Genomic DNA, 72,089 nt, shown 5'->3' with positions numbered 1-72,089 from the left:
TTAAAAGGTTTTGGTCTCAAAAGAAACTTTTCATATAATTAAACATTTTAAACATGGGATTCCAAAAGAAACAACATTTAAAAGTCGGTTTACAAAATTTCCAGTGTACAGACAACCACTAGCCATTCTAAAGGAAAAACAAATGTTTATGGTTCTCCTGTCCCTGTCTCCCCTCAACCGTGGCGGCTGAGCAGCTGTTCATGTGCATTCTGCTCCCAGAGCTCTCTAAATCAGGGCTGATCAAGCTTGCCCTTGCCTTTACTTGCACCACGAAGCACCCGTGAGCCAAGGCCCATCAAGAAAGCGTAATATCATAACACAAGTACTGATAATAATCATAAACCCCTTTAAGCATGTTTAAACATTTAGCAATCCCTAATAAACATATAACTTATTGACATAAACATGAATTCACAAGCTAACAATTAGCCATTCAGCATATCATATTCAACAATCAACCACAACAACCAGATTACACAATAAATAGAGTCGACACCCTTAGGTCGCACCCTCTGTTTACCCCACTGACTCCGGCCCGCTTAAACCGAGCTCTGTGCATAATAAGCTGTCCTCAGCTACTAGTGGCCGAGTCGTGCCCTGTGCGCTAATGTAAACTTCCGCACTCTTAGGTCGTTCGTCTACCATTTACATGGCATAATACCATCCTCTATAAGGCATACAAAACAAGGAACCCTTAGTCCCATTATGAATCCACAACCGGGTGCAGTTTTCTTACCTTTAATTTCCAACCACTTCGGTTACGTGAAATGCCCCTTGAGCACGATCCGTCTCCCGAGCCCTAGCTTTTACATAGTCACAACCAAGATAAGGGATTCCATAAATATTTGAATAAAGGTTTCTGGGTGAGGTTATAGCTTCCGAGACATCGAATTCCACCAAGCACAGTGGTGGAATCAATCCCGAGCACCCTAGGTTAGGTTCCCACGCTTAAAACCTCCAAATAACCAAAAATGTCCTTAAGGGCTGCGACCCTAAAGACCTGCGCCGCGGCCCGCCCCCTAAAACAAAGGCTAGGCCTCTCTGACCACAGACATGTGGCGCAGCCCTGCCCTGTGGCGCCGCGGCACTTCTCTACTGCAGAGCCTCCTTGGCTCTTCTTTGGTTCGCAGGGCTGCGACACTCAAGAACAGAGCCGCGGCCCAGCCCCTCGTGCCCAGAAATTCCACCATTTTTAACATCCCAACCTTACTCAAAACCACCCCAAACCATCCTAATTCCAAAACCCATTGATGACAAAACTTCTAACATGATTCTAGCAACATAATCCAGCAAAAACCTAGCTTAAAAACTCATTAAAATCCCATTTTAATTTATGAAACCCAGAAGCTCAAGAACATAAAAACCAGCCACGAAACACCAGAATTCAACCATTAGATCATAAATTCAAGCTTACCTCCACTGCAGAACCACTTCTCTAAGAAAATTCTAAGCTAACTCCCAAGCTTTCTGCCTTAATTCAACCTTGAAATTAAGAACCTAAGAACCCTTAGATTCCAGCCCAAAAATCTCATAACCAACTGATCAAAAACAAAATTCAGTGCTTACCTTAGTTTCTAGTTTGATTCCCTAGCTTCCACTGAATTAATCCTCCAATTCCTCAACTCAAATCTCTGAATTCCCAGCCAAATCCCCTTAGTTTTCAGTGATTTCCTTGGGAGAGAAGAAGAGAGGAAGAGAGAGAAAGGAAAGGGTCGGTTCCTTGAGTGTCCACTGTTTTCCTAAGTTTTATCTATCTATCCTCAAGCAATTAAACCAATCCTGAGGCTCAGGGTACCGGAAACGTCCCCGAGGGCAAAATGGTAAAATTCCCCAATATTCCCACCTAAGCTTCCTAACCTCAAATATATCTCCAATTATTTATTTCCATAACCCGATAACCTAGATAACCATACCATACCTGAAATACCCCTTGACTTTCCTAAAGTCAAGTATTAAGCGCCATTGTGACTTTCCCGCTAACTAGCTCCCTAGGATCGCCTCAGGTCGCATGCTGCAGATTTACCCACATGATAATGTAGTTCTCACAATTATATCATATAATCACATTTACATTCATATAACCATACAAGCGTGCTTATCATATAATCATGCATTAAATTAATAAACACACACATAAGCCACTTATGCCCTCTCGACACACTAATCAAGGCCCTTAAGCCATATTAGTGATTTTGGGTCGTTACACTTATACAGAGGATATGGCTAAGAGACCTGAGGTGACTTAATAGTCACATATCCTAGCATTGACTTATTAGTCAAGGTCGGCAATAGTGTTGAGAGTTGGTCGAAAGGCACTGACTTAAGAGTCAAGGATGACATTAGCATGGTGAGTGTTGGCCGAAAGGAACTAACTTATTAGTCAGGGACGACATTAACACACTGAATGTTGGTCATAAGGCATTGACTTATTAGTCAAGAAAGGCAGTAGCGCGCTAAGCGCTGGTCCATATGATCTAGCCTAACCAGAAGTATAATAAGAACGACTCCTGAGAACGATCAACATTTTAGTTCCTTAGCGGTTACCTAATCACAACCAATGATAACCTCCATTAATGAAAATCCACAATGAAAGGGTCTTAACCTAAACCCCACTCTCGGGACCTCGAAACATGCCCACACGGTGAGTAGATTCGATCCCGGGCCTTAAGGATTGAAACTTCGAGCCAAAAACCCTTAAAAACACTCAAAACGGGACTCTGGAGGAACAGAGTAGCGCTACAGTGCTGCTCCCTAGCGCCCCAACGCTATACTCAGAACCCCTAAATAGCCCAAAATCATCATGTGTAGCGCTACAGCGCCCTCTGATGGGCGCTGTAGCGCTACCCCCAGACCAGCACTCCCCTGAAACCTTCTTCTTCGACTCCTTCGATTCCAACCTATTTCCAATGCTTCCAAATCCTATTTTTGGTGCTAAATGAACCCAAAAACCATCCTCACATACCCCAAACATCACAGCCATAAGAACCCTAGCCAAAACTCCAACAAAAGCAAGTATTCAACTTAGAAATCACAACTGAAATCCAGAGCTAAAACAGAACAAAGCAGGGATTTTAACTGCTAGAAACTTACCTCAAGCTCAGATTATGATGCTCTTCAATGGTGGAACACACTCCCAAACTCCTAAGGCTTACTTCCCAAGCTTGAATCCTCAAGAATGGCTCAAAAACCACAAAGGAAACTGAAGGAGAAAAGGTACGGGAAAGCTCTTGAACTATACTCTGTTTTCTCTTATTTTCTACAGCCATAAATGTCTTATATCTATCCTAGGGGTGAAAAGACTAAAATACCCCTAGGTCTATTAAAGGTTTCTAAAGGCTCCCTAGGGAAAAATTGGTAGTTCCCACTTATCTTTTTAATCATAATTAACGCTCTTCGATTCCCGCTATTCTCAATATTCTCAAATATCAATAATTCATATCTCGTTACCCTTTAATTCCTAACAACGCTCTAATCATTAAAATCACCCCGAGACTCATCCCGAGTCCCGAACTTAAACTTGTTATGACTAAACCGCTAATTAATATTTGAAGATTGTCTCATGTCGAAAAGCTCGAACAAACCCACATTATAATGTGGTCTCAACAATATGTCACCGACATGCATACAAATATACAATTACGCTCTCAACGGGCCAAATTACTAAAACACCCCTGTAATAAAATGTGGACCCACATGCATGCATATAACATCATATTATAATATAATTCACATATATATGCATATTATCATTTAATGGCATAATTAAACAGTTATGGCCCTCTCGACCTACTAATCCAGCCATTAAACCGGATTAGGGAATCCGAGGCATTACAGCTTAGCCCTTGAATATTGATATGATTATGTGATTACATGCTCATTGAATATATGAATGTGTTATTTGCATGCTGGAGTTGAGAGTATGGTATGTATGTTGGAAAAGCAGGGGTTATGGATTAATGTATGAATGTTGAGGGTGTGTTTTTAGCACTGTAGTGGTTTGTGAATGTGGTGTTGTGTGATTGTTCCTGTGGGGGAAGGCTTTTGAATGTGCTCATCATACTTAATGGGTTAAGTTATTGAGTGCAGAAAAATAAGAGGTTATGTAGCGAAGGCAGTTAATAGGGCCCGGTGGTGGTTATATTGAGGCTGGGAGTTACAGCCAGGGCCTGAGCCCTCTGCTTTCCCCTCCTAATTGGCAGCAAGTGTTTACTGATATGCAATTAGGATTGCAAAGCCAAGAGGAAGAGATCAGATGTTTGAAATAACAGCTTCTGTCAGGGAACACCTCTTCCTTTGCTATGTTAGGAGTGGCACCAGTATTGGCTAAGCCTAGGGTTGAGAATAGGTGGTAATTTCTTTGTGAAAGATTTAAGGAATTTACCCTCCACCTTTTGTGGGAGGCCTAGATCCATTCAGAGCTGAGCAATGGATGGGTATTACTAGCTGCATCCTCGATAGTATGGGGGTGGTAGGTCACGATAGGGTTATTTGTGCTACATATGTGTTGCAAGAAGATGCCTGGATGTGGTGGGAAGTGGTATCCCATACACGAGATACAACTATGATGAACTGGAAAGAACTTAGGTAGCTGTTTAATGAAAGATATTATAGTGATGCGTGAATATTATTAAGACAAACGAGTTTCTGAACCTGGTTTTGGGAAATGCAACAATAAGAGAGTATGATAACAGATTTGATGGGTTGGCCAAGTTTGGTTTTGTATGGTGCTCACAGATGTAGCCTGGAAGGAGCAATTTATCCAAGGATTGAATCCCAAAATAGCTCATGGCGTTAGAATCGCCCCAGTACATGAAATCTCTACCTACACTCAGGTGGTAGGGAAGGCTATTGTTATTGAGAGCACAAGAAATGAGATTGGGAAGGAGAGTGCCGGAGAGCGCAGTGCTCAAACAGTGATACCTCCGCTTATTGGATCAGACAAGGACGGGGATTGGAAAGCCTACCCGAAATGCGCTCAGTGCAAGAGGCCTCATTTGAGGGAATGCTGAGCAAAGGCCTGTTTCTTATGTGGGATGGTTGGGCACCTGATAAGGGATTGCCCAGAGCTAAGGAAGGATGAGCAAAAGAGGTGGACAGCTCGACTCTAGCTCAAGAATTCTCTCTGATGCAGTCAGGGTCAGAGACTGAGACTGAGACTGAGGCTGAGGCTAGTTCCTCAGTAGTGGCAGGTCAACTTCCTAGTTCTGATTTTGTATTATGCTGACTAGTTTTGTTGCCATATTGTTCTTTGTTTTGTTGCATCTGGTAGAGGCACATACTTGGTCTGTGAATTACGAGGTTATGTTGTGATGAGAATTTGGCACTCTATGGGTAATTTTATGAGATGAGTTAGATTATGGTGAGAAGGGACTCATTAGTTGACTTGATAGAGTTAATTATGACCGACTTTGATATGATCCTGTATATGGATTGGTTAGCAAAGTTTGGGGAAAAAATACGATGCAGGAAAAAGATGGTAACTATTGGGCATGAGGGTGTGAAACCCGTGATTTTTTGGCACTATGCATTGACCTCGTATGCTTATGACATCTGTATCTAGAGATAGAGACCCATTGCAGGAGGATGCATAGGACTCTTAGCTATTGTGGTGGATACCACTCAGGTCGTGCTAGTAGGACCAAGATCGACTAGATTAGTCTGTGAGTTTTTGGATGTGTTCCAAGGGATTTGTCAGGGTTACCTTTAAACCAAGAGATAGAATGGTGGTTATGTGAAGCCAGGGATGGAACTAGGTCTAGAACACTGTATTGAACGACTTCAGCAGAGCTGTAGGAACTCAAGGCTCACTTATTAAGTAAGACGATATTCTTTAAGGTGGATCTTCGATCTGGTTATTACCAGCTGAAGGTTAGGGAGAAAGATAAGCAAGAAACTACTTTTTATATTAGATATGGACACTAGGAGTGCTGAGTTATGTCTTCTGGATTTGATTACTGCCCTAGTTGTTTTGATAGATTAGATGAACAGAGTATTCAAGGATTATTTGAATTGATTGGTGATCGTCATTATCAACGATATTGTGGTGTACTCTTAGTTAGAGATTAGCCAAGACCAAGGAACGCCCCAGTGGTCAGGAGTCTCCTTGGATGGGCAGGATATTACATGTGCTTTCTGGAAGAGTTCTGAGTCTTCCTACAAATCAGAACCAGTTTATAGGTTATTATAACATCTCATTGATAGAAAAGGTAATTGCCTACACATCACATCAGTTGAATGATATGACCAGAGCTGGAATAGAGTTACTGGTGGGCTAGTTGGCCAACATTACGCTTAAGTTTGCTTTTGTAGAGATGATCAAAGGAAAATAGTTGAGTGACCCACAGATGGAAAGGATTGAGGGAAATGTCTTAGCTAGAATAGCTAAGAATTATGCAATGTGATTCAGTTTGGATCATATGGACTAGTATATAGAGTCAGCTTGCTTTTTATCAGTAAGGATGTATAATACAGTTGACTACTATGCAGATCTCTCTGTGAAAGAGAGATAGTGTGCCTTTCTGGGACTTTGAGGTCTATCCTGATGGATATGGACCCTATCTTTACTTCCAAGTTTTGGGGAAGATTACAGAAAATGATGAGTATATAGCTAGAGTTCAATACAACTTATTATCCTCAGATTGATGGTAAATCAGAGGGTGTTATCTAGTTATTGAAAGGGCACCTGATGAGATGTTGTATTGTAGGAAATGTATATTGCTCATTCACTGGGATGAGATGAGTGAGTTATTATATTTGGATCCCGAGGTAGTTTAGGGGATCGTTGAGACTATTGAAAAGATTGGATCTCGGATGCTCGCTTCACAGAGTAAATGGGAAAGTTAAGTTAATTTGAAGTGAAGGAACGTGGAATTCCAAGTGGAAACTATATCTTCCTTAGAGTATCACCATGGAAAGGGGTGAGGAGATAAGGGCAAGTTGAGCCCTAGATTTATGGACCGTTTGAATTGTTGGAGAGGATCGGTTAGGTGGCCTATAGACTGGCCTTATCTTCAGCACTCTCGGTCGTATACAATGTATTTCATATTTCCATGTTAAGGAAACATGTGCTAGACAGGCTCATGTTGTGAGTTATGAGGATCTGGAATTGGAGGCTGAGTTATCCTGTGAGGAACAGCAAGTCCAGATATGAGACAGAAAGAACAAGGTTCTGGGAACAACAACTATACCTTTGGCTAAGGTATTATATATAAATAGTAGGGTCGAGGGAGAGATCTGGGAATTGGAATTCAATATGCGGGATCTATATCCCAAGTTATTCAAGTAAAATTTCGAGGACAAAATTTCTGTAAGGAAGGGATAGTTGTAACGTCCCAAATTTCCTGATAAGGCTTAAGGCCTTGATTAGGGAGTCGGGATGGAAAATTATGGAAATTATGTAATTATGTGATTTATATATATGTGTGTGTCAATATGTGATTATGTGAGTTATATTATAATATTACTTGATATGTGTGTTTAGGTGTATTAAATATGCATGTGGGTCCATTTCTGTTTAATTGGGCAATTTTTGTAATTTGGCCCGTTATGGCTATATTTCGCATATATGTGATATGTGTGTGTTGGACCACATTATTATGTCGATATATTTGGTTACTCGGCACGAGACAATCCTTGGGAGCAAGCTAGTGGGACAAGTCACAACTAGACCAATATTTGACTCGGTGCGAGTCAAGGGGTATATTGGGTAATGGGGATGATTATTTGATTATATATTGGGAGTTAGTGAAATCATGAAGAAATTCTGGGAATTTTGACTATTTTACTCTCGGGGGCGTTTTTGGGACCCCAAGCATTAAGATTTGCTTGAGGTTACTTAAGCTTGAAGTAACCTGTTAGAAACATAAAAAGAACGTTTAGTACGTTCTCTCTCTCTCCCATTCCCTTTTTGATGTTCGTTAGCATTTTCGAAGGAAACTCAAGTTTTAGGACTCAGATTCAAGCAAGGTTAGAGTCATAACTATTCTAGGGAAGAATAGAAGCTTATTGGCCAGAGGATTTAACTGGGAAACGACTCAATCAGAGGTAATCTAAGTTTTATGTTTTGAGTTTTCGAGTTAATAAGCTTTGATTGGGTTTTATGTTTTGATGATTTTTTCAGTTGTTTGAAGCATGGGTTTTGATGGTTTTGGGCCATTGGGATATTTGGGAACTTTTTTTTTTGAGATTTAGATATGTTTGGATAGGTTTTTGGAGGTATTTGGCATGAGAGAAATGGAGAAAAGCTGAGTTTTTGTAGGTCAAGCTGCGACCCTATTCTTGGGGCGCCGCGACTCAAATCAGAAGAAGCAGATGGTTGTGAGGCTTTTGAGCCCAGCGCCTGTGAGTGGGTGCTGCGGTGCTTGGGCTGGCAGAGAAGAGGCTTAGGCCTCTGTCTTGAGCAGGCCACGACTGAAATGGTTGGGGCCGCAACACTTAAGGGATTTTGGGCCTCTGGGAGGTTTTGTATGCGGGAACTAAAACCTAAAGGCTCGGGATCGATCCTACTACCCAATTTTGTAGGATTCAATTTCACGGAGGGTAGGACTCTGTCCAGAAGCCTTTATTTACACATTTTATACGGGGTTCTATATTGTGGTTGTGACTAGGTGAACGCTATGGTTTAAGAATCAGGATCGTGCTCGAGGGTCGTTTATTGGTAACCTGTGCTTGGACCAAAGGTAAGAAAACTGCACGCAGTATATGATGAATGTGATTATGGCATGGCCTGAATGTTGAATATCGAATTGATCAAAGATTGAGTCTCTATAAATGTGCATGATTATGATTAGGCTTGTGATTATTGATTAAACATGTCGAATGCCTTATGTCTGGATATTTGACATATGATATATGCCTATTTGTTACACCATTGAGGAAGCACAGACTTATCAGTCAGAAACGACAATAGTGTTGAGCACTGGTCGTGAAGCTTTGACTTATCAGTCAGGAATGACAATAGTGCTGAGCACTGATCGTGAAGGACTGACTTCTCAGTCAGAAATGACAATAGTGTTGAGCGTTGGTCGTGAAGCTCTGACTTACCAGTCAGGAACGACAATAGTGCTGAGCACTGGCTGTGAAGCACTGACTTATCAGTCAGAAATGACAATAGTGTTGATCGTTGGGCGTGACACTCTGACTAATCAGTCGGGAACAGCAATAGTGTTGAGCGCTAGTCGTATGGCATTGATTTATCAGTGAAAAGCGACAATAGCGCTGAACGTTGGTCATATTGGTTAGGCTAACCAGAAGCATCAGGTACGCTTATACAGAGGATATGGCTAAGAGACATGAGGTTACTTACTAGTCACATATCCTAGCATTAGCTTCTTATTCAAAAACATCCTTAGCACATTGAGTGATGGTCAGTGCTAGATACGCTTATAAAGAGGATATGGCTAAGAGAACTGAGTTGACTTAATAGTCACATATCCTAGCACTGACTTATTAGTCAAGGTCGGCAATAGTGTTGAGCGCTGGTCGAAAGGCACTAACTTATTAGTCAAGGACGACATTAGCATGATGAGTGTTTGTCAGAAGGCACTGACTTATTAGTGAAGGACGGCATTAACACACTGAATGTTGGTCGTAAGGCATTGAATTATTAGTCAAGCAGGGCAATATCGCGCTAAGTGCTGGTCCATATGATCTAGCCAAACCAGAAGAGTATCATACGCTTGACCAATTTATTGGTCGAAGACAACCTAGCGCCGAGTACGCTAGATCAGCTCGAAAGCTTCTTATACAGAGGATAGGGCACTGGGCCCCAGGGTGACTCATCAGTCCCATGTCCTAGGGCATCGAGCCATAAATGATTCCGTAATAATTTATTTGTATTTGCCTGCATGCATGAGTAGAATTATTACTCCTAGTCATGCTTATTATGATTTGGTGACATGTTATTAACTTCTTATGAGCATGTTTAAGTTTTCTAGCTTAGCCTCGACTCACGTGTGCTATGTGGTGCAGGTAAAGGTAAAAGAAAGTTGGACCATCCTTGAGGTGGTGAGCTTAGGTCATGATGTGTACATATGTGGATGCTTTACCACCACAGCTGAGGGTTTGAGGAGGAACTTGGGTTAAACCATATTTTGTCGCTTAGGTTGACTGGTTGTAACTCTTTTATTGTAAATACCCTTTTAAATGTATTTTGGGTTCCCATGTATACAGTAAATGTTTTAGTGAAACGTTTGTATCTTTGACTAAAATTTTTAACCCTAAACCGTTAATCACATTTAGTTACACGATTATGGCCAAATGACTCGTTTAGCGAGTTTAGAACCATTTAAAAAACATAGTATAACGGTCCCTGGGTAGTAGGGCGTTTTAGCGTCATTTGAGGTTCTACTAGAATAATAGATGGTATAAAATACCTTGTTAACTCAGTGCCCCAAAAATGCTCCAACTGCATAGACATTGTTGTCGCACATTAGCTTGAATGGAAGGTCCCAATATGGTGCAATTAGCACAGGTGCTGAAATTAATTTCTTCTTGAGCACCTTAAAAGCATGAAGGCACTCATCATGAAAATTGAAAGGAACACCGTTCATCAACAAGGTTGAAAGAGGCTTTGAAACCTTAGAAAAATCCTTGATAAGTCTTCTATAGATTCCTTCATGCCGAAGGAAACTTCTCACCCCTTTTATCTAAACAAGTGGTGGAAAATTTTCAATAGTGGAAATTTTTGAACAATCCACGTCAATATCCTTGCTAGAAATCTTGTGCCCAAGAACAATCCCCTCGTTCACTATAATGTGGCACTTCTCCCAAGTCAAGAGTAAATATGATAATTCACACTGCTTGAGTACTACTTCCAAATGCCCCAAACAATCATCAAATGATGACCTAAAAATCGAGATTTTGTCCATTAAAATTTTGATACTTTTCTCCACCATGTCAGAGAATATGGCCATCATACACCTTTGAAAAGTGGTCAGTGCATTACAATGTCCAAATGGAAATCTTCGAAAAGCAAAAGTGCCATAGGGACATGTAAATGTCATTTTCTCTTTGTTTTAGGTGCAATTGAAATTTAATGATATCTTGAGTAACCATCCAAAAAGCAATAATAGCTGTGGCCCACCAACCAATCTAACATTTGATAAAAAAACAACAAAGGGAAATGATCCTTCTTTGTTGCCGTATTTAGCTTGCAGTAATCTATAGAAATTTGCCACATCGTCACAGTATGAGTCAGGATGCAGTAGTTTTTCTCATTCTTTACCACAGTCATACCACCTTTCAATGGCACCACTTGAACTGGACTCAGCCAAGCACTGTTAGAAATTGGATAGATCGCACCAAAATCTAACCACTTTAAAATCTATTTTCTTACCACTTCTTTCATGGTTGGATTTAATCTTCTTTGAGCTTCAATGAAAGGTTCTCTATTGTCTTCCATAAGAATTTTATGCATGAATATTGACAGGCTAATTCCTCAAATATTTGAGTACTCTCAATAGCTGTTCTACCTCCATTTAAGAAAGAGAAGAAGACACAATCACTGACAAGATCTTCTTTTCACCCAGATAGGCATAGCGAAGGTGGTCTGGCAAGGACTTCAATTCTAATACTGGTGGCTTCTCAATAAAAGATAGTGTTCTCTTAGGCCCTTGTCCCAACTCTTCAAATTTCTTACGGTAGCAACGTCCATAGGAATTCACCCAATTAACATATTCCACAACCTCCTTACCATTTTCTTCATGCACATCTACCTTTGTCAAAGTCAACTCAAGAGGATCATCCCCCAAACATAAAGAAACTGCTCCAACCATATCAATACTAAAGCATCTATCACTTGCTCTAGGATAATTCATTGACTTGAACACATCAAACACCACTTCATCTCCTTGAATCTGAAGCCTCAGTTCTCCCTTCTGAACATCAATCAGTGCATACCTCATAGCCAATAATGGTTCCTAAGAATAATAGGGATGTTGGCATCCTCCTCCATGTCTAAAACAATGAAATCCACTGGGAAGATGAACTTGTCTACCTTTACTAATATATCTTCAATAATACCTTGAGGATGATTGACTGAATGATTTGCCAACTGTAGAGTCATTATTGTAGGCCTTGCTTCACCTAGGGCAAGTTAACAGGACACAGATAAGGGCATCAGATTAATACTCGCCCCTAAATCACACAAAGGATATTATTTGCACTCAAAGTTCCCTATAGTGCATGGTATAATGAAACTTCCCTGATCTCTAAGCTTTTGGGGAAGCTTCCTTTTAAATTTGGCACTACACTCTTCAGTTAGTGCCACAGTTTCATAATCATCCATCTTCCTTTTCTTTGACAGAATTTCCTTCATGAACTTTACATAACAGGGCATTTTCTCTAATGCTTCAGCAAAACTAATATTTATGTCCAACTTATTAAATACCTCAAGGAATTTGGAAAAATGTTTATCAATAAAATTCTTCCGAAGCCGCTAAGGATAAGGAATTCTAATGTGGTGATCTATGTTGACTGGTTGAGCCACATCTTTAGTAGGAAGGTCTATAGTAACCTCCTTTTCAACTGAATCATTTTTCTTATTAGCCTCTGTATTCTTCTTTGCTGTTTCTTTTGGTGCAGGTTTCTCATATTGTTTCCCATTCCTCAGAGTAATTTCCTAACATTGCTCCACAGGATTATCATCTATACTACTAGGAAAACTTTTTTGAGGCATAATATTCAACATATTTACCAACAGACAAACTTGCATCTCCAATTTTCTGATGGGAGATCTTGTCACTATCATGAACTGAGTTTGAGTGTTGTTGAGCGTTAAAAGAGCAGCTTGCAATTCATTAGTCTTGTCCTGGGGAGTTGGCGGTCTAGGTTGCTTAGATGATGATGCTTGAGGCAACATTTAAGACATAGGCTTCTGATGCTGATTTTGGCACTGAGGCTGTTGGTCTTAATTATTTCTCGAGGAGAAATTTGGATGATTTCTCCACCCTGGGTTATAGGAGTTGGATAATGGGTTGTTGTGTGGCCTCTGAAAGTTCCCAATAGCTTGAACCTAAGCTTGATCCATGGGAATATTATTGTACAGGTCTGTTGTTATACATTGGTCAAAATAATGGGGCCCTCCACACATCTTACAAGTTGTCTAAATCTGTTTGGATTGAGTTGAGATAGAGTTATCCTGCAACTACTTAGTCAATGTTGCAACTTGAGTAGTTAAAGCAGTTATTGCATCTAATTTATGAAACCATGACACTTTTTTGGAATGAGATGCTCGCTCATCAGACCACTGGTGGTTATTCATAACCATTTCCACTAATAAATCATAGGCCTCATTAACAGTTTTTCTCGTAAATGCCCCTCCGATTGCGGAATCAATTACATTGCGAGTAGTACCGCACAATCCATTATAGAAATTGTGGACCAACATTGTAACGCCCTACTACCCAGGGACCGTTACGTTGTGCATTTTAAACAGTGCTAAACTCTCTAATCGAGTAATTTGGGCATAATCATGTAGCTAAATGTGATTAAAGGTTTAGGGTTAAATTTTTTTGGTTAAAGATACAACGTTTCACTAAAACGTTTACTGTATACATTGAAATCCCAAAATATATTTTAAAGGTTAATTACAGTAAAAGATTTACAACCAGCCAACCTAAGCGGAAAAAGGATTTAACCTTAGTTCCTCTTTCAACCCTCGGCAATAGTGGTGGAGCAGCCGCATATGTACACATCGTCACCTAAGCTTTTCAACTCAAGGATGGTCCAACTTTCTTTTGCCTTTACCTGCACCACATAGCACCTGTGAGCCACGGCTCAGCAAGAAAACTTAAACATTCTCATAAACAAGTAATAACATTTCACTAAATAATAATAAGCATGCCTAGCAATAATAGCCCTATTCACGCATGCAAACAAGTCCAAATAAATGAGTATGGGCTCGACGCCCTGAGTAGATGACTGTCAAGTCAATCTCTGGGGTTCTGCTCCCTGAATAGATGACTAAGAAGTATATCTCTGGGGATCCGCTCCATGAAAAAATGACCAATAAGTCTATCTCAAGGAATCCGCTCCCTAAATAGATGACTAATAAGTCTATCTCTAGGGATCTACTCCCTAAGCCATGTGACGTTTCAGTCACCTAAGCCTTTTGGCCCTGACTCTATGTAGATAGCCTTTAGACAAGACAAGTGCTTTAGTTTTCTTCGACCTTGGGGTCGGTCGAGTATTTAATGCTCATGTTGATTAGATCTAATCATTTCAGCTCTGCGTTCAATACGCTTATGCCGCTCTTGACTTATAGGTCAATTCCATACGACCAGTGCTCAGTACTATTATCGATTATGACTAGTAAGTCAAGACTTCTCGACCAGTACTAACACCAATGTCATTTCTGGCTAATAAGTCAGTGCCACTCACAACTAAGCAATACAACCAGGCATATCATATGTCAAATATCCAAAGGTAAGGCATTCAACACGCTTACTCAACAATCACCAGCATAATTATGATCATGCACATTTACAGAGACTCAAGCTCTAATCAATTCCATATTAATTATTCATGTCATGCCCTAATCAAATGCATCTCATGCATCACATACTGGGTGCAGTTTTCTTACCTTTGGTCCAAGCACAGGTTACTAATAAACGAACCTCAAGCACGTTCCTGCTTTCAAGCCCTTAGTGATAACCTAGTCTCGTCCATAACATAAAACCTCATCAAAATGAGTAAATAAATACTTCTAGACCCAAACCTAGCCTCCGGAATGTCAAATCATACTCAACTGGGTTGTAGGATCGATCCCAGGCCCTTAGAATCAAGTTCCCACGGCTAAAAACCAAATCTAGGCAAAAATGCACAAGCCAGTCATGACTTGGCCCTGAGGGTCACGACTTACCCCCAAGGCATAGATCATTTGCTTGGGCTTCAGAGTCTAGGCTACGACTTGGCCCCTCTTGGGTCGCGACGCGCCCCCCAGGCAGAGCCTCCTTGGCTCCTAGTTCATCCCAGTCGCGACTTGCTAGAACAAGGTTCCCAAACATATCCAAATCCCAAAATCAAAGTTCCAAAACAGCCTAATCTCCCAAAAACATGAAAACCCAAGTCTCAATCCATTCAAAAACTCATCAAAACGTAAAATCCAATCAAAGCTTAAAAACTTAGAACTTAAAACTTGGATTACCTCCGATTGAGTCATTTCCCAACTAAATCCTCCAGCTAATAAGCTTCTAATCTTCCCTAGAATCGCTATGTCTTAATCCTTGCTTGAATCCGAGTCCTAAAACTCGAGTTTCCTTCGAAAATAAGAATGGGTGTAAAAAAGGGATCGGGAGAGAGAGAGAGAGAGAACGCTCTAAACACTCTTTTATAATTATGATGGTTACTTCGAGCTTAAGTAACCTCAAGCAAATCCTAATGCTCGGGGTCCCAAAAACGCCCCCGGGGTAAAATAGTCCAAATTCCCAGAATTTCCCCCTAATCTCACTAACTCCCAATTTATCATCAAATATTTATTCCCATTACCCAATATCACGGTAATGTTCTAAATACCCCTTAACTCACTCCGAGTCAAGTATGGATCCCGACGTGACTTTCCCACTGGCTTGCCTCCTAGGAACGTCTCATGTTGAGTAACCCAAGCATAACCAAATAATAATGAAATACCACACACATACACATATATGCCAAATATACCCATAACGGGCCAAATTATGAAAATTACCCAATTAAACATAAAAGGGCCCACATGCATATGTAATACACCTAAACATGCATATCAAGTCATATTATAATATAATTCACATAATCATATGATGATACACATAAATATCTTATAATCACAAAATTCCAAAATTTGCCATCTTGACCCCCTAATCAAGGCCCTAAGCCTTATTAGGAAATTTGGGTCATTACAACTATCCTCTTCTTACAAAAATTTTGTCCTTGAAATTTTATCTGACTAGCTCGGAATATCAATCTCGCATATCTAATTCCAGCTTCCAGGTCACTCCCTCGACTGTACTGTTTCCGTTTCACACCTTAACCAAAGTTATAACTTTGTCTCTCAGAGCCTTATTATTTCTGTCTCATATCTTAGCTGGCTACCTTTTACAGAATAACTTAACGTCTAATTCCAAATTCTCATAACTTAACACACGAGTCTCATCTAACACATGTTTTCTCAACAAGGAATTATAAAATACACTGTATACGGCCGACAGTACCAAAACTAAGGCCAATCCAAATACAACCTGGCTGATTCTATCCAGAATTTCAAACGGTCTTACTAATCTAGGGCTCAACCTACCCTTATCTCCTCACCCCTTTCCCATGGTGAGACTCTAAGGAAGATACAGTCTTCAACTTGGATCTCCATGTTCCTGGATTTCATATTAACATTACATTTCCATTTACTCTAAGAAGCGAGCATCTAAGCTCTAACCTTTTCAATAGCCTCAATGATTCTATGAACTACCTTAGAATCGATATATAACATCCCACCCATCGCATTCCAATGAATGGGCGATATACATTCCCTACCATACAACATCTCATAAGCTGCCTCTCCAATAACTGGATAACTCTCTCTCTCTCTCTGATTTACCATCAGTCTGAGGATAATAAACTGTACTAAACTCCAACTGTATACTCATTTCCTTCTGTAACCTTCCCCAAGACTTGGAAGTAATAACATGGTCCTCATCTAATAAGATAGACCTCGAATCCCATGAAAGCGTACTATCTCTCTCACATAGAGATCTGCATACTGATCAACTGTGTTACTTGTCCTTACGGATAGAAGTGAGCTGACTTTGAATACTAGTCTATAATAATCCAGATCCAATCATGCTTACCTACTATCCTGGGCAGCCCCACCGCGAAATCCATCGAGATGTTTCTTTACTTCCACTATGGAATACACAAAGGTTGCAATGGTCTTACTAGTTTCTGATACTCTGTCTTGACCTGCTAACAGGTTAAGAACTTTGTCATGTATTCCATTACGTCCCTCTCCATCCCAGTCCACCACTATAAAGCTTTCAGATCCTAATACATCTTGCATGATGCCTGGATGAAGAGAATAAGAGGTAATATGAGATTCATCCAGAATCCCTTGTTTAATCCCAGTGTCCATCGGATCCCAAGTCCGATCCCTATTCCTCAATAAACTCATACCTGACACAGCATAATCCTTAGCTAATTCAGCTAAAATATTCCCCCCCCCCCCCCCCCCAATTCTTCCCATCTATGGGTTCACTTAAATGTTTTCCTTTAATCCTCTCTGAAATAGTAAACTCCAATGAAATGTTGGCCACCTGGCCCACCAGTAACTCTACTCTAGCTTTGGTCATACCCTTCAAATAACATGATGCATAGACAATCATTTTTTTCTATCAATGAAATATCATAATAACCTGCAACTTGGTTCTGATCTCTAAGAAGTCTCAGAACTCTTCCACAAAGCACATGTAATATCCTGCATGTCTAAGGAAACTCCTGCCCTCTAAGGTGTTCCTTGACCTTGGCAAATCTCCAACTGAGAGTATACCACAATATCGTCGATCAAGACGATCACAAATCCAATTCAAATAATCTTTGAATACTTTATTCCTGTAATCAATCAAAATAACTCGGCATTAATCAAATCCTCAAAACATAACTCAGCACTCCAAGTGCCCTCATATGATATAAAAAAGCAGTCTTTTGCATATCCTTCTCTCCGGTCTTTAGTTCTTATAGCTCTGCTGAAGTCATACAATACAGTGCCCTAGACCTGATTCCGTCCCCGACACCAGCCTAATCACCATTTTATCTCTTCGTGTAAATGATAATCCTGACAAATCTCCTGGAGACACATTCAGAAACTCACAGATTAATCCAGTCTGTCCTGGTCCCACTGGCACGACCTAAGCGGTTTCCACCCCACTAGCTAAAAGTCATATGCATTCTCCTGCAATAGGTCTCCAGCTCTAAATACAGATATCATCAGCATAGTGCCAACTACCACAAGGACTTCCCACTCTCAAACCCAAGAGTTACTCTCATTTCCATGCAATCTAACATTGCCCCATACTTGGTTAACCAATCCATATCCAGGATCATATTGAAGTCAGTCATAACCGACCCTATCAAATCAATTGATGAGTCCTCTCTCCACAATAACCCAACTCATCTTTTAAAATTACCAATAGAGTATCACATTCTTATCACAACATAACCATGTAATCTACATAACAAATCCATGCTCTGTAGATGCAACAAGTAAATAACAACATGGCACCAAAACCAGTCAGCACAATACGAAAATCAAAACTATAAAGTTAACCTGCCACCACTGAGGAAGTAGCATCAGTCTTAGTCTCAGTCTTTGAGTGCATCAGAGCGAATACTCAAGCTGGAGTCGAGCTGTCCACCCCATTTTTCTCATCCTTCCTTCGCCTTGGGAAATCCTTCTTACTGTGCCCAACCATTCCACATAAGAAATATGCCCTTGCTCGGCATTCTCCCAAGTGATGCCTCTTACACCAAGTGCATTCTGGGTGGGGTTCCCAATCCTTGTCCTTTCCCGTTCCAATAAACAGAGGTATTACTGTTTGAGCTCCGCGCTCTCCGACACTCTCCTTCTCAATCTCATTTGTAGTGCTCTCAACAGCAAGAGCCTTTCCTATCACCTGAGCATAGGTAGAGATTTCATGCACTGGGGCAACTCTAATGCCGTGAGCTATTTTGGAATTCAATCCCTGGATAAACCTTTTATTTTGAGCTACATCAATGGGTACCATATCAAAAGCAAACTTGGCCAACCCATTGAATCTGTTAACATACTCTGTTACTATTGCATTTCCATGAACGAGGTTCAAAAACTCATTCATCTTTAGCAGTCTGGATTGCATCGCAGTAATATCTTTCATTAAAAAGCTAGCTAAATTCTTTCCAGTCCATCACAATTATATCTCGTCTTTGGGATACTACTTCCCACCATGTCCGGGCATCATCCCACAATACAAATGTAGCACAGATAACCCTATCGTGACCTACCACCCCCATATTGTCGAGGATGGAACTGATAATGCCCATCCATTGCTCAGCTCTGAATGGATCTAGGCCTCCCTCAAACACTAGAGGGTAATACTCCTGGAAACTTCCACAAAGAAATCCCCACTTGTTCTTATCTCGAGGCTGAGCCAATACTGGTGCCACTCCTGGCATAGCAAAGGAAGAGGTGTTCCTTGATAGATTCTGCTGCTGTTTTAAACACCTAATCTCTTCCTCTTGCCTCTGCAATCTTAATTGCACATCTGTAAACACCTACTGGAAATCTTAGGGGCAGGTGAAGAACTCAAACCCTGGCTGTAATTCCCAGCCTCGGTATAACTACAATCAGGTCTCATTATCTGCCTCGGATACATACCTGCTGATTGAATCTGCAGTCAATAACTTGATCCATTAAACAGGATGAGCATATCGAAATCCTTCCCCACGGGAACAATCTAACCATACTATGTTCACAACCACTGCAATGCTAAAAACATGCCCATAGCATTCATACATCAATCATAATTCCTGCTCTTACAACATACATACCATGCCTCCAATTCTAGCATGCAAATAACACATTTATATATTCACTGAGCATGTAATCATATAATCATATCAATAATCAAGAGCCAAAGTATATCAGAATCTCATGCTCCCTAATACAATATGCAGGTAAGGCATTTACATTCTATTTAAGCAGTTAAACATATAACCACATAAATAGTTACCATACCCTGAGTGAAGCTTGTCTTTAGTGACGAGTGTACATGCTCAGCTTGTCTACAGGAACCATTAACCTTGGCTCACTCTGATACCAAGTTGTAACACCCTACTACCTAGGGACCGTTACATTGTGCATTTTAAACAGTGCTAAACTCGCTAACCAAGTCATTTTGCCATAATCGTATAACTAAATGTGATAATAGTTTAGGGTATAAATTTTTTGGTTAATGATACAATGTTTCACTAAAATGTTTACTGTATTCATTGGGATCCCAAAATATATTATAAGGGTTAATTATAGCAACAGATTTACAACCAGCCAACCTAAGCGGAGAAATAGGGTTGAACCCTAGTTCCTCTTTAAACCCTCGGCCGTGGTGGTCGAGTAGCTGCATATGTACAAATCGTCACCTAAGCTCTTCAACTCAAGGATGGTGTAACTTTATTTTGCCTTTACCTGCACCACATAGCACCCGTGAGTTGAGGCTCAGCAAGAAAACTTAAACATGCTCATAAACAGGTAATAACATGTCACTAAATCATAATAAGCATGCCTAGCAATAATAGCCCTATTCCCACATGCAGACAAGTCCAAATAAATGATTATGGGCTCTGCGCCCTGAGAAGATGACTGTCAAGTCGATCTCTGGGGATCTACTCCCTGAAAAGATGACAAATAAGTCTATCTTTCGCGATCCGCTCCCTGAATAGATGACTAATAAGTCTATCTCGGGGGATCCGCTCCCTGAATAGATGACTAATAAGTCTATCTTTGGGTATTTGCTCCCTGAATAGATGATTAATAAGTCTATCTCTAGGGATCTACTCCCAGGCTCTAAGTAACTAGCCTTTAGACCAGACAAGCACTTTAGTTTTCTTCGACCTTGGGGTCGGTCAAGCATTTAATGCTCATGTTGATTAGATCTAATCATTTCGGCTCTGCATTCAATAGTTTTATGCCACTCTTGACTCATAGGTCAATTCCATACGACCATCGCTCACTACTATTGTCGATTATGACTAGTAAGTCAAGACTTCACGACCAGTACTAACACCAATGCCATTTCTGGCTAATAAGTCAGTGCCACTCACAACTAAGCAATGCAAGTAGGCATATCATATGCCAAATATCCAAAGGTAGGGCATTCAACACACTTACTCAACAATCACCAGCATATTTATGATCATGCACATTTATAGACACTCAAGCTCTGATCAATTTCATATTCAATATTCATGTCATGCCCTAATCACATGTATTGCATGCATCACATGCATTACATATATACTGGGTGTAGTTTTCTTACCATTGGCCCAAGAACAGGTTACCAATAAACGACCCTCATGGACGATACTGCTTTCAAGCCCCTTGTAATAACCTAGTCACAACCACAACATAAAACCTCATCAAAATGAGTAAAAAAATACTTCAAGGCCCAAACCTAGCCTCCAGGACATCGAATCCTACTTAATTGTGTAGTAGGATCAATCCCAGACCCTTAGAATTAATACTTGGGTAAAAATGCACAATGCACAAGTCAGTTGCGACTTGGCCCCGAGGGTCGCGACTTGCCCCCAAGTCATAGAGCATTTGTTTGGGCTTCAGGGTGTGAGCCGCGACTTCACCCCTCTTAGGTCGCAATGTGCCCCCCAGGCAGAGCCTCCTTGGCTCTTGGTTCATCCCGGTCGCGACTTGATCACGAAACCAGCCATTTTCTACGGTTTTCCCACTTAAAATCCTCCAAAAACCTATCCAAACATATCCAAATCCCAAATTCAAAGTTCCCAAACATCCTAATCTCCCAAAACCATGAAAACCCAAGTCTCAATCCATCCAAAATCTCATCAAAATGTAAAATCCAATCAAAGCATAAAAACTTCAAAAACTTAGAACTTAAAATTGGGATTACTTCTGATTGAGTTATTGTCCAACTAAATCCTCCTGCTAATAAGCTTCTAATTTTCCCTAGAATCGCTATGACTCAATCCTTGCTTGAATCTCAGTCCTAAAACTCGAGTTTCCTTCAAAAATGCGTACGGGTGTCGAAAAGGGAACGAGAGAGAGAGAGAACGTTCTAAACGTTCTTTTATAATTATGATAGGATACTTCGAGCTTAAGTAACCTCAAGCAAATCCTAATGCTCATGATCCCTAAAACGCCCCTGGGGTAAAATAGTCCAAATTCCCAAAATTTTCCCCTGATCTTACTAACTCCCAATTTATCATCAAATATTTATTCCCATTACCCAATATCTCGGTAATGTGCTAAATACCCCTTGACTCACTCCGAGTCAAGTATGGATCCCATTGTGACTTTTCCACTGGCTTGCCTCCTAGGAATGTCTCGTGCTAAGTAACCCAAGCATAACCAAATTATAATGAAATACCACGCACATACCACATATATGCCAAATATACTCATAACCGGCCAAATTATGAAAATTATCCAATTAAACAGAAATGGGCCCACATGGATATTTAATACACCTAAACATGCATATCAATTCATATTATAATATAACTCACATAATCACATAATGATACACATAAATATTTTATAATCACAAAATTCCAAATTTTGCCATCCTGGCCCCCTAATCATGGTCATAAGCCTTATTAGGAAATTTGGGTCATTACAAACATCCACTTCTCAATGTCGTGATGAGGGCACTTTCTCAGTAATTCCTTGAACCTCTCCCATGCTTCATACAATGATTCCCTCGTCAGTCTGGAAGAATTTATTAATCTCCCCTCTCAACCTTGCAACTTTCGATGGAGGAAAGAAATTGGTGAGGAATTTCTGTGCTAAATCCTCCCAAGTGCTAATAAAGGTTGCCTGTAGTGAATTTAACCAGCTCTTGGCTCTTTCCCTTAGTAAGAATGGGAATAGCCTCAACCTTATGGCATTGTCACTCACCCCATTCATTTTAAAAGTTGGACATAGCTCCAGAATTTAGCAGTGTGCATGTTTGGTTCCTTATTAGGCAAACCACCAAATTGAACGGTGGACTGGACCATTTGTATATTGCTAGTTTAATCCTGAAATTATTTGTAGCAACTGTAGGGTGTCTAATGCATGAATGCATTCCCGTAACAGTGGGGAGTACATAATCTCTTAAAGTTTGAGCGTCTTGGTCCTGGGCTTGATCTTAAGCTTTTGCAGTCGTTGCCCCTCCAACATTATTGGTGGCATTATTTACTGCATTCCTTGGGTTTGCAGCCATCATTGCCTTCAACCTCTTATTCTTATGGTTCTGTCTACAGGTTCTCTCAATCTCAGGATTCACCGGTAACATCTACGATGTCTTTCTACGTCACATAAACCAATACTACATGAGATAAGAGATTTAAGACACAAACCAAGTTAGAATTATAAATATAAAAACAACCAAATTAGAATAAAATTAATTATATTGATACTAATAATTTTCAATCCCCAGCAACGGCGCCAAAAGCTTGTTTCGATAATTTTTCTACGCAAGTATACGTAATCACAATTCAGAAATAATTCAATAATTACGAGTATCGTCCCATAAAGATTGAATAACTAATTATCAACAATTAATTTCCTATTTCTAATTGGCTAACAAAATATTGATTATAAAAGAAATCTAAAACATAAACATAAAAATTATGAAATGAAAATAATTATAAACTATAAACTCAAAACAAATAACGCTAAATAGAATTATCTAATGAATGAGACACTAGGGAATTTAATTTCGTCTTCTTTCCACTCTCCTATTTCGTTAATGCAATATTTACAAATGTTATTCTAATCAAGATAGCAAGTTTACAAAAGCATTTTATATTCGGATTAAGATATATAAAATTCAACCTACGTGAGAATTTTCTACACTCCTATGATAAAGTCAACATATAGGAAACGTTGAGCATGAAAACTCATAAAATACACAAACCATATAGAAACTCTCATTCAATATCGAAACCTATGTCTAATCAATTATAGCATGTTTAAATCTCACTTTTTAGATTTTAAATCAATTTCATATAAATCATGTAATAGATGGCCAATCAATCACAAATAATGAGCGTAAATTAATAAGATCTCAATAATGAAGAATAAAACATAAACTTTACATTAATTCATAGTAGAGTTTCAAGAGACTCTATCAAAAAACCCTAGAAATATATTAAGTTCATATTCATAACAATCAAATCCATAAACATAGAATACAACATAAAATAAAGATAAAAGAAAGAAGAAACACTCTAGATCGATCCAATCTTATCCCAAGTGCTCTAAATCGTTAGCTCTAGGTCTTAGGCTATGATAAACTGTGTTTTTCTTATGAAAATCGCAATTATGTACTCATCCCTGTGTTTTTCCCAAAGTGAATAGAACAAATTTCCCTTAATTAAAATTTCTGAAAACTACATTTCCAAAGACCCATCGCGGTTGCGTTGCTCTCTGGCGTGGTCGTGTTATATGCTTCAAAATACCATTTTTGCCTGATTTTCTTCTTTTTGTCGATTTTCACTTCTTTTCATTCTGAAGTGTCCCGAGTCCTTCAAAACCTAAAAACACACCAAAACAAGTGTAAATTAGATCAAAATAAACCTAATTAACTAAAACACTCCCTAAAAAGACACAATAAAGCAAGTCTAAAACTTGTTTATTAGTCCGGGGAAGCCTGGATGATAGCTAGAGCTGCTGGTTCACCGGAAGACACAGAGAGAGAGAGAGAGAGAGAAGGTGTGAGAGAAAAATAATATAAAAAAATTGAGAAATATTTAGAAAACTCATTTTTTTGGAAAACATTAAAAAAAAATTACACGCTGAGAGAAAGAGAGGATTGAGGAGTTTTTGGAGTGGAAATTTGGGAGTTTTCGGACTGGAGATTTGGGAGTTTTCAAATTTGGGGATTTGGACAAAAAGGAAGAAGATGGGGTGAGTTTTGCGTGGGCAACACGTTGCTGCTGATACCTATTTACCCACGTGGCCACCAACTTATCCCACTTCTTCAATTTTGGTGCCAATTGTTCATGCTACATTATTAGTTGCAACGAGGTATCGCTAATACTAATCATGTCGATCCTGATAGCTTTTTGAATCAAAAAAAATTAGCAGTGATAATATCACCGACGACACTTTCTTGTCGCGACTAATAATGTCACTGCTAGAATACTTTTTTCTTGTAGTGATAGAGAAAAAGAGAAGAAGAGAACTTGATGAACCCATGGCTCATCCACACGCCCACAACTCTTCTATGCACCCATGACTTGTACACAAAAAATTCTACAGATCAAAGAACTTGTTCATGAAGAGCTCAACCCACTTCGGGGAACTCATCACTGTCTTTACACCCACTGTCATTAACCACAAGAGCTTCCACAATTGCAAGTGAGAAAGAATGGGAGAGTGAGAAACTTTGTCCAAAAGAAAGAGAAAATGCCCATTTTGTGTCAGTCAAACGCGTCAGTCAATGCAATTGACTGACGCCGTTGACCGAGATTGAGCAATTGTGTCAGTTGGGCACTGCCACAAATGCAAGGGCATTTGCGTCAGTACTAACACTGATGGCGTTAATGGGGAAAATTTGTGTTAGTGGCAATATGACGCTGTTAACGGGGACATTAGCGTCAGTGCCCCACTGACACAAACCTTCCATTAACGTCAGTTAGGCATTGACACAAACGTTGTTAGACCCCAATAATACACAGCTTCGTCCCCAATTTCCATTTGACCTAAAAACTTCTAAAAAAATTCTCTACGCGAAAACCCTCCACACCAGCGCCGCCTCCGACTTACTTTACCCATTTTGGTGAGTTTTTTTTTATCTTATTTAACGTTAAATTGATGAATATAATATGTTTATGAAGCTTATACATGTTTTTTTTTTGTAGATTTTTTATTCTTGATGGGGGTTGGGGGTTGGGGTTTGTTTCTTTTTTTTTTTCTCTGCTTTGGTTACATTTTGCAGGAGGTGCTTGGTGGTGGTTGTTGTGAAGACTCAGGAAAAAAAGAAGAATATATATATATATATTATTTAAGTGGTGGGACCCACTTGTTTTAAAAATAAGTCAGATTTTTCTTTTCTTTTCTTTTTCTTTCTTTTTCCTTTTTCTTCCCGAGCACTTCTTCTTCTTCTTCTTCTTCTTCTTCTTCTTCTTCTTCTTCTTCTTCTTCTATTCTTTTCTTCTTTTTCTCTCTGCAACAACCCACGTCGGGGTACCACAAATTCGTTGCCGGAGTTCCCTTTTTCCTCCACGCGTCGGAGCTGGAGCACCAGTGGCCAGCAACAACCCCATCCCCAAAATCTCAGGGCCATCAGACTTAAGACGCACACGAACGGAGCAGTCAAAGTTTCGTTGTCAAAACTTTGACCGCGCTTTCTGGTGAACCCAGACCTCCGTTCGGTGAGTGGGTGGCACCTTTGGAACCAGTGTGAAGGGAGGAACATCGCCCACTAAGTCATTTCAGTCAACTTACCATTTTTCTCCGGCGAGATTTTGGGTATCTCCGTCCCTTTGGAAGCATTTTCCGGTGACACCGAAGGTCATTTGGGCAAAGGAGCTATACTTCTGTGATGTACTACTCGAGAGGATTGTTTTGATATATGCCATGCATATATTCGTTGACGTTTCCGGTACCGCTATCAACTGCTAGTGTGCACCGCTTGGGTGAGGTTTCAGAACTTGAAATTTTAAATATAGTCATAGTATATGTCGTTGGACACGATTTTGAATAAAGAATTCAATAGTGATAATCATTTGCTCATTTGATACTCGTAGGAATATCGTGATATATAGATCCAATTTAAATCACTCTAGGATAATCGTTAAGCTTGGGAGTGTCGTTTTGGGCTCGGATTGAAAATTCTTAAGAGGTAGGGACTCAACTTGACTATTGGACTTTTTTTACTCATATTGAATTGCATTAAACATATTCCAATTTTGATATTTATAAAATGTTTGAAAAATGGAAAACTTAATCTGCATGTTTTCTGTTCTGTTCTGAGGGCACTGAGTGCCAAATATATTCTTTTGTTCACTTAATTATGCAGGTTATGATTTTTGGGTTTTATACAAATGCTGTTGTTATGCTGCCCAATTTTCTAAAATAAAAAGGGAATATGTTTCTTTCTTTTCATGTTTACCTGCATTTGGTTATACCGATGAGAGCCATAGTAATCATGATTGGTTCATGTTGTTGTTTCATGACCTAGTCTCTGTATCATCATAGGTAGATCAAGTGTCCACTCACCTGTAGGTGTAAAGACCTAGCATCTGTATACAGGAAGTGTTCTGAGCCTCCCCCTTGTGGTGGTTATCAGATTCGGCTACCAGGTTTAGGATGTCGATTTTTCTATGGTGGGTAATCAGAACTAAGGATCTAGTGGACGGGGTGATGTGCACTTGTAGCTATGCTCTTATGATTATTTGTGGTTTCTCTCTATTTTGGTTTATACATGATGATGTATGTTTTGTTTTAAAAAAGCTAACCATGCAGGGGTTTTTATTGAACTTTTGAGTCCTATGTTATTAGTTGCTCTCTACTGGGCTTTATAAGCTCACCCCCTCCCATTCCAAGATCCTAGTGACGCAAATTGTGGATAAGGTGAATTATTGCTGAAGCTAATGTGTTTAGCGCCATAGTCCTATCTTTTGAACATTATGTATTTAATTTGGAACCTATCGGTCTGTATATCTAAGTTAGCTATGTAATAGTTAGAAATGAGGAATGGTGGATGCTAAGTATTATTTTGGCGTTTTATGACTTATTAAATTTAACTATTTGGTGACTACATAACTGTGGGGATATTATTGTTCTATGTATTAAGATAAATGATCCTACTTTTATCCGTAATATTTTCATATATAATGATAGGAGTTATTCCATTGTTTTGACTTATAATTATAGTAATATTTAATATAAATTAAATGATCACTTATAAAGACTATTTTCCACCGAGGGTCAAAGTTTGACCTTTGACCACCCAAGTTATGGATATTACAATCCTCCCACAGCCTAGGGCTCGGGTTGTGATAGTTGTGGTGTTCGTCAGGGTCGTGGGGGTGGCTGGGGTCGTGGGAGTGGTTGGGGTCATGGGGCTCAAGAGGGTGGCTAGGAGCAGGGGTCGCATACGGTGGCTGGCTAGGAGCTGGGTCAGTATTTGCGTAACATTTTTTTATTTTTGTAATGTAGCATTTGCGTTCGTGCCTAACTGTCACAAATGCCAAATTTTTGGCAGTTCCCCACTGATGCAAATGCCTAGAATTTGCATCAGTGGGGACCTGCTACAAATCTGGTATTTGTGACGGTTAAGTACTAACGCAAATGACAGCCTAGTTTGCGTCATGGGATTCCGCGTCACGTATATAACTAACGCAAAAACTCAATTGTGTCAGTTAGAAACTGACGCAAATTCCATTTTTTGTAGTAGTGACTCTTTGCACACTGTCATTAACCACAAGAGCTTCCACAATTGCAAGAGAGAAAGAATGGGAGAGTGAGAAACTTTGTCCAAAAGAAAGAGAAGAAGAAAAGAAGGTGAGTGGGGAGCAACTGAAGGGATAAGTGAGAGAGGAAAAAAAGTTTTATTGTAAGGATAGGCTTACAACACATGATGTTTTTTGATTCAGTTGGGACTAATACCCGTAGTCCTTTCGTGCAAAAAGTATCAGTAAAGTCTATGACCAACACTTCTTAGTGACTCGATCGAAAATATGTTTTTTGTAATAGTGTTTCATGTGATGCCCCTATTACGTCATTAGTAGAAATTATCCTAAACTTTTTAGAATATAACATTTATTATCCATGTAATTATTAGCATATCTCACTACAAGAAAAAATGCTTTTAATAACACCAAAAATGTGTTATCAAAACCTACGATAACACTTTTTGATGTGTTAAGACAGACTATGTTATCGTAGGTCAGGGTACTTTACATAACACTTTATCAGTGTTATACAGATGTGTTATTGTACTGTCAACGATAACACAATTTTTGTGTTATTTTAATATATAGATAAGTGTTGAATTATGTTATTTATAGTCGATACTATAACACTTTTTTTGTGTTATACTACACTTTAGTATAACACATTTTTTGTGTTATACTACACTTTACTATACCACAATTTTCGTATTATTGTTATATTTAGATATGTTTAAATTCTCATTATATATTTTATTTATATAACACTAATTTATACTATTATATTTTAATTTTTTTATATATTTAAATTAACTTTCTAATATATACTAGCATCAAATAAACTTAATTTTCAAATAACAAAAAGTAAAAACATTCAACATTGTATTAACAATCCACAAATTAGTTTAAAACATACAAAATATTCTTTAAGTATTCAAGGAGTCTTAAATATTCAACATAGTTAAAAGTTACTACTTTCAACACAAAATATTCTTATTGATATGACTGTCAGAATTTACAACATAACAAATTACTGCATCTACAAGGCTTGAACTTTTAGACTCTACTGGCCCAGAGGAAACCTCAATTGCTGGCAGCTTCCCATCACTAGCATTACCTGGTTGGACGTCCATAAACTCTTTGGTGGCAAATACAGCAATAAAAAAAGAAGGCTGTATAGAACACAAAGTTCAATATAAACAGTTAATGAGAAATCCCAAAATGAAACAACGGAAAATTACTTAAGAGTGATACACTTATTAACACCAGAAAACATATACAAATGTCAAAAAGTAGCACACCTAATAACGAGCAGCAACAGTGAAAAGATTGACAGTAGCAACAAATAAGTCTTCATTTTCTTTAGATTGCTCTAGTAGAATAAAGCTTACAGAATATTTCAAATCAGCAACCTAGACGGTGTATTAATTAAAATATATTAAATGAGAAACAATGGGTCAGTTGTTCAAATAAAAAAATTAATGATCAGGAAAGAAAATGGATTAACTCGAACACGCTAAACCTGTTTATCATCTAGACCAAAGCTGCTTGCAGAAAAATATGGTGGCAAGAAATCTGTTGTCATCAACAGCATTGACAGTACTTTAGTGGCACCAATCTGTATGGCCTGCATGGATAAGTTAAAATTCCTTAGTAAAATGTTGTAAAGATTGCCAAAAATATAGGAATAGCCAGTCTACATACAACCATTAAACCATAAAAGGGGTCCAAAGCATATAAAGGATACAGACAAGTTTGTCCCAGGCTGTGTGCTCAGCACAATTTCTCATTAATAATGATGGAAACCTTGCACTTAATGCCATAGTCAATCTATAATTAGATTCATTTTACATGAATAGACTTTCACGTTTTAGCATGGGGATACACCAATTGAAGTCAAGCATGACGAAACAAATGCAAGTAAAACTATGCCATATCCATCCCGTCAATATCAAACAATGAGGTTCACTTATGATATGAAACTATGAGCCATGATTGATACCAACAAAATAGATACACACTAAAGATATGCCAAGGTCCAATATAAAGAGGTAGAGACTAACATTTGGTAGGACCTAATTCAAGAAGAGTAATATGTTTGACTATATTTGGATCACCCTCTGAATATATATACATACATATATATAAAAAAGAATTAAAATCTCAAAATTAAGATTAGTATCCAAATTCAATCCTATTTAAACTTTCGAAAATTAATTCTCAGCATAAAAACCATATATATACAAAAGAATAAACTAAAGGGAACAATGCTAGATACAATGTTATATCTATATATATATATATAAATAGATAGATTGAAAGTAAAGGAAACCAGGAAACCAGACCTATGCAACTCAGGAGAAAAAGAAAGGGAAAGGACAATTCATACTAACTAATTTATCACCCTATATTCCATAAGAAGAACCAATGTGAAGAAACAATTCATACAGTTCGTACTAACTCCTATCCCCATTTATTTCTTCTCTAAAGACCTAGCAAGGTTAATTCCTTTCTGTAAAGTCCAATACAAACACAGCATTGATGTGTAAATAGCTTTGGCAAAATTCTCTCTGTGATAGGTAACCAACAGGGCATCAAGTATGGCATCCAAATTAACAAGTAGAATGTGAATATGGCTGTTAGAGGTCCTTTATGAAGCCCATGCTATTCCTCTTATTCTCCCAAAGTTTCTCTTTCTTTCTAAGTTGGAAGTGGGAAATGTGTTTAGAGTTAGGTTATGGGAAACAAGACAAATAAAAACAGGGAAAAAAAAAACAAAAGTGGAAACAAACAAATTACCCTGTTTCTTTAACTATCCCAGGTCATCTGGGTTTGGCTTGCTAAGCTTTAACTGTAACACAAATAAGAATATTGTTAGAGAATTTTGGAAAAAATTCAAAAAAATTGAGTACTATTAAATGCTAGCTGACTTACCATAGCAACAGCACCACCAGTAGTGCGGCAAAATCGTCTTAATTCAAATTTTGAACTAATTTTCAAAACCATAAGCCTGCAAGGAAAAAGTCCCAAATTAAATTATGAGATATGCTAAGAAAAATCTTAATAGAATAATAAAAACTTGAAATTCTTTGACAGATTTCATAAAAGATCAAAAGCATTTAGATATGTACAACCACTCACATACACACCCAACCACTAGAGATAACCTTGAGTGGCCTATAGTATTTGAGTTTATAATAAGATTTTATGCATATCAAAGAAAAATTTCATCAATATTTTTGCATATCAGGTAATATTGCTATAGTATCTATAATATTATAAAAACTCAGTCCTGATTTAAACCATATATAATGAATGGGATTAACCTCTCCAATACGCGGGCTCACAAAATTTAGGTCTTCTTGCAACCCTTTTAATGGTGGATCATAAGAGTCTATAAATTGAACCGGCCTGTAATCAAAAAAAGAAAGGAAAAAAAAATTAAGGCTCACGAGTCATAAGCAGGAAAAAGATACCAGAACAAACTGTACTGATGCAACTGATTTGTAAATGCTAGTATTAGCATAGTCCATGAAACACCACCATATCTAAACTATATTGTTGCAATGACAAAGACCTTGGGCAAAACAGGCTTACTCATTCAGTAGTGCACCTACACCAGTAAGAGTGTTTTCATTCATATATATTCGCAACTGTCTTCACTTTTATTAATAAGAAACAACACACTCTAAATCGTGTTGGAAACATTATTGCACATATAAATATAATAAGAAGACAAAGAAACTTGTCATCACCCATCATATTAAGAACATCAATGTATAGTTGTGTCAATTTGTAAAAACATGTGCTCTTCATTTTTAAGCAGAAGAAATAAAGTTTATATTCTAGTAGAAAAAGATCATTGAGCTTTCATATCACAAGAAAGCTTAAAAGAATTATACATAACCTATAGGATTGTCATTATTATATATGAGTATATCTCATACGGCAGATTAACACGAGCTCAACCAATTCCCACAGACCATCAAGCATTTGTAAACAATGATGATAATAATAATAAATGTAATTGTAAAAATAAAAAATTACCGATAATAAAAATCACAATCTCGATCATCTCTTGACATGGCATGCAAAAGGTTGTACATTTGTAGCATCATCAAAAGAGATCCATAAAATTTGTAGAGAGACAGAGAGAGAGAAAAAATAAAATTTCAAATTTAGTTACCTTCTCTGAGAAAAGATTAACACGAACAAACAAACAAAAGAGATCCATAAATGCATGTAGTATAAGTGCATTTTGATGGGGCTGCAAAATACTGTGCCAAGTTATTAGAGATATCATGTATAAAATACAATTAGTTTAATTTCCCAATAATTCACAACCAAAAACAAGGTAATGATTTATCTTTCTAATATTCCTGATGCATATGACCATCAAACTATCTTTATGGAACACAATAATCAAAAGGCCATGGAATGAAGCATATAGATATTGATCTCCATCTACAGATTAAATTTAAAAGGACAAATTAATAAGTTTCTTTTATCTGTTTAAAAGTAAACTATTAACACATTCAAAAGGCTGTGTCCTTTCATTATTGTTAAGGCCCTTCAATTAACCTTTAACAAACTTTCCACCTTTGCCATGATGTGCATCACTATTTTTTACTCCCATGATTTGCATGTATGACCAGAGGTAACTCTCTTGAGCTATAAAACATTTGAGACTTGAGTCTGTTAAAGATATACTACCTGAGTCAAGTTTGAACATCCTAATTATAACATCAAACTACCAAAAGGTAAAAGAAATTGAGACTCACCAACAAAGTAATAACAGTACTGCTTAAATCCAATATAAGCCTCAAAGCTTGTTCTCGAAAAGCCATCAGGTCAAAATATACACATATTAATCATAGTTAATTTGATGTCAAAATATTATAAAATAAGCTGAATAAAAATTTTCAACAATATCTAATGGATTTTCATAGTTCAAACTCCAAATAAGCTGAATAATTCATAAAATTTAGTTTAGTTTAGAAAATTCATTAAAAAATTAAAAAAATAAAGACACCAGTTAGAGTGTCTTTGACTGTTTGACAGTCCAAAACCACAATGGCACTTACAAGACCTGATGAAAAAGACACCAGTAGTACTGTTTTGTTTCAAATAAAAATAATGTTGCATAAAAGATGCTTACCAATCGGTTAAGCTAGTGCTCATTCAAAGTACCACCATGTTCTGCATGGCTCTCAATTCTGCACGTGATAAAATATAGTTAATAAGAATACATAGCGCATAGGAAATTTTAACTATTTGTCAGTTATGTCAGAAAACTTAAAAAATTAGGCATACCCTTTAGAAAACCACTCATTAAACTGTTCGTGACTATCAAATAAGGTTGGCATAATGAAATGTAGTAAGGCCCACAACTCTGCCATATTATTTTGGATTGGAGTGCCAGTAAGCAGAAGCCTATTTCGGCAATTAAAACTAAGCAGTGTCTTCCATCTTATACTGTCCAATCACAAGCAAGACAACAAAAAAGTATGAGTACAGAGAATTAAAAATAGAAAACAACCATTCAGAAAGTAAAGGGATTCAGGAAGATAGATATACTATATAGCTTGTAAACCAAATAAAGATAAGACACAAGCACCTCAGCAACATGACCACTAACGTACAGTTCACAGGAATAACTTCTTTCATTAAACCTTCTTCCAAATCAATAAAATGTCTATTGTTAATCTTTAACCAAGCACATCAATTTACAATAAAATCAAGCTTAAGACTATCAGATAAGGAGAAAACAATCGGCACCATTGAAATAAAAAAATTTCCTCTTTTCTAAAGGCTGCGCATCTATCTTGCTTGGCTGCAATTATGACAATTAAATGTTAGCACAAACTACAAAGTACACTGACATGAATGATTTGAATCAAACCTGTTTGAACTTTTAATTGCTTGGGCTTCATCCAACACCATATATTGCCATTTCACCCGCCGAAAGTACTTCTCATCAGAAACAAGTAGCTGATAGCTGGTGATAAGAATGTGAAACCCAGCATCCCTGGAAGAGAAGGAAAAAGTAATTACATTGAAAAATATCTCAGCCCTTGACTAGAAATTAAAATGCAAATAGGACACAAGAAGACAAATGAAAGCCAAAATGCTTCTTTTACCAAATCACCAATGATCTTCGAAAATACAACAGAACTAAAGATGCTTACCTGCGGTATAGTGTCTTCGGGTTGATTTTTTTCCTCAGAACTGTACAGTCCTGAAGCCCACCCCAATATGGAAGAGTTTTCAAGTCAGGGTAAAAGCGGGTAATTTCATCTGCCCAATTGTTCAATACAGATGCAGGAGCAACAACAAGAAAAGGTCCCCATATATTTTTATCCTGAATTAAAAATAGAAATTTAAAAAATTAAAGTTAGAATCCCAAGTTACACCAAAGAAAAGTCAGACACCAAGCTGAGTAATTACTTCCGCTAGATGAGCCAAAAATGCCATAGCCTGAATGGTCTTTCCAAGGCCCATCTCATCAGCAAGAATGCCATTCAAACCCTACAAATGACAAAACTTCCCAAATAAACAGTCGGAAAAAGAAGAAAAATAAAAAACAGAAAGGAGAAATTATATGTATAATTTAAATATGTGTTGCATTTATCAACCTGCTCATAACAATTGACCAGCCACTGAAGACCTTTCAGCTGATATTCTTTAAGGGTGCCTCTAAACAACAGTGGTGTTTGAACAGTTGATGTCACTGGCATGGTGGAACTGCAAAATTAGAAACATAAATTATATCAAATTGAGAAAAACACTTTACCCCACTAATTTGTTCTAAACAAGAATAGAAATCTGAGAAAAACAGATCAAAACAAAACTTACGGATGGAGTAGATCTATGTTACTAGCTCCTGCAACCTCCTGTGGAGCCTCAGGTTCACTAGTTTGCCGCAGCTTCATACATTCATTATCAAATGCACTTGTCAGTTTTTTCTGCTTAGAAACTGCATCTTGCGCAGCTTTCAAGGCCTCTTTCTTTAGTTCAGCCTCTTCAGGATCATCTTCCTCAACCTTCCCAGCATCAACAGAGATAATATGCTCTTCTTGTTCATTGGTTTCCTCATCCCCCATAAGTGTAGTTTCAGATGGCTGAGTGCTCGACTTGTTCTGCATGAAGTGGCTGTAAAGCTCAATTTGTTGAATAAGAAAATTCAGCCTTTGTTGTTGCCTCTTTGCTTCTCGAAGCTCCTGCTCACTCCTTAGGGCTTCAGCAGCTTCTCTTTCCTCCTTTTTCCTCAATTCTGCCTGCAAAAAAAAATAATAAATAAATAAATAATTCCAGTCCAGCTTATAGTTGACATTGGAAAAATTCTTCAATGACTTTTTAGAACAATTGAAGGCAAATCAAGAATATATTTTAACTGTAATCAATGTACTCCCATTAAAAAAATTGAAAGTTACCATCTCCTTATCCACTCTCTTCCAGAAAAGCAGCATGTCCCTAGCTATCTTCCTTGTGCGAATCGGAGCACCCTTCATCAATTTAAGTGATCTACTCACTTTCAATTTCACCTGGTAAAGAAAATAATGATAGATAAATAAAGCATAGCTTCAGGATATTACACTATAGCACAAAGGCCTCACTAAGATCGCAATAACAAAATTAAAAGTTACTTTCCAAAATGCTACTAGAAATCGAAATATGAGATGCTTCAGAGAGAGAATGTTTGCTTTCCTCTCTTTGACAATTTTCTGAAACCCTCTTGGCATCAATTAGTTGCTTCCTATGAAAAGCTGTAAAATTCCTATGATGCTTTGGCATGTCTCTTCTTACAATATTGACCCATACTTTTCCAATTTTCTCCATTTCCTCCCTCTCAATCACAGAAGGATCTTTCTTCACCTTTTGCTTTTTAGGCAAGCTTCTTTCAATTATCTGCAGCACAAATAACAACACTTTGATTAAGAACCCATACTTAGAAAAGGAGCAATTGCACACCAGCCCCCTCCCATCCCATATAAACTAGCGTAATTTAACATTCAAAAGTGAAGGAGATAAAAACCTCATATGTATCGCCTTTCTCTAGAACTTTAACATAGTAGACCTGTAAAACAACACCCTCAGACAAAATAGACCGTTTTATATTTCCAGTTTTACGGAGTTCTTAAGGAAATTCTGCTATAATGCATGAAAGAAAACCTACACACATCTACTTAATTTATCTTGACAAGTATAAACATTACCAAGCCTATTCAAGAAGTAGCAACCTCAAGATATCAACCATTGAAATTGCAACTCCTGGAAAAACAGAAAAGGTATTTACCTCAACGTATAGAACACTAGACTTATCCTGCGGTTTTCTCCTTGATCAAAGCAGATTTTCCAACATTAGGAACCCCAACAACCATAACAAGCAGAGTTGGCTCTTTCAATATCGCTTCCTTCAATTTAAACTCCACCAGCTCAAGAAGCTTCAGTACATACACGCATATACATTACACCCCATTAAAATCAACAGAACACGAAAGCAAAACACTATTAAGGAGTAAGAACAAATTGAAGAAAACTTACTTACCTTCCTAACAGAAGTCTTACTGTGTGCATTTATGGGAATACAATCTTGTTGGAACGATTCAAAATGACGAACCCATTTCTACAAAAATGAAGTCCAATAAACAGAAATAACAATAATGGATAATAAATAAATAAATAAAAAATGAAAATGATTACCGGCATGATATTGGGATTGGCAAGGTCCTGCTTATTGAGAGCAATAATGCGTCGTTTGGCGGAGAGGTGAGATTGAAGGTCCTGGTTGGCAGACGACAGGGGAATTCGAGCGTCGCGGACCTCAACGACAAGGTCAGCTTGCTTGAGTCGATCGCAAATGGCGCGGGAGGCTGCGGCCATGTGACCAGGGAACCAATTGATAACTCCACCGCCGGCGTTGACCCCCATTTCTCCTAAACCCTTCTTCACGAATTTCTTTACACCCATCTTTTTGTTTTAGCTAGAAAACACTGTGAAGTGGTCAAGTCTATATTCGAACGGGTTTGGCGAATGAATAAATTAGCAGTTAGTCGAAGCTAGAGGAAGGGTGGTGGCAGCTGCCGAGTCGAGGTGGTAGTGACTGTGAAAGAATGAAGGTGGAAAGAGAAGAGAAGAGAGATAGGTCTACGGGAAAGACCGAGAGAGTACGAGAGAGAAAGACCGAGAGAGACCAGGAAGAGAAAGAAAGAAAGATTGAAGAATTGAGTATAGGGGAAATGGGTACACAGGAAAGGTAGAAAAAACTATTTGGCGCCTGAAATTTTTACCTTGCCGCCTGAAATTTGCCTCATATACAATAACTCTTTTTAAATACTATTATAATTATTATAATGATGTGTTATGGTAATGAGTGTTTGGTGTAGTGTCTAGACATGATGGATAATTCATTATTTTTCTTGTTTAGTTTTCACCTACTTTCTAAAGTCACAATGTGTACGTAATTTTTAATTATACCATAATTTTTGGGTTCAAAGTCTCCACTTATTGTGAACTTTCTAGGAAACATTGGTTCTCATCATAAAATTTATAAAAAAGAAGACATTTTCCTACATAATATTAGGTATTTTTCATACAAGAAAATTTATGTTTGATTAAACATCTGATAATGGTTGGTTTTGTTTCAACAAATAAAAATTCTGAAATTTTTTAAGTGAAATAAATAAATTTAGTGATATTTATCTAAAATACCAAATGTTTTAGAATGTAAAACAGTTAAAAATAAAATTCCACAAATCATTTGAACTTGTACCACTCATAAGAAAAAGCGACCAAAGAAAAGATCACAAATTTTATTAAGGTTTGAAAAACAGGGAAGAAGGATCGAAGAGATGAAAGGGTGCAACAATTTCAAGATGAATGAACGACCTAAACAACATCATTCTTGATAAACTCAAGTGCCATATTAAAGTGGGTTGCCTTAATATCAAGATATTCGTTCCATGTCACTGAACGATATAGAGGCGGATGATGAAGATCAGTGAGTTGAATAAATGGTGATATCGTCACATCTTTTGGTGGGCCATAGAAGTTTGCCATTGAAATTCGATGATGTGTCTTGTTCACAACGGCACGATGAAGCACACTCTTAAAACGTCCATTAGACAAAATTTGCATCAAATCTCCAATATTGACAATGAGTGCATATTTGAGTGGATGCACTGACACCCACCCCATCCCTTCCTTGTAGACTTGGAGGCCAATAGTACTGTTGCTTTGGTATAGTAAAGTGAGCAATGATGTGTCCGTGTGAGCAGCCAAGCCAATGGCTTTTGTCGGATCCGGACAAACTGGGTATGAGTTCAACTGAAGTGGACCATGTGGATTCTTCCACCCTTTTTTGGGCTTAACATATTTAGTATCTTCTTGGGTTAAGCCGAGTGACCCGAACATCAAGTCCACCATAGTTTCAGATAAACTGTTCATCTCATTTTGGCACGTTTCCATTACATTGCTGCAAGTAGCAGTAAGAATAACAATGATCGATTATTACATTTCCAGAAACGAGAAAACCAGTCACAAAATTCACATTAATATAATGCAAGATGTAATGAAAACCAATCCATGCTAGAAAAACACAAAATATTTTTAGTGTAATTTTCATAGAAATCTCTGTCTTTTATATTTTTCTTGTAAAAAGACATTATATTTATCATAATAATACTATATATTATGATAGAAAAAATGCCAATAGTAGGATTTTGTGCTTTTGAAAATATCATATTGCGCACGTACATACATATAAATGCTAATCATTTACTATAATTAATAATCAACAATAGATAAATATTTGTATAATTTGCATATGATGATCCATATTTAATTTAGGTGGAAGCAATAAAAGAAGATTTTATCGTTACTTATATTTTTTTAAAAATAATAAAATCATTATACAAGTTACAGAATTTTTAAATGACATGATCACTTTAATTTTATGCGTTGAAAAATAGGTATAATTTAATTTGACGCATTAAAATTGAACAAAGAGATTTTTTGTTCTTCTGTTTCTTCAGGAGAACTTTGCGTAGTTTCCTTCAAGGATATCGATATATATATATAGCAAGGTTAAAAGAAAGACGTGCAGCGGGCAAGTCGATACGCGGACTAACCAACCGATCAGTGAAACCAACGTTGATTATATCAACATTAATTAATTTTGTTTTATGAGAGGACATATCAGCTTTTGTTGTTTGTTATAGATAAAAATGTGATTACATGCACAACAGGTAATTAGATACTTTAAATAATGTGCCTTGTGAAACACAATGGATGGACATGGTCGGGTCATATATTGGGTGAAAAAAGAGAACCAAATAATGCAATGAATTAATAAATTTTATGGGGTACCAGAAGTAATCACGTTGATCATGATCGTGTGGCCATAGTTTGGAAACATGTTGCTCAGGCGGCCCAAGGATCGTGAACCCCTCGGACCACACTCTCTTTGGATGTAAAGACGACATTCGGGAGGTCCCGTACCCAGTCATGCTATTGTGTGATCGAATGGCCCGGAGCTTCTGATCGAACGGTAGAGAAAACAATTTGTGACTCTGGAGCTCAGCTTCATGGAGTAGTTGAGAGGGAACACCATGGTTGGTGAGCTGAAAAATACCCCATTTCTCACATGCATGTTGTATGAGAGAGATGGCATTTGGGTCGGAAAGATCGACTATGGGTATTGACTCAGAGGTCGTGAAGAGGTTATTATCAGGAGGGGTCACCACCCATGTGTGGGACTCAGGTAATTTGGATACTGATTTGAAGTCGATTGGGATGATGCGACGATGATAATCATCATCATCACTAGTATTGGGACAATTGGATTTGGTTTTCAAAGAATACCCTGAGATTGACATATTGTTGGTGCAAGGAAAAGTGTTTAATTTTACTCGAATCTGGTGTTTAAACTCTCTCTTTCTCTGTAACCAAAACTAAAGGGTAGAAGATTGTGTGTTTCTAATGAGAGACAAAAACAATTTCTTTTCTTCGCTCATTTCATGTTTCGACAGTTGTAATCTTCTCTAAACATTTGAAGGTACAATTGGGTCTTATTTATAAGGCACCGAAACTATATATAATGTTGAAGTTTAAGGTTGCAATTTCTAGAAAAATATATTTATTATATAAATAAAGACCAATGATAATGATAATGATGAGAAAGATTGTGTGGCATCAGACTAATCAGTAATTTGAATTCTAAAGAATCACCATCATTTTCAATTATTTTATTTAGTAAGGAAATTTAAGTTGAGAATTCTCCATGCCATGGGAGAATCAAATCTTGTTGTAGCTTATTCAAATAGTAGAGTAACTACCAATTTTGATAGAAAGGTACATCATAAATCATGTATATGGACTACTTTTTTTTTCCTTCTGTTTTTATAGAGAAAATTATAAATCCTCCACAATATTGAAGGTACGTTTACTAATTAGCGGGCAGTATATATACATATAAATATATTTATTTATTTTAAATTATAAGGAATTACCATATATATTTTTCTTTATTATACAAGTAAGGAATTTAAGTTGTAAATTCTTCATGTTAATTATATGGAACAAGTTCATATATCAAATTCTATAGCTTATCCAATGATTACCAATTTTTTTGGAAATACATGTATCAGGATTAACTTGTGCTTTATTTTCTTTTTTTATCGAGTCCAGAGAATCATCCGAATCATAAATTCCTTCATAATATAGAACGTTAATTAAGTAGCAATATATATGTGATGCATGCACCACAAAGAAGCAATATTAATATTAATATATATATTTATATATATAAACGTTTACGAAAATAACTAATATATATATCAACTTTGGATGGAAATACAGTCAACATGCCATCCATGTTCTGTGCAAAAAAGTACATAATAGTTGAGTTGATATATTTTTTTTCTTATTCACACTTTAATTCAAAAAATTAACGAAGATTATAGTACTGTCATAAAAGGATTGTACATATTTAATTACAATATCAAATCTTGAATCTTGAGATAATGAAAAAAAAGACAGAATCCAATGAAATTTCATGGTTAAATCATGGTAATCTTCAAAATTAAATCATTAGTGATTATCTACAATAGAAATTACTAATTCTTATGTGGACATTAACTATATTTGGCATTATTTAGTATTGTATTAAAATTTGGGTTTCTTTCATAATTATGGATTTTTTTTATATTGTTTTACATTAAGATGGATTTTTTTTATAAAATTAAGTAAAATATGGAAATAAGAAGTGAACTTCCAAATATGGAAACACTTTGTCTCATAATTTCCAAATTCTTCTCCACCTTCCTATTCTTCCATCGGATGAATTCTCCTACACTAATCACCTCCATCAGAGTCAATCAAGACGAGTCTCTTATTTCGGTGACTCTCATTCGACTCCGGTGGCACTTCGATCCCTTGACCTTGGTGATGCCTCTCTTGTTCCTGCAATTCCTCCTATCGCTTGAGGTTGCTGAATCTCCATCATGTTCAAAAGTAAAACATTAGCCAAGATCTAACTCATCCTTTTTCTCTTTTCTTTGTACTTTTGTAATGTCTCAAATTTGCTAATAAGACTTAGTAACTTGATTAGTGTGTCGAGATAACATAATTGGATTTATATGTGAAATTAATTGAATAAATGTGTGATTATGTGGCATACATGATTTATATGGTGATATGAGTATATATGCATGTTAATGTGTATTAAATATGCATGTGAGCCCATTTTTATTAATAAAGGCATATTTGTAATATTGACTAGTTGATGGTATAAATGTAGTTACACTACAACAAAAAAGGCAATTTGCGTCAGTTTATAACTGCCACAATTGAGTTTTTGCGTCAGTTTAATATGTGACGCAATTGCCCATGACGCAAACCAAAGTAGCATTTGCGTCAGTTGGGCACTGTCACAAATCTGGCATTTGTGGCAGTACCCCACTAACGCAAACACCAGGTATTTGTGTCAGTGGGGCACTGTCATAAATCTGGCATTTGTGGCAGTGCCCCACTAATGCAAATGTCTGGCGTTTGCGTCCGTGGGACACTGCCACAAATGCCAGATTTGGGACAGTGCCCAACTGACGCAAACGCTAGAAGTTTGTGTCAGTGAGCCACTGCCACAAATGTTAAAAACAGATATTTTTTGCGTCAGTTGGGAACTATCACATAAAGTATTAACCAAGGAAATTGCAAATGTTTATGCCAATTTCCCTGACCTATTTTGATTAAAAAACAGCAGCAGAAACAGAAAAAATAGCAGCGGAAACAGAAAAAACAATTATATAAATTTTTTAAACATTTATCTAAAGTTAACTTTTATGATCAAATCTACAAAAGTAATTCAGATTTCAATGTTAATCTATGTATATAGGTAGTCTTGTGTTCTAAATTTCTAAGTATTAAACCTCATTTAACTAAAATTTCCTCACCAACTTGCTTAATTGCTAAGCAAGACATCCCAAAACTAATTCAGCCCACTCATCCCATACCTCGTTGATTTCGTCAGCCGAATATGGTGCCGTATTCGTAAACTAATTAGAAAATATTAAAAATAATAAGTTAGAAACCATCCAAATAAAATCATGAACGATAATTTAAATTAAAACTAAAAGGTAAAACAATACCTCATTTTTCAAGTAGGCCTTTGGTCTATGCTGTGAAATCAACTCTCTAGCAAACTTCATAATGTAAAAGCCACACTCGGTTGGCCCAGTTTGGTTTCGACACTATTACAACATAGTTATACAAATTTAAGTATTATATTTAGCAAGTGATTATAACAAAAATATGTCAAAAACTTTAATACGATAAGTAATATAAAGAAAAATATAACTTAAAAAAACAATCAGTTTTAATATATACTTATTTAACCAATTAAACCCAAAATTTAAAAATAATTTTAAAAAGTTAACAAAATATAAACAAAAATGTACTAATAATAATCAAACTAAACAATTAATAAAACGAAACTTATACAAAATATATACATTAATATATATATACTCATTTACATAAGTAAATTCGAAATTTAATTAAATTTTAAAAAAAAGTTAATAAAAAATAAAATATTAAAATGCAAAGTTTAAACCTAAAAAAATTTCATAATCATTAATATAAAACTATCTAAAAATTAAAAATTCGAAATATAGTCAATTTATAAAAAAAAAAATTCACAAAAATTAAATTTAAATCATAAAAATTAATAAAATTACACTTACTTGTGGTAATTGAGCAATGTAGGTTCTTGAAGTAGAAAACCCCAAACAACCAATAAAGATTATGGGTTTTCAAACTATAATCTTCAAAAAACAAAATCTATACAAAAAATTAAAAAAAAACTATATATAAGTTTCATAAACATATATAAATCATTATTTTGACATTAAAATTGAAAAAAAAAAAAAAAAAGGCTAAAAACGTACCTAAATGAGTAGAACTTCGATTGGGCATCGCCGGTTTATGAAGGAAACGGTTCTGAAATTTTTTGAGTGAAATGGGGCTCAGCTGGGGACGATATGGGTTTATTAAAAATGAGGCCCAGTTGCGCCAGTGCCCCACTGATGCAAACGATCCCATTAAACAGCATCAGTGTACGTTATGACGCAATTGGACCCTCATTTGTGGCAGTGTCCAACTGCCACAAATGCTAATTCTTGGTCAACAGCGTCACTCAACTACGTTGACTGACGTGTTTGACCGACACAATTGCCTTTTTTTTGTAGTAGTGTTATATGTGTTATATGATTGAGACCACATTATTATGTAGATATATTTGCAATATTCAGCTCGAGCCGATCCTAGTGAGTGGGTTACTGGAAAAGTCACAACGGGGTCAAATACGTGGCTCGGGGTGAGCCTACGGGTATTTTGGAAAACTTAGTGCATAGTTGAAATTTACTGGGTAATGGGTCGTTATTTGGTAAGTGTTGGGTATGTCAGGATTAATTAGGAATTTATAGTGCAATTTTAGGATTAGCGGGAAACGTGGCTAATGACCATTTTGCCCTTGAGGGCATTGAAGGGAAACTTTTGGATGAGGGGTATTATGGTGTTTTTCTAGCCTTTGTTGAGCTTAGTTAGATTAGAGTGCCCTAGAAACTAAGGAAAGCAAAAGGAAAAACAATCACTCTCAGCTCGCATATTTTCTCTCTCTCTCTCTCTCTCGTTCATCTCTCCCTCTCTCTTGAATTATTGGGAAGCCTTAGGTTTTTGAGGAGGAAGGCTTAAAAAGTGAATCTTTGAATTGAGATATAAAATCTAGGAACATGATTAGAGGTAGCTGGAGGTTGTGATATTATTAAGGTAAGATTTATGCCCTAGTTTTGAGAGAATTTTTGTTATGGTTTAAGTGTTTTCTTTAGGTTTAAACTTTATGTAATGACCCAACTATTTCTAAGACCTTGGACCATTAAAACTACTAGACATGACTACTATTTTGGGAAACATACATAAGAAAGAACATAACTTGATTTAAAACCCAAAATATTGTACCAATACAAAATAAGGTAAGAATATAAAATAAAATGTGATATGGTATGAGATCTTATTGTTTATAAAACATAAAACTAAAAATTTAATTGTTTAAATACTAATTGCGGAAATACATGAAAACATAATTTAAAAGACTAAAAATAACTTCATCCTCGATCGCCACGCAGTCCATTCATTCCATTCTTCCTTAACACACAAGCCAAGCTTCCATGAATCCTTCCGCCTTCCATAATCATTTTCTTGCATCACACTAAAAATAAAGGAATGAGCCTAATGTCCAACAAGGAAAACATACTAAAAGCATACATCATAAATCATAAACAAAAGACTATATCATAATCATATACTATAAAACATATGACTATAAAAATATATATCATATAGGACTACAATATTAATGGTCATTAACTCATTAACATGACATGTGATAAACTATATAGGTCATCTGTCTACTAATCGAGGTAGGTTAGATCACATGGTAGTATATGATAACCCATTAAGGTCCTCTACTAGGCGAGGTAAGGTAAATCATAACTCTAACCCATGAAAATGATAAATAATCTTGGGGTTTGCTATCTAAGCAACTATAAGCCCCAAATGACTGCAAGAGATATTTATGCATATATATACATATCATAACATAAAACATATAATAACATAAACATAAACATATATATTAATCTATCCTATTTTTCTTACCAAAAGCCGAGATATTTGGGAACAAGAACGGGATTAGAACACTCCTAAAAACCAACAACAAAGAATGGTGTGTATCTCTAAAGAATAAAGATGAAAAGAAAACTAAACCATCAAGAAGAAACTTACCAAGAGGAACATTAAGTTTCAAGAACTTAAATACCTAATCAAGAATCATAACCAAGAGTTAGGATCTGAATAAAAGAAAACTAAATAACCATAAAGAACTGAACTTAGGGATAAGAATACCTTTAATGATCTTATGAGAAAGATTGTGTGGCATCAGACTAATCAGTAATTTGAATTCTAAAGAATCACCATCATTTTCCATTATTTTATTTAGTAAGGAAATTTAAGTTGAGAATTCTCCATGCCATGGGAGAATCAAATCTTGTTGTAGCTTATTCAAATAGTAGAGTAACTACCAATTTTGATAGAAAGGTACATCATAAATCATGTATATGGACTACTTTTTTTTTCCTTCTGTTTTTAAAGAGAAAATTATAAATCCTCCACAATATTGAAGGTACGTTTACTAATTAGCGGGCAGTATATATACATATAAATATATTTATTTATTTTAAATTTTAAGGAATTACCATATATATTTTTCTTTATTTTATAAGTAAGGAATTTAAGTTGTAAATTCTTCATGTTAATTATATGGAACAAGTTCATATATCAAATTCTATAGCTTATCCAATGATTACCAATTTTTTTTAAATACATGTATCAGGATTAACTTGTGCTTTATTTTCTTTTTTTAGCGAGTCCAGAGAATCATCCGAATCATAAATTCCTCCATAATATAGAATGTTAATTAAGTAGCAATATGTGATGCATGCACCACAAAGAAGCAATATTAATATATATATATATATGGGTTTATACTTTCTTGTACCTTGTGTTTTTTCTTATTACCTGTTTGGACTTTGTGTTTTGACAAATTACTTTTTGGACCCTATGTTTTGTAAAATCGTTAAAATAAAACCCCTAAACCCGATTTTGGTTAATATTTTTTCAACTAAAATCACAAATAATTTACCAAACTAACAATTAAGAACAAAAATAAAATCATTCTGCTTAAAAACTGTGTTGTTATATTCAATTTTTTATTCATCAAAATTGAGTTTAGGATTCTATTTTAACTATTTTACAAAATATAGGCTCTAAAAAGTAATTTGTCAAAACACAGTGTCCAAACAAGTAATGAGACAAAACACATGGTCCAAAAAAAATATAAACCCTATATATATTTATATATAAAAACGTATACGAATATAATTAATATATATATCAACTTTGGATGGAAATACACTCAACATGCCGTCCATGTTCTGTGCAAAAAAGTACAAAATATTTTAGTTGATATTTTTGTTTCTTATTCACACTTTAATTCAAAAAATTAACGAAGATTGTAGTACTGTCATTAAAGGATTGTACATATTTAATTATAATATCAAATCTTGAATCTTGAGATAATGAAAAAAAAACAGAATCCAATGAAATTTGATGGTTAAATCATGGTAATCTTCAAAATTAAATCATTAGTGATTATCTACAATAGAAATGACTAATTCTTATGTGGACATTAAATATATTTGGCATTATTTAGTATTGTATTAAAATTTGGGCTTCTTTCATAATTATGGATTTTTTTATATTGTTTTACTTTAATATGGATTTTTTTTATAAGATTAAGTAAAATGTGGAAATAAGAAGTGAACTTCCAAATATAGAAACATTTTATCTCTTCATTCCAGATTCTTCTCCACCTTCCTATTCTTCCATCGGATGAATTCTCCTACACTAATCACCTCCATCAGAGCCAATCAAGACAACTCTCTTATTTCGGTGACTCTCATTCGACTCCGGTGGCATTTCAATCCCTTGACCTTCGTGATGCCTCTCTTGTTCCGACGATTCCTCCTGTCGCATGAGGTTGCTGCATCTCCATCATGTTCAAAACTAAAACATTAGCCAAGATCTCACTCATCCTTTTTCTCTTTTCTTTGCAATTTTGTAATGTCCCAAAGGCTTAGTAACTTGATTAGTGTGTCGAGATGATATAATTGGATTTATATATGAAATTAATTGAATAAATGTGTGATTATATGGCATACATGATTTATATGGTAATATGAGTATACATGCATGTTTATGTGTATTAAAGATGCATCTGGACCTGCTTTTATTAATAAAGGCATATTTTTAATTTTGACCAGTTGATGGTATAAATGTAGTTATATTTGTTATATGATTGAGACTACATTATTATGTGGATATATTTGCAATATTCGGCTCTAGGCGATTCTAGTGAGCAGGTTAGTGGAAAAGTCACAAAGGGGTCAAATACATGGTTCAGGGTGAGACTACAGGTATTTTTGGAAAACTTAGTGCGTAGTCGGGATTTACTGGGTAATGGGTAGTTATTTGGTGAATATTTGGGTATGTCGGGATTAATCGGGAATTTATAGTGCGATTTTAGGATTAGCAGGAAACGTGACTAATGACCGTTCTGCCCTTGAGGACACTGAAGGGAAACTTTTGGATGAGGGGTATTATTGTGTTTTCCTAGCCTTGGTTGGGCTTAGTTAGATTAGAGGGCCTAGAAACTAAGGAAAACAAAAGGAAAAACCAACACTCTCAGCTCACATAATCTCTCTCTCTCTCTCTCTCTCTCTTTCCTCTCTCCCTCTTTCTTGAATTATTGGGAAGCCTTAGGTTTATGAGGAGGAGGGCTTGAAAAGTGAAGCTTTGAATTGAGGAATCAAAGCTAGGAACAGGATTAGAGGTAGCTGGAGGTTGTTATCTAAGTAAGGTAAGATTTATGCCCTAGTTTTGAGAGAAATTTTTTTATGGTTTAAGTGTTTTCTTTAGGTTTAAAATTTAGTTCTAATTTTGGGTTCTGATGAAGAAATTGATTAGTTTCTGGAGTGATTGTGATGCCTATGTTGTGTGGTTGGGAATTCTAGACTCAGCTTTTGGGTTTAGTTATGTTTAGGGTGAATTTGTTATTTTGGCTTAGGAAAAACGCAGGAAAAGTTCTAGGAATTCTGAGTTCGCGAGGTCACGCCGAGGCACTGTTCTTGTAGGTCACGGCCCGCATGAACTCAGAGGCCTAAGGGGGTTCGCTGAACTTCCTTAGCGTCGCGGCGCTGGGTAGGTCGTGATGCGGCGCATGTCCAAGAAGTGGACTTGGGAGGCTCTCTGACGTGTAGAGGGTCGCGGAACCTCTGAGGAGTGTCGTGGATCAAATAGAGAATTTTTGCTAATTAGAGCTTTTAAGCTCGGGAACTCAAATCTAAAGGCTTGGAAATGATTCTACTACACTGTTTAGTAGAATTTGATATCCCGAAGTCTATATATTTACCTTGAAGCTCTTAAATAGTTTAAGCGATTAATAGTTATCCATTATTAAGTTGTGACTAGGTTATATCGCTAGGACTCGGGAATAGCGATCGTGCTTGGGATCGCCATATACTTTCTGCTTGGGACTCGAGGTAATAAAATTGCACCCTGGTTGTGGACTTGAGGTAAATGGATATGATTGCTGACTGTACGATTTATATGGTTGATTATATTTAATTCGAAAGTGTGGCATAAGGGAGCCAGGGCCGATAGTAAGCATGCAGGACGCAGCCCGGCCTAAACGAGCCAGGGTTGGCCATAAGACCAGATGACTCAGCCTAAGAGCGCCAGGAATAAACGTCACTTAAATAAACAGAAGTGTCAATTGCACTTGTCTAACTGTATTGAGTGTTAAATTGAATTATATGTTTGATTGAGCAAAATATTACTGCTAAGCGTATTGTTATTATTTTGTTGCTAATTGGATATATTCATTTATGTTTTTTTGCTGAGCCTTGGCACACGGGTGTTATATGGTCCAGGTAAGGGAAAGGGAAAGCTGGACTAGCTATGAGTTGGAGAGCCTTAGGGGCAGCGTGTACATTTGCTGCTCCTCGACTGCCCCGGTCGAGGGATCAACAGGGACTAGAGCCAAAACATAATTTTACCATCTAGGTCAACATATGTTGTAATTAATTTTGAAGTTGTAAATGCCTATAATCATATTTTTGGGATCTCATGTATAGACTTAAATGTTTTAATGTAAAAAACTATTTCTACAACCAAAAACTTTATACTCTCTTTTACTATTTGTCTTAGTTATACATTTATATTCGAATAATTTGATTAGCAAGTCTAACACTATTTAAAATATACTGTGTGATGGTCTTGCTATCGAGGACTTTACAAATTTATTTCTAAATACCAAAACTTTATAAAGATAAGATCATTTTCGAATGGCGTATGTTAATCGTCGGAATCTTTGGGTGGAAACCAAAATCATTTCCTGTATCATTTGGCTTATTTTTTCCTCAGACATTTTGTCTTATTTGTTTTGGGATTCTATATATGCCCATTAAAATCTTTGTTCTCTTTCTTGCGTTCATTATATACTGTCCATACATATACTTATATATCTTATACCAACGTATATAGCAATAATATATTAATATACTACAGACAAAATTGAGTTAAATATATATGTAAAATTTCAAACTAAAGTTTCTCTCTTTTGGTCTCTCGTTGAAAGATTATATATCAAATTAAGTTATCATCATACATATCTATTCATCTATTGAATCACATAATATGATTGTTTTCATACATGTATATTCATCCGTTTTATCAGATAATATGGTTGTTTTGGGCAAGATGAAGAGTGATATACTAGGGTAACATAATTTAATTACTAAATTATAAAAAGTGGCTAGAACAAATAAAAGATATGAGTGAAACATATATTTAAGGTATTAAGTTACCTCAATTTGAGATTGCAATCAGCAAAAGTAATAAAAGAAGCAACAAAAAGTAATATGGTACTCAAGAGAAATAGAGGTCTTTGGCCCAAATAATTAAAAAAAATTAGGAAAAAAAAGAAGTTTTTTTTATATGTATAATCTATTTTTTTTAAATGTTTAATTAATTAATTAACACTTCTTTTTTCTGTTTTCATTTTAGGTTATTTTCTAAATTGGATTAAAAATCGTGTGGGTGGATAAAAGAGAGAGTGAAAAGACAGTTTTAAGAAAAAAGATGCCTAAATATTATTATGTTGTTTTTTTAAAAGTAATAAAAAATAGTTGGCATTGGACAGTGGGGTGACTTCAAAATCCTGTTATCATTGTCTGATCAGCGGAGTCATTGATTGGAGATATACTTGGAGAGTTATACCTCCAAGGTGATCAATTCGACTAGTCGACGCTGAGATTGAGGCTAGAGATGATAATTAGGGTCAGAACCCTCCGCTAGTCCTTGAGAACTGGCAACAGATACCTGCTAATATGCAAGCTAGACTTCAGAGTCAAGAGGAAGAGATTCGCCTTCTGAGATAGCAGGTTCCACCAGGGAATGTTGCACCAGACTTGCCGCCTGTTGTGCCACCGGTCGTACAACATCTTGAGATTAAGAGCAGGTGGGAACTGGTGTACGAGAGATTCAGGAAACAACATCCTTCAATCTTTGAGGGAGGATCAGATCCAGTTAAGGTTGAACAGTGAATGAGCCTGACTACCTCCATCCTGGATTTTATGAGGGTCGTAGGTAATGACAAAGTGTCTTGTGCCACCATTATGTTCCAAGGTGATGCCCGTATATGGTTGGAGGTGGCATCCCAGACTCGAGACGTCTCTACTATGAGCTGGGATGAATTTAGAGACATGTTCAATCAAAAGTACTACAGTAATGTCGTTACGGCGGAAAAGGTGAATGAGTTCACCAATTTGGTACAAGGCATCATGAAAGTTACTGAATATGCTCTGAAATTTGACACACTGGCTATGTTTGCACCTGACCTAGTGCCTATAGATGTATCCAGAAAAGACAGGTTTGTTCGGGGGTTGAATGCTATGATAGCCCGGGATGTGTCGATTACATCAGTAACTGGGGAGACTACATATGCCCAGGTGGTTGAGAAGGTCCTCACAGCTAAGGAGGCAGAGAACGAGATATAGAGGGAGAGCGATGTATGTCGGGGTGTTCGGAGGTTAGTGCCTCCATTTGAAGGATCTGGTAGGGGCGGAGTCCCTAGTGATCATAAGAGGAAGACCCCTGACACCTCGAACACTGTTGGTCCTGATAGGAGGGGTTGGGTTGTCTAGGGCAGCGATGTTGGAAATGTGCCCTGAAGGCATATGTAGTAGACATTGTTTTAATGAAATAAATAAATAAATTGAATTTGTTATGCATATATTTTATGGACTATATTATTCTGTGATAATATTATGTAAATATCAGAAAAATTCCTAAGTTCATATATGTGATCTCAAACACGTATTGGTATGGGAGGATTGTGTTTGAGATAAATGAACTTGAATAGTTCGCAGTAAAATAAAGTTATGGAATCTTTAGATTAATTACTGCAAGTACGGTCCACTAGTATTATGAATACATGTGATCTAGATCCGGATCACTGGTGTGGTAGGACACTTTAGTGGAGGTGCTTTATATATTAGAGAATATATAGAACTGGACCAGATATGTTTATTAATACTTAGTTAAATACCATTTCAAAGTATTAATTAAATATATCAACTGATGATCATATACAAATAGATCTTAATCCTGAAGTTACTATGAAATCCTGTTTATGTTATATGAGTTCTTTGATTCACTTGTTAGGGTCTGTCATAATGATCAGGCTAGAAACTTTTGTTTTGGGAACTCATTAATGTAGATGGCTGGGGACATAGTATACATATATGGAATCTATGCCTTCTCGCAAGAGATTGAATGATGGTTCTCTTAAGGGTTGACTTTTGGGACTGAAAGGTTATTGAGCTAAAATTCATAATTTAGTTATGAATTAACCTTCACTAGTAGAGTCAATGGTACTTAAGGAAACAAGAGATAATTAAAAGGGTAAAACGGTAATTTTCTTCCCGATTAATTATGAACCATTATTAGAGGGTCAAGTTGTATGCAATGATTATATCAATAGAGTCTTTATGATTATAAAGTACTCAGTAAATGAAATGTCTATAATTACAAGAGTGCAGTCTCATATTTATAGTGGAATAATCATGAGATTAATAAATTAAGATTATTTAATTAAAGAGTTTAATTAATAATCTCAAATTTATTGGAGCTTGGAATTATAGGTCCATAGGTCCCCATAGCGGCTCTGCCAACACTATTTAAGGTAAGAGTTGATATGAAGGGAAAAATAGTTTAAAGACATATTTAAGAAGAAATTTGTTCTTCAGGCCAAATATGCAATTATATGATAATAGCAATTAATTAATTAATTACAAATTAGTTGTAGTTAACAAAATTAATTAATATTTAATTATTGTATAATTTTTGAAATTATATTAAATAATTAAATTAATTTCTAAATTTAATTAAATAATTAATTAATTATAATTTTTCGAAATTATAATAAATTAAATATTTATTTTAAAAAATATTGGATGTAATTTATTGGTAGAATTAATTAAATATCTTTATTTGAGTGGGAGATAATAATCTGATAAGTTCAAATTGGATTTGAATTTAAAAGATTAATATTTATTCAAATAATTAATTATATTTGATAATTAATTTAAATTTGAATTAGTTATCAGGTTGTTAGATCTTATCTGACAAAGAAGTTTGAATAAATAATTAAATAAAAATTGAAAAACCAACATCCCTAAAATTAGGGAGGCTACACGTGCACACATAGTCCATGGACTGTGTGTGGCGTGTAGGGAAATTTTCAGGGATAAGATTTTTATTTTTATTTATTTAATTAATTAATAATTCAAAAATTGGTTTTTGGATTTTTTTCATTAATAGAATAATTAATTAATTAATTTTTAAAATTTGAATATTTTCTTTTAAGTATGACTAATCAGAAAAATATTCAGATAAGTGTGTGACAACTTAGTCTATTCTCTCTGTGAAAAATATAACGATAGTTTTCTCTCCCTGAAAAATAAAGAACCAATTCTGAGGCCTATTCTCTTGATCTCGTGTGTTGAATACATCAAGTAGAATCACAAATAAACTATCCTTCATTCTCTAAGTGCCCACACACTTCTTGTGGTGTAGAGAACGCTTTAGAAGATTTTGGTTTGAGTACGTGGGAGCGACTTGGATAGGAAGATCGTTCTAATTACGAAAAGATAGCAAGGACACTTGATAGGCTTCAAGAGGTATGATTTCTATTATTATATTGCTTATGAATAATGTATATATATTAATGGATCCTCATATTTAAAGGTAGTTTAAATATGTTACAAAAATTTTGTTGTACACAGGGCCAACCCCACCACCATTCCAATAAAAAAAATTAAAAAACAATACAAGAACAATATGGAAGCGGGGTTTGATTTCTTACTAAAAAGATATTTGCTTTTTCAATTGAGATGGGATAATTCTTTAAATACAAAAATGGTTGCTAATATCCTAACAATTGGTACCAGAGCGGTCATTAATCTCTGCATACATTAATTACTGTGTGGGCATAATATGCATTCTTATGTTATTGTAATATACGTGAATGGATGGATGTATGTATGATTATAGTTTGTTCTTAAGGGTCGTTAATTATATGGTGTTTTGGGTTTAGGAAATGTTCTTAAAATTCTAGATGAAAAATGTAAGCCATTTTGGGGCATAGGAATTTTTGTAATTTTAAATTTTCTGCGTTAAAATTATTTGAAAAATTCTTTAAGGCCTGAGCCCCAGGTTCCGAGCCCCGAAGCCCGAGCCTCACCAAGCCGAACTGTTGCGTGCCCAGCCTCGGCGTACTGCCTGCCCAGGCGTCTCGCGCACCTCGCCCAACCGAGTGCCCGCGCTCCTGCGCACCTGGCCTTAGCGCCCCTGCGCGTCCCTGCGCACCTAGCCAGCGCACCCCTGCGCCTCACTCAGCAGCTCACCCAAAACGCGCCCCTGCGCCTCGCCCAGCTGCATGCCTGCGCGCTCCTGCACCAGCTGCTGCTGCTCCCAGCCGTGCGCCCCTATGTGCCGCACCCAGCAGTAGCCCGTGCACCCATGCCGCATCCCCCATGCCGAGCCACTATATGCAGCCGCCCCTAGGATTTTAAACCCTAGGGCTTGCATCCAAAAATTGTCCATTTAAATTATGGGCTGAATTAAGTTAACTCATAATTAAAATTGTTTTATTTTGAATTAATTGTATGAGCCCAAATTCAAATCTGGGCCTAATAACTTATCGGGTCTCATACCCAAGTTAATTATTCTTAAAATTTGTTTAAGATAATTAAAAGTTATTTTAATTCAAAATTAAATGGATAAGTGGCTTAATGGATCAAGAGTACTTGTGAAGGCCCAAAGTTATAGAAAGAGATCTATTTAGGTCTTATTTAGTTTCTTACATTTTTGTGTATATTTTGCAAGTGTTGTAATTTTTCTAGAAATACCCAAGACACCCGTCCCGCATTTATTTATTTATTTAACAAGTATTTATTTATTTAAATGTTTGAATGTGATTAAATTGTTTAATACTTTATCATGCATTTTTGACATGCCATACATATAACCCACACAGTATTTTAAATTGTGCATGCATCTCATATGAGTAGAAACATACCTTAGGATTATCCTATGTGATTATATGCTGGTCCATATAATAATAAATCTAGTTTTTTTAACTAGTTCAATAGCGGAAATAGATTTTAAAAGATGTTTAATTTCTAGTATTTAATAAAATTGTTTTATTAAATTATAAATGATATTCTTAGTAATTATAGCAAACTAAAATTGAACTAATTAGGGCATAGTTCTATAATTTTAATTTTTCTTAATTTGATTAGTAATTATTAGAATATCATTTGGTAAAATATAGTCACTTTATTTTTACAACCAATTAAAAAGCATAGGATGTTTTGAGAAAACACATGTTCTAAAATAGTGAGTGGGAGAGGGAGTTATGACAATAAGTCCCATGGTCTCCATTATTAGTTAGCACCGAGGTAGCATGGAGAGGGCCTCGCGGCACCATTGCTTGTGTCCCTCTAAGGAAGGCTTCCGACTGTGTTATTCTCAAGGCAAACTTCCTTTTCAAGAATAGGATTTAATGATGTAATTCAAGTTTGACTGACCCTAAGGCACACTCTTGAGTTAAGTCATTGATCTAAACTAATGGGTTACACTCACAAGGTACATTAGGCTTTCGAGCAGACTAGTGTATTCTTGACCAAACAAGCGGTTGTTTATAAGTCAAAAGAGAAATATTGATTTAAGTTTTAACTTATAAATTTGAGAACTTGTCTCAAAATTAATTTAGAATTAGTCTGACCTACTCTAAGGCTGGTCCATTAATGTTCAAATTAATTTATCATGGAATTAGTGATTATTTTTTTATATGTTTTTTGTTGCATTCATGCATCACGTTTACTATTCCGAAAATAACTTATATTTATTATATGCATAAATTCATTTTGTTTATTTATTTATTTTCAGCAATTATGTCTACCTCAAATCCTGTATCTTCTTTACTTGCTAATGAAAAGTTGACTGGTGAAAACTACATGAAATGGAAATCAAACTTGAACATTGTATTAATATGTGAAAAGCCTAAAAATTCATCCAAAAGCAAAGAGAACAAGAACACTAAAACCTCCAAAAAGAAGATCCCAAAAGGGACTTGCTTTCATTATGGAGAAAATGGTCACTGGATGAGAAACTGTCCAAAGTATCTCGCTGACCTCAAAGAGAAAAAGACAGGTAAATTTGATTTACTTGTGTTAGAAGCTTGTTTAGTGGAAGATAATTCCTCATCATGGACAGTAGATTCAGGAGCAACTAACCATGTCTAGTTTTCTCTTCTGATTCTTAGTTCAACGAGGAAGCTTGCTGATGGAGAGGTGACTATGAGGGTAGGCAGTGGTCAGATTGTCTCTGTAGCAGCAGTTGGAACAACCCGTTTGGAATTTGAGAATAATAAATTTCTTGTTTTAGAAAATGTTTATTATATTCCTGGATTTTCTAGAAACTTAATTTCTGTTTCTATGTTGCATGAACAAAATTTAAAATATCTTTTAATAATAATTCGATTGTTATTTCAAGATATGTTATGCAAAATCTATCGATGGGCTTTATAAACTGCAAGCTAAAGAGAAATCTGTTAATAATTCTGAATTATTTAAAACAGCCAATCCTAGATCTATTAAACGACAAAAGACTGATTCCGATAGTGATACATATCTGTGGAACTTGAGATTGGACGATATTGGTCTAGACATAATAAATAAGCTTGTAAAGGATGGTCCTTTAAGAGAACTATCTATTGGATCTCTCCCTGTTTGTGAATCCTGTCTAGAAGGCAAAATGACCAAGAGACCTTTCTCTGCCAAAGGTTCAAGAGCCACAGAGCCACTTCAGCTAGTACATACGGATGTTTGCAGTCCACTTAATGTACAAGCAAGAGGATGTTATGAATACTTCGTCACTTTTATTAACGATTATTCAAGATATGGTTACCTATACTTCATGCAAAGAAAATCTGAAACTTTTCGAAAGTTCAAAGAATTTCAAGCAGAAGCTGAAAAGCAATTAGGTAAGTCACTAAAAGCTTTTCGATCTGATCGAGGAGGAGAGTACTTGGATTTTGAATTCAAGGACCATCTGTGCGAGCATGGCATTCAATCCCAACTCACAGCACCTGGAACGCCACAACAAAATGGTGTTTCAGAAAGACGGAACATAATGTTATTAGATATGGTTAGATCAATGATGAGTTTCTCATCATTACCACTGTCATTCTGGGGCTATGCGATTCAAAGTGCTCTATACATATTAAATGTTGTTCCATCTAAGTCTATCCAAAAGACACCCATAGAAATATGGAATGGTTGTAAACCTAGTTTACACCATTTTCGAATTTGGGGGTGTCCTGCGCACGTGCTTAAAGGAAAGACCGGGAAGTTGGAATCACGCTCTGAAGTGTACATGTTTGTGGGATATTCCAAAGAGACCAGAGGTGGAATATTCTATAGTCCAAAATAAAATAAAACATTTGTATCGACAAATGCAACTTTTCTTGAACTTGACTATGTGAATAACCACAAACCTCGCAGTAAGGTTGTTCTAGAGGAGATGGTCTCGAATGAAGTTGTAAAGTCACCAGCAACAACCAATGAAAAACGGCAAGAGGAAACTGCTAGTTCTAGTCAGAATATTAGTGAACCTCGTCATAGTGGGAGCGTTAGTAAGGAACCCACACGTTATGAACACAAAGTTCAAATGCTTGTGTCTGACACAAACAAAGATGATCCATTGACATTTAGAGATGCAATGAATGATTCTGACAAGGAAAAATGGCAAGAAGCCATGAACCAAGAAATGGAATCGATGTATTCCAATTATGTCTGGGTTCTTGAAGATCCACCTGAGAATATCAAACTCATTGGTTGCAAGTGGATATTCAAGAAGAAAAGAGGAGCGGATGGGAAAGTAGAGACTTTCAAAGCAAGGCTTGTAGCCAAAGGTTACACACAGAAAGAAGGGGTTGACTATGAAGAAACTTTTTCTCCTGTAGCCATGCTAAAATCCATTGGTATACTCTTGTCCATAGCTGCATGCATGGATTATGAGATTTGGAAAATGGATGTCAAAACAGCTTTTCTGAATGGCTACCTTGACGAAACCATTTACATGTCTCAACCAGAAGGGTTTGAGTTAAAAGGTCAAGAGAAAAAGGTTTGCAAGCTTCTTAGGTCCATTTATGGACTCAAACAAGCTTCTAGATCTTGGAATCTTATATTTGATGACACAATTAAAACATTTGGTTTTGAACAAAACGTTGACGAACCTTGTGTCTATAAACAAATCAAAGATGGTGTAGTAGTATTCCTCGTTCTTTATGTTGATGATATATTACTAATTGGAAATGATGTAACATCATTATCAAAAGTAAAGAACTGATTAGCTGAACAATTCCAAATGAAAGATTTGGGAGAAGCTAAGTATGTTCTGGGCATTAAGATTCTTAGAGATAGATAGAAAAAAACTTTGGAATTGTCTCAAGCAACTTATATTGATAAGGTGCTAGAACGCTTTAATATGAAAAACTCCAAAAAGGGTGATATGCCAACCTGTTATGGAATATTCCTTTCCAAGGAGCAGTGTCCTAAAACACCTCAGGAAGAGGAAGACATGAGACAATATCCCTATGCCTCAACAGTAGGCAGTCTAATGTAGGCCATGATGTGTACAAGACCTGACATTTTTTATGCAGTAGGGATAGTCAGCCGTTATCAATCCAATCCTGGATTGATTCATTGGACAACAGTAAAGAATATTCTCAAGTATCTTAGAAATACTAGAGATTATATGCTTGGAGAGCTGAACCCCACTGGTTACACTGATTCTGATTTTCAATCAGACAGAGATAGTCGGAAATCGACTTCTAGATCAGTGTTTACACTTGGAGGAGGAGCGGTAGTCTGGAAAAGTATTAAACAAACCAACATTGCAGACTCCACCATGGAAGCCGAGTATATAGCGGCTTGTTAAGCAGCTAAGGAGGCTGTGTGGCTCAAAAAGTTCTATTCCGATCTAGACGTTGTGCCAGATGTGGATAGGCCACTAGTCCTATACTATGACGACAGTGGGGCAGTAGCTAACTCAAAGGAACCACGGAGTCACAAGAGGGGAAAGCACATCGAGAGGAAGTATCACTTGCTAAGAGAGATAGTTCATCGAGGAGATGTTGCAGTTACGAAGATAGCTTCAGAGCATAATCTTACAGATCCTTTCACAAAGACTGTATCCATAAAATCTTTTAAGGAGCATGTAAGAAACATGGGAATGAGAGAGATGCATCATTTTCTTTAGGGAAAGTGGGAGATTGTTGGAAATGTGCCCTGAAAGCATATGTAGTAGACATTGTTTTAATGAAATAAATAAATAAATTGAATTTGTTATGCATATATTTTATGGACTATATTATTCTGTGATAATATCATGTAAATATCAGAAAAATTCCTAAGTTCATATATGTGATCTCAAACACGTATTGGTATGGGAGGATTGTGTTTGAGATAAATGAACTTAAATAGTTCGCAGTAAAATAAAGTTATGGAATCATTAGATTAATTACTGCAAGTACGGTCCACTAGTATTATGAATACATGTGTTCTAGATCTGGATCACTGGTGTGGTAGGACACTTTAGTGGAGGTGCTTTATATATTAGAGAATATATAGGACTGGACCAGATATGTTTATTAATACTTAGTTAAATACCGTTTCGAAGTATTAATTAAATATATCAACTGATGATCATATACAAATAGATCTTAATCCTGAATTTACTATGAACTCCTGTTTATGTTATATGAGTTCTTTGATTCACTTGTTAGGGTCTGTCATAATGATCAGGCTAGAAACTTTTGTTTTGGGAACTCATTAATGTAGATGGTTGGGGACATAGTATACATATATGGAATCTATGCCTTCTCGCAAGAGATTGAATGATGGTTCTCTTAAGGGTTGACTTTTGGGACTGAAAGGTTATTGAGCTAAAATTCATAATTTAGTTATGAATTAACCTTCACTAGTAGAGTCAATGGTACTTAAGGAAACAAGAGATAATTAAAAGGGTAAAACAGTAATTTTATTCCCGATTAATTATGAACCATTATTAGAGGGTCAAGTTGTATGCAATGATTATATCAATGGACGCTTTATGATTATAAAGTACTCAGTAAATGAAATGTCTATAATTACAAGAGTGCAGTCTCATATTTATAGTGGAATAATCATGAGATTAATAAATTAAGATTATTTAATTAAAGAGTTTAATTAATAATCTCAAATTTATTGGAGCTTGGAATTATAGGTCCATAGGTCCCCATAGCGGCTCTATCAACACTATTCAAGGTAAGAGTTGATATGAAGGGAAAAATAGTTTAAAGACATATTTAAGAAGAAATTTGTTCTTCAGGCCAAATATGCAATTATATGATAATAGCGATTAATTAATTAATTACAAATTAGTTGTTGTTAACAAAATTAATTAATATTTAATTATTGTATAATTTTTGAAATTATATTAAATAATTAAATTAATTTCTAAATTTAATTAAATAATTAATTAATTATAATTTTTCGAAATTATAATAAATTAAATATTTATTTTAAAAAATATTGGATGTAATTTATTGGTAGAATTAATTAAATATCTTTATTTGAGTGGGAGATAATAATCTGATAAGTTCAAATTGGATTTGAATTTAAAAGATTAATATTTATTCAAATAATTAATTATATTTGATAATTAATTTAAATTTGAATTAGTTATCAGGTTGTTAGATCTTATCTGACAAAGAAGTTTGAATAAATAATTAAATAAAAATTGAAAAACCAACATCCCTAAAATTAGGGAGGCTACACGTGCACACATAGTCCATGGACTGTGTGTGGCGTGTAGGGAAATTTTCAGGGATAAGATTTTTATTTTTATTTATTTAATTAATTAATTAATGGATTATTCAAAAATTGGTTTTTGGATTTTTTCATTAATAGAATAATTAATTAATTAAAAATGTAAATTGTAAAATGGTTACAGATTTATTTTTTAAATTTTGAATATTTTCTTTTAAGTATGACTAATCAGAAAAATATTCAGATAAGTGTGTGACAACTTAGTCTATTCTCTCTGTGAAAAATATAACGATAGTTTTCTCTCCCTGAAAAATAAAGAACCAATTCTGAGGCCTATTCTCTTGATCTCGTGTGTTGAATACATCAAGTAGAATCACAAATAAACTATCCTTCATTCTCTAAGTGCCCACACACTTCTTGTGGTGTAGAGAACGCTTTAGAAGATTTTGGTTTGAGTACGTGGGAGCGACTTGGATAGGAAGATCGTTCTAATTACGAAAAGATAGCAAGGACACTTAATAGGGTTCAAGATGTATGATTTCTATTATTATCTTGCTTATGAATAATGTATGTATATTAATGGATCCGCATATTTAAATGTAGTTTAAATATGTTACAAAATTTTTGTTGTACACTGGGCCAACCCCACCACCATTCCATTGGGTATTAGGAAACTCGTTCCTAACAATTGGTACTAGAGCGGTCATTAATCTCTGCATACATTAATTACTGTGTGGACATAATATGCATTCTTATGTTATTTTAATAAATGTGAATGGTTGGATTATGTATGATTATAGTTTGTTCTTAAGGGTCGTTAATTATATGGTGTTTTTGGTTTAGGTAATGTTCTTAAAATTCTAGATGAAAAATGTAATCCATTTTGGGGCATAGGAATTTTTGTAATTTAAAATTTTCTGCGTTAAAATTATTTGAAAAATTCTGTAAGGCCCGAGCCCTAGGTTCCAAGCCCCGAAGCTCGAACCTCACCAAGCCGAAATGTTGCGTGCCTAGCCCCGGCGTGCTGCCTGCCCAGGCGTCCCGCACACCTCGCCCAACCGAGTGCCCGTGCTCCTGCGCACCTGGCCTTAGCGCCCTTGTGCGTCCCTGCGCACCTAGCTAGCGCACCCCTGCGCCTCACCCAGCAGCTCACCCAACGCGCGCCCCTGCGCCTCGCACAGCTGCATGCCTACGCGCTCCTGCACCAGCTGCTACATGCCTGCGCGCTCCTGCACCATCTGCTGCTGCTCCCAGCCGTGCGCCCCTATGTGCCGCACCCAGCAGCAGCCCGTGCACCCAAGCCGCATCCCCCATGCCGAGCCACTATATGCAGCCACCCCTAGGATTTTAAACCCTAGGGCTTGCATCCAAAAATTGTCCATTAAAATTATGGGCTGAAAAGTTAACTCATAATTAAAAAAAAATTATTTTGAATTAATTGTATGTGCCCAAATTCAAATCTGGGCCTAATAACTTATCGTGTCTCATACCCAAGTTAATTATTCTTAAAATTTGTTTAAGATAATTAAAAGTTATTTTAATTCAAAATTAAATGGATAAGTGGCTTAATGGATCAAGAGTACTTGTGAAGGCCCAAAGTTATAGATAGAGATCTATTTAGGTCTTATTTAGTTTCTTACATTTTTGTGGATATTTTTGCAAGTGTTGTAATTTTTCTAGAAATACCCAAGACACCCGGCCCCCACTTATTTATTTATTTATTTAAATGTTTGAATGTGATTAAATTGTTTAATAATTTATCATGCATTTTTGACATGCCATACATATAACCCACACAGTATTTTAAATTGTGCATGCATCTCATATGAGTAGAAACACGCCTTAGGATTGTCCTATGTGATTATATGCTGGTCCATATAATAATAAATCTAGTTTTTTTAACTAGTTCAATAGCGGAAATAGATTTTAAAAGATGTTTAATTTCTAGTATTTAATAAAATTGTTTTATTAAATTATAAATGATATTCTTAGTAATTATAGCAAAATAAAATTGAACTAATTAGGGCATAGTTCTATAATTTTAATTTTTCTTAATTTGATTAGTAATTATTAGAATATCATTTGGTAAAAATAGATCACTTTATTTTTACAACCAATTAAAAAGCATAGGATGTTTTGAGAAAACACATGTTCTGAAATAGGGAGTGGGAGAGGGAGTTATGACAATAAGTCCCATGGTCTCCATTATTAGTTAGTACCGAGGTAGCATGGAGAGGGCCTCGCGACACCATTGCTTGTGTCCCCCTAAGGAAAGCTTCCGACTATGTTATTCTCAAGGCAAACTTCCTTTTCAAGAATAGGATTTAATGGTGTATTTCAAGTTTGACTGACCCTAAGGCACACTCTTGAGTTAAGTCATTGATCTAAAATAATGGGTTACACTCACAAGGTACATTAGGCTTTCGAGTGGACTAGTGTATTGTTGACCGAACAAGCGGTTGTTTAAATATGTTACAAATTTTTTTTGTACACTGGGCCATCCCCACCACCATTCCGCTGCGTATTATGAAACTCGTTCCTAACAACCGATTCGGTGTGCAGTGGCACATGGAGGTGTTATCCAGAGTGTGCTAGGTGCAGAAAGCGCCATCTGGACGAATGTCGGGCAAAAACATGTTACTTGTGTGGGGTGGTTGGACATCTGAAGTAAGATTGCCCGACTTTTAAGAAAGAGGAAACAATGAAGGCGGAAACCTTGACTTCAGCTTGAGTGTTCACCCAGGCTCAGGCAGAGGCTGAGGAGAGTCCCTCGGTGGTAACAAGTTAGCTTTCTAGTTCTGGCACTCCATATTATGTATTGATTGATTCTTGTGCTACAAATTCATTGTTTCCACCAAAGTGATTGATAGAATGTGTAGGCATTATGATTATTATACTGCGGGGTCTTGGACTTTATTGCCTACAAGAGAGCTGGTAGTTTCTAGTAGATGGGTTAGGTCATTTCCAATGATGGTGGACAACAGGGAACTATCAATGAACTTGATTGAGTTCGGTATGGATGACTTTGACATGAATTTGGGAATGGATTGGTTAGTCAAGTTTAGGGCGACTATAAACCGCAAGAAGAAAATAGTGACTTTTGAGCCTGAGGGTGAGGACCCCTTCGTTTTTGTTGGTACTGTGCATGGATCATGCTTTCCCATGATATCAGCATTGAGGGCTAGAGACCTCTTACAAGGAAGTTGTATAAGATTCCTAGCTAGTGTGGTGCACACCACTAGGGTCATGCCAGTGGGACCAGAAGATACCAGATTGATATGTGAGTTCTTAATATGTTTCTTGAGGACTTACCAGGACTTCCACCACACCGGGAGATTGAATTCATCATTGGGTTAGCACCAGGTATAGATTCAGTGTCGAGGACACCATACTCAATGGCTCCGACATAGCTGAAAGAGTTGAAGGTACAATTACAGGAGTTATTAGACCTGGGATTTATCAGACCTAGCTTTTCACTGTGGGGTGCTTCAGTTTTGTTTTTGAAGAAGAAGGAAGGGGCCTTGAGGATGTGCATAGATTATAGGTGTAACCCCCTGCTCCCTCAGAGCCGTTACTAAGTGAGTTTTAAAAACGTGCATTTAACTCGCTAATCGAGATTTTAGGTCAAAAGTGTAATTAAATCATAAACAGAGTTATAAACTTTGAAAATAATTCCATTTATTGAAAATCATAAAGTGTTTGACATTTGGGATTCCAAAACACTGTTCTGAAATATTTACAACATATAAATACAACCAAAGTCGACTAAACGACAAAATCTGAGTTTAGTTTAACCATTTCCCAAAAATACCCTTGGCCATGGCAGCCAGGCAGGCTAAACATGTACGTGCCGCTTCACGCTCTCCGTAATCATGGTTGGTCAACTTTCCCCTTGCCCTTACCTGCACCACAGAGCACCCGTGAGCCAAAGCCCAGCAAGAAAACCCTTACAAGCAGAAAACATATGCATAATAAACACTCAGCATATAAACAGGCCATCAATAGGCTAAACACATATGGCCATGCCGTCCCAGGCGCTTTACCAGGCCCTGGGTTTGCGGTCCACACCGTGAGGATATCCCAGGTATCCTTTAGGGTCTCGCCCTGGCAACTCGTACTCCACGTGCTCAACGTTGCTCCCGGCCCCTTGCCGCACTCGGCCTTGCACTCCACGTGCCTAACGCCATTCCCGGCCTTGCCGACCTCAGCCTGCGTCGTTCCTGGCTTTTGCTGAACATTTACACAATTGCATTCATAGCATAATAAAACATATACTGAACATGAAAAAATTCAATCAAGGGGCTACGCCCTGCAATACAAACATATTGGGTTCTGCCCTGCATACAAGCTCTATGGGAACAGTGGTTTTCTTACCTGCGTCTCGAGCTTTCGAAGCATCGATGCCCGAGCACAGTTCCCTAGTCCAAGCCTCGTCGAAGCCCTAGTCACAACACATTAACAATGTCTGCCTATCAAACTCAAGTCCAAAAAATAGTTTCAAACCATAACTATAATCTCCAGGGCATTGAATTCGATCAATCCAGGTGATAAAATCCATCCCGAGCCTAAACTATTGAGTTCCCGAGCCTAAAACCCCTTAAAAACCCAAGAGTACCTTAAGCACCGCGGCCCTAGGGACTCATGCCGCGGCCCCCAGCTCAACCCGAGGCCTTGCCTCATAATTGCCCACACGCGCCACGACCCTTGCTGAAGGGCGCCGCGGCGCGCCTCCAATTTCCTGATGCCCCAAGTTCAAAGGGGCTGCGGCTCAGCAAGAACAGAGCCGCGACCCTACCCCTCGAACCCAGAAAAACTCAGCTTTTCCACCTCAGAAACCAGTCCAATTTCCCCCAAAATCAAGCCAACAATCCAGATTAACCATCACAAAGATTCTAACACATTCTCAACATCAAAACCTAACAAAGATTAGCCCCAAAACGCAGCCAAGCAATCAAGAACAAATCCAAACTTAGCTAACATGCAAACTCTAATATTCAACCTGAAAACCAATTGCAAATTGACACACTTTCACATATTAGGAGCTTACCTTGATGAGTTATGTTTCTGTGTAGATTCTTTAAGTTCCAAGATTTAATTCCTCAAGACCATCAGCCCAATTCCTCAGCCTCAAATCCTTAATTTTGGCTGGCTTTCTCCAAGATATTACTAAGCCTTCAACAATGAAGGAAAACAGAGCAAATGAAGAGGGAATGGGTCAGTTTAGAGAAAATCTAGGGGTTTCCTTTATTTTGTTTTATTCAACTTAAGTCTATAGGGTTACCTTAAGGCTCGGGGTACCGGAAACGTCCCCGAGGGAAAAATGGTAAATTTCCCCGATATTCCCTCCTAGACATTCTAACCTCAAATATATCTCCAAATATTTATTTCCATAACCTAATAACCCCATAACACATCTAATACCCCAAAGTACCCCTCGACTCGCCCTGAGTCGGATTTTCAACCCATTTGTGTCTTTCTGGCCAACTGCTCTCTAGGACTGTCTCGGATCGTGCTACGCAAATATATCACCAACATATCATATTTATGCCCTCAACGGGCTAAAAACACAAACATACCCCTAATATCCAAATAGGGCCCACATGCATATTTAATTTAACTAAACATGCATTTCTAATACATATTCACATAAATTCACATATTATATCCATAATTCACTTATTTCCCTCCAGGCACGCTAATCAAGGCCCTAAGCCTTATTAGCAAGTTTGGGTCATTACAACTATCCCCTCCTTACAGAAATTTCATCCTCGAAATTACCTGAATTACTTAGGATACCGCTCCCTCATCTCTGATTCAAGTTCCCACGTCGCCTCCTCAACCTTGCTGTTCCTCCACAGCACTTTCACCAAGGCGATGGTCTTGCTCCGCAAGACTTTATCCTTCTGGTCAAGAACCTGAACTGGCTTCTCCTCATAGGAAAAATCCTGATCTAGCTCCAAATTCTCATAACTGAGAACGTGCATCGAATCTGACACATACTTCCGGAGCATGGACACATGAAAAATATCATGAACCCCTGATAAAGCTGGAGGCATCGCTAGTCTGTAAGCTACCTCTCCAACTCGTTCCAGAATCTCAAAGGGGCCAACGAACTTAGGGCTCAGCTTGCCCCGAACACCAAACCGTTTCACTCCCCTCAAAGGTGAATCCCTAAGAAACACATGATCACCAACATGAAATTCCACGCTCCTGCGTTTCAAGTCTGAGTAACTTTTCTGTCGACTTTGGGAGGCGAGCATTCGCGCTCTAATCTTTTCAATCACCTCATTGGTCCTCTGAACCATCTCTGGACCCAGATGTCTCCTCTCACCTGTCTCATCCCAATGGATAGGTGATCTACACTTCCTTCCGTAAAGCATTTCATACGGTGCCACTCCGATGGTTGCTTGATAGTTGTTGTTGTATGAGAACTCGATTAAAGGGAGATACTTACTCCAAGATCCCCCAAAATCTAGTACACAGGCTCGCAACATGTCCTCCAATATCTGAATTGTCCTCTCAGTCTGTCCATCTGTCTAAGGATGATAAGCAGTACTAAACCGTAACTGCGTGCCCATAGCCTTCTGCAGACTCTCCCAAAACTTGGAAGTGAAGGTGGGGTCCCTGTCGGATACAATCGACCTCGGAGCCCCATGAAGTCGAACAATCTCCTTCACATATAACTCAGTATACTGCTCCACAGTATAAGTCATCCTAACAGGAAAAAAGTGGGCGGACTTGGTATACCTATCCACAATCACCCACACCGAGTCATGCTGTCCCACGGTCCTCGGCAAACCAACCACGAAGTCCATGGTAATATCCTCCCACTTCCATTTTGGGATCCCCAGAGGCTGCAGCAACCCCGCTGGCCTCTGATGCTCAGCCTTAACTTTCTGACAGGTTAAGCACCTGCCCACATAGTCCACCACATCTCTCTTCATACCCGACCACCAATACAAAACTCTCAAATCCTGATACATCTTTGTTGTACCCAGGTGCAAGGAATAGGGAGTGGTGTGCGATTCATCTAAAATCTCCCGCCGGATATCAGAATCCATCGGAACGTAGATCCGACCCTTGTACTTCAGTAACCCCATCTCTGAAATAGAAAAGTCCTTAGTCGCTCCGACTAAGACATTCTCTCTGTGTCCTCTCAACTGGGAATCTTTCCCATGCGCCTCCTTAATCCTCTCAAGAAGCATAGACTGAAGGGTGATGTTGGCTAACCGACCAACCACCAACTCTATACCCGCTCTAGTCATCTCCTCGGCTAGCTTATCAGATATCTGTCTCGAACTAAACAACTGTCACGGGCCTTTCCGATTCAATGCATCAGCCACTACATTAGCCTTCCCAGGATGGTATAGGATATCATAATCATAATCCTTAACCAATTCCAGCCACCGCCTCTGGCGCATATTCAGGTCCTTCTGAGTAAAGAAATACTTCAGGCTCTTATGGTCGGTGTATATCTCTCACTTCTCACCATAAAGATAATGTCTCCAAATCTTAAGTGTGAACACCACCGCTGCCAACTCCAAATCATGAGTGGGATATCTCTGCTCATACTCCTTTAACTGCCTCGATTCATAGGCTATCACCCTACCAAATTGCATCAACACGCACCCCAAACCCTGTCTGGATGCATCACAATAGACCACAAACTTTTCATTAACTGTCGGCAAACTTAGCACTCGCGCGGTGATCATCCGCCGCTTCAACTCCTTGAAACTGTTCTCACATCTGTCCGTCTAGACATACCTTGTCTTCTTCTTTTTCAGTTCTGTCAATGGCGTAGCTATTCTGGAGAACCCCTCAATGAACCACCGATAATACCCCGCTAAACCCAGAAAGCTTCTCACTTCAGGAACACTTCTCAGCCTAGGCTAATCTCTTACTACCTCAATCTTACTTGGATAAACCAGAATCCCCTCCTTACTGAAAATATGGCCCAGAAATGTAACTTGTGGTAACCAAAACTCACACTTACTGAATTTAGCATATAACTTATGCTCCCTTAACCACTATAAAACCAACCACAGATGTTGTTCGTGCTCTGTTTTTGACTGAGAATACACCAAGATGTCGTCGATGAACACAATCACAAACCTATCCAAATAATCCTTGAAAACCCTATTCATCATTTGCATGAAACCTGCTGGGGCATTGGTTAATCCAAAGGACATAACCAGGAATTCATAGTGTCCATACCTTGTTCAGAAAGCGGTCTTTGGTATGTCCTCCTCTTTAATCCTTAACTGATGGTAACCTGATCGGAGATCAATCTTGGAAAACACTGTTCTTCCTTGTAACTGATCAAATAAATCATCAATCCTAGGAAGTGGATACTTGTTCTTAATGGTTAACTTATTCAGCTCCCTGTAATCAATACACATCCTAAGAGATCCATCTTTCTACGTGACAAACAACCCTGGAGCACCCCATGGCGAGAAACTCGGTCTGATGAACCCCAAATCCAATAACTGCTGCAACTGAATCTTCAACTCCTTCAATTCCGCTGGAGCCATTCTATAAGGTGTCCTAGATACTGGCTCCACTCCTAGTACCAACTCTATAACAGAGTCAATCTCCCGCTGCGGCGGCAACCCTGACAAATCTGCCGAAAACAAATCCGGAAACTCACACACCAATCTAGTCTCACCCGGTCCAACCGACACAACCCTAGAGGTATTCACAACACTCGCTAGGAATCTCATGCAGCCTTCCTGCATCAAGTCTTTAGCCTTCAATGCTGAAATCATTGGTACTCGCAGTCAACTAACTGTGCACACAAACACAAAGGGTACCTCCCCTTCTGGTTCAAAAGTCACCATTCTGCGCTTACAATCAATCGTCACCCCATACTTCAATAGCCAATCCATCCCTAGAATCATATCAAAGTCATCCATCTCTAGCTCAATCAAATCAACAGACAATTCCCTACCATCTATCTCTACTGGCAATGCTCTAATCCATTTCCTAGAGACTACCAGTTCTCCTGTTGGCAACAAAGTCTGAAATCCCCTAGCATACGACACACTAGGTCTACACAACTGATCTATCACTCTAGCAGATACAAATGAGTGGGTAGCCCCCGAATCAAACAATGTAGTATACAAAGAACTAGCACTAGAGATCTGACCTGTCACAACTGAGGGGCTAGCCTCCGCCTCAGTCTGAGTCAAAGTAAATACCCTAGCAGGAGCAAGACTGTCACTCTGCTTCAGCTCCTCTTTCTTGACTTGAGGGCAGTCCCTCTTCAGATGACTAGCACTTCCACAGAAAAAGTAGGCCCTGATCCTGCACTCACCCTGGTGTCGATGTCTGCACTGTGGACACACTAGAAAACTCCTCCAGTTGTCACTTCTATCCTGACGGCCAGTAGAAGCACTCCATGCCCTCCTATCTGAATTGGGAGGAACAAAGGAATCTGGAGCCTTCCTCTTCTGCTCACTAGAACCACCACCCCGACTAGATCCAATAAAAGGAGGCACTATCCTCCTGGCATCGCGCCTAACAGCGCTTTCCTTCCAGATCTGATCCTCAGCCCCCTCAGCTGTAAGGGCCTTGTCTACAACTTGAGCATAAGTGGTAGTCTCTGGATCCAAGGTAATCTTCATATCACGGGCAATCATAACATTCAATCCCCGTATGAACCTGTCCCTTCTTGCTGCATCAGTCGTCACTAAATCTGGTGCAAACTTCGCCAATCTATCAAATCTCAAAGCATACTCAGTCACGGTCAACCGATTCTGAGTTAGGTTAATGAACTCGTCAACCTTCGCAGCTCGAACTGCCACACTGTAATACTTTTCATTGAATAAATTTTTGAACTCTTCCCAAGTCATAACTGTTACGTTCCTTCTCTGAACTACCACGTCCCACCAGATGCGGGCATCCTCTCTGAACATGTAGCTAGCACATGCTACCCTCTCATTTCCCTGAACCCTCATAAAATCAAAAATTGAGGAAATCATATTTATCCACTACTCTGTACGCAGTGGGTCTAATCAACCTTCAAAGGTGGGAGGATGTTGTTTCCTGAACCTCTCATACAAAGGTTCCCACCTGTTCTCCATAACAGGTTGAACCGGCACTAGTGCCACAACCTGCTGAATTGGCAGCCCAGTGACCTTAGGTGGGGCCTGCTGCCTCAACTGTCGCAGCTCTTCCTCTATTCGTTACAGTCTTGCTTCCATCTCGGCAAACATCTCTTGCCACTTTTGTTGGGCAGGTGGAGGGTCCTGACTCTAATTGTCATCCTCGGCCCTACTGCCGCGGAGTCTAGATGATTGTCGAGGCATCTCAACAAATATGCCTGCAACCAACGACGCCGCTCATCAGGCATCATAACAACATCCAAAACCACCTCCCAATCACATCAACCAACCACAGACAGTAATTTACGTAATGTACAGATAGCATATAACACACAGGGGGCCATGCCCTGGCATCATGCATACGTTAACTCATTCATCATGATCTATATGAAATAAGCATGTAAACAAGGGATTCAAACACATATTCAAGCATATTAGTCAATCATACCAACCAACCCTAAGTCGAGCTTGTCACTGACAGCGAGCGTACAAGTTCGGTCAATCTCCAAAACCATAAACCATGGCTCGCTCTGATACCAAGTTGTAATGCCCTGCTCCCTCAGAGCCGTTACTAAGTGAGTTTTAAAAACGTGCATTCAACTCGCTAATCGAGGTTTTAGGCCAAAAGTGTAATTAAATCATAAACAGAGTTATAAACTTTGAAAATAATTCCATTTACTGAAAATCATAAAGTGTTTGACATTTGGGATCGCAAAACACTGTTCTAAAATAGTTACAATATATCAATACAACCAAAGTCGACTAAACGACAAAATCTGAGTTTAGTTTAACCATTTCCCAAAAATACCCCTGGCCGTGGCAGCCAGGCAGGCCAAACATGTACGCGCCGCTTCACGCTCTCTGTACTCATGGTTGGTCGACTTTCCCCTTGCCTTTACCTGTACCACGGAGCACCCGTCAGCCGAAGCCCAGCAAGAAAACCCTTACAAGAAGAAAACATATGCATAATAAACACTCAGCATATAAACATGCCATCAATAGGCTAAACACATACGGCCATGCCATCCTAGGTGCTTTTCCAGACCCTATGTTTGCGGTCCAAACCGTGAGGATATCCCAGGTATCCTTTAGGGTCTCGCCCTAGCAACTCGCACTCCACGTGCTCAACGCTGCTCCCGACCCCTTGCCGCACTTGGCCTTGCACTCCACGTGCCTAACGCCGTTCCCGGCCTTGCCGACCTCGGCCTGCGCCATTCCCGGCTCTTGCCGAACATTTACACAATTGCAT

The 72,089-nt window shown here is 37.3% G+C and overlaps 1 protein-coding gene, 1 long non-coding RNA gene, 1 other non-coding gene and 1 pseudogene across 3 annotated transcripts; 1 reads left to right on the top strand and 3 right to left on the bottom strand.

Moving 5' to 3' along the window:
* The first annotated feature begins 22,378 nt into the window (after positions 1–22,378).
* On the top strand, positions 22,379–22,486 carry LOC133780920 (small nucleolar RNA R71). The gene has a single exon (XR_009869726.1). It is a non-coding gene; the product is annotated as a small nucleolar RNA R71 (small nucleolar RNA).
* Positions 22,487–28,983: 6,497 nt separating this feature from the next.
* LOC133779666 (chromatin-remodeling ATPase INO80-like) lies at positions 28,984–36,310 on the bottom strand (annotated as a pseudogene).
* Positions 36,311–36,453: 143 nt separating this feature from the next.
* Positions 36,454–36,967, bottom strand: LOC133777839 (uncharacterized). Its single transcript, XR_009868863.1, has 3 exons — positions 36,832–36,967; positions 36,677–36,695; positions 36,454–36,572 (listed from the first exon to the last, which is right to left on the bottom strand). It is a non-coding gene; the product is annotated as an uncharacterized LOC133777839 (long non-coding RNA).
* Positions 36,968–38,016: 1,049 nt separating this feature from the next.
* On the bottom strand, positions 38,017–38,595 carry LOC133779665 (gibberellin 3-beta-dioxygenase 3-like). The gene has a single exon (XM_062219598.1). The coding sequence runs from the start codon at positions 38,593–38,595 to the stop codon at positions 38,017–38,019; it is 579 nt and encodes a 192-aa protein (XP_062075582.1).
* Positions 38,596–72,089: the final 33,494 nt, after the last annotated feature.

This window comes from Humulus lupulus, chromosome 5 (genome assembly GCF_963169125.1).
Source record: "Humulus lupulus chromosome 5, drHumLupu1.1, whole genome shotgun sequence".
NCBI lineage: Eukaryota > Viridiplantae > Streptophyta > Magnoliopsida > Rosales > Cannabaceae > Humulus > Humulus lupulus.
The sequence above is the reverse complement of the archived record's forward strand: the minus strand, read 5'-3'. Positions and strand labels throughout refer to the sequence as shown.

Excerpts from the sequence above, each read along its gene's own strand:
- LOC133779665 (XM_062219598.1), bottom strand. The coding sequence starts at position 38,595 with ATGGAAACGTGCCAAAATGAGATGAACAGTTTATCTGAAACTATGGTG.